Genomic DNA, 72,089 nt, shown 5'->3' on the forward strand with positions numbered 1-72,089 from the left:
ATTTCTTTACAGTTCTGAATCATGTCTTCTAAAAGGAAACACGTTACGCTAGACCTCAAGAGAAAACTCGAAATTTTAGGTAAGTTAAATCGAGGATCTTCGCAGAAAGTCATTGCTGCTGAGTTCAGTGTTGGACGAGTGACTATTTATGTCATCAATAAGAAAGAAGATGTTATTCGACAGTACTCAACACAAATGGATAGTGAGTTGGTAAAACGGAAGATTATGCGAAATAATGAGAATGAAGAACTGGACGTAGCTGTTTATAGATGGTTCATACAACAACGTACTTAAGGAAGTCCAGTGAGTGGCCCGACTATAAAGGAAAAAGCAGTTGCATTTAACAAACAACTTGGCGCTAGTAACTTGTTTGCAGCGACCGAATTTTGGCTATCAAAGTGGAAAATCGACATGGCATTCGACCGCCGACAGTCACCGGGGAAAGTCGCTCAGCTAACGATTAGGATTCTGATGAGTTTGTAAGGAAGATACGGAACGGAAGTGCCGCATCACGACGTGGCATGGACTCGACTAATGTCTGAAGTAGTGCTGGAGGGAATTGACACCATGAATCCTGCAGGGCTGTCCATAAATCCGTAAGAGTACGACGGGTGGAGATCTCTTTTGAACAGCACGTTGCAAGGCACCCAAGATAAGCTCAATAATTTTCAAGTCTCAGGAGTTTGGTGGCCAGTGGAAAAGTTTGAACTCAGAAGAGTGTTCCTGAAGCCATTCGGTAGTAATTTTGGACGTGTGTAGTGTCGCATTGTTCTGCTGAAATTTTCCAAGTCCGTCGGAATGCGCAATGGACATTTCATCCGGCAGAGTCGTATCAAGACGTGTCATGAGTCCCATATCACTCCAACTGCACACGCCCCTCACCATTACAGAGCCTCCACAAGCTTGAACAGTCCCCTGCTGTCATGTAGGTTCCACTGATTCGTGAGGTTGTCTCCACACCCGTGCATGTCCATCCGCTTGATATAGTTTCAAACGAGACTCGTCCGACAAGGCAACATGTTTCCAGTCATCAACAGTCCAATGTCGGTCTTGTAAGTTGAATTTAATCTGTATTAGTACAGTGAATATTTTAATTGTGTTTCCCATTAGTTTATTGAACACAACAGTAATCATCAAAGAGAAATTAATCAGCAACAGTATATTCTTTCACAGTATCTAAACATTCTGACAACGTTAAAGTAATTTACAAATTCTACGCCTGTAGAAAGCTACAGGTTCGAACGATGTCATTAAAGCAGTGTAATTTGATGAACATTTTCGTCTAGAAATGAATTGCCTCGACGGTTGATCGATCAAGACTGGGAAAGGTAAAATTTTACGAGTATACGAGCAGAGGGACAAGTGGCCGAGAGATGACATCCCCATCAATCTACTGGATAGTTTTGTTTCCCATGTCAGTAGAGTGCGTTATCATGCAGTATCACACTTGATGTAGTTTTGCGGGCGATTTGCTTGCACCGCGACCGAAAGGTGCCTCAATTGTTGGCAATAAATTCCAGTTGTAACAGTCACACCCTTGTGGAAGAATTCCTAGTGCAAAACAGACTTTTGGCGTTATCAGATGGAAAATATGATGTTCACACTACTCTTTGCTCGAGTTTACGTCTTTTGACAGGACTCAGCCTTTCATTTCTTCTTAGTAAGTTAGCGATAATGGCATCATAACTCGTCACCAGTGACAGTATTGTATAGGAATGCTCAATGAGCGACCTGATGACGTTAAACAAAACTGCAATAACAGTCACTCAATTGATTTTTGTTGTTTCGAATTAGAGGATGAAGTACCCCTACACAAGACCTCTGAACCTAGCCCGTTCAATGAAAATGTCACATGATGGTTAAATGGTAATCCATCACTTATATCAGTAGTCGATGCTTCCCTAATGTGGAAAATCATACATGCTAGAAAGATCTTTGGTGAAACAATAATATCTTATTTTTCCCAAAAGCACTCACTCCACACAGTTCAAATCATTCGAACTGCCTACTCTCCATTCACCCCTCTATTATACCAAAAGTAAATACAGTGTTACCGAGCGAGATGGCGCAGTGACTAGCACACTGGACTCGTATTCGGGATGACTGCGGTTCAATCCCGCGTCCGGCCATCCTGATTTAGGTTTCTCGTCATTTCCCTAAATGGCTCCAGAAAAATGCAAGGATGGTTCCTTTGAAAAGGCACCGCTGACTTCCTTCCCTAATCCGATGAGATCGTTGACCTTAGTGTCTGGTCTCCTCCCCCAAACAACCCAAATACAGTGTTGCAGATGTTACATCTTTTTCCACTTACGTCCCCAATTTTACAACGCTTAACCGTAGTTCATGATTTTCAAGTATTCAAAATCCAATGCTTAACTGCAGGATAATAACTAGAACTTAAAATTTGAAAATGACAGTTGATGCATACACTGGCAGCTCAAAAAAATTATGCATTAAGGTACTTGCTTGGTAGATTGGTGTGGCTTGTATTGTTCTCCTGTTGTAGGCAAGTGTTCACTTCCCAAATCATCTACGGTAATTTATATTTAAGATTCGGTATCTTTCACTCTAAATATCTGTATAAAACGCGACAAGTACTCATTCTTGCACTAAGGCCTCGATGTGCTTCAAAAATTTCAGCTACTTTTCAACACCACTGCTATTTATTAATTCATATTCGCAGTGATAAAACAATAAGATATGTATCCCTAATTTTTCCATTGTGGACAACTGGGGCGGCAGAATTCTGGAGTTCAGCTTTCGTTCTGTTATTGTTATTTCTGTTTCTGTGTCATTACCGTGAGTTTTAGCACTAGTTTTTATACCACTGATAACTCTGGCCACCGACCAAAATTTAGAGTGGTTTGGGCTATATTAGTTTTTATGATTGTGCTATAATATCCATTGAAGACCAACACTTTGCTATGATTGACGTTGCACCTAATCTGAAGCAGGTGTGTATCGTTTGATATTTACTGCTGTTTTAGGTATACTAAAGTGATCTTACCAGGGTTCAAAATTCTGCTTCATAATTGTTCATATTGCCCTTTATTAACTGTGTCCGTCCATCTGAGCTATATTTCGATTTTATTGCCACTATCCCATTAAATAATCAGAACTCTTCCTTGAGAGACGACCCAACTTGCTATATCATTCAGCAGTTGAATAAAATTTTTTCGTGTTTGTGTTACTCTTTGACGTGTTGTGATATCTATAGATACTTTTACACGACGATCCCTCATGCCAACTATCAAGTGGAGCAGATCGTATATCAGGTACTGCAGAGTTCGTGAAATTTTCCACGTGCATTAAAGTGGATAGTGTACGGGAGCGGTGGGATGCCATGGCCAGGTGGCGGGGGTATCCCGGCCGCTAACAATATCGCGACGCTGGTACAAATTGGTGGACGAGGTTCGTTCGCATACCGGCCTCATTAGGGCCGTGGAGTGGGCGAAAGCTAACCAGGGCCTAATGAGGAAAATTTCATATCAGCAGCGGCAGCATTCCGTAACCACAGCCACGTCCACGCTGCACGTGCGTGCATGTCGCCCACGTCAAAAATGCGATCGGCCCTCGACTGCGACAAGCATCGTAAACTATTCGAAGTGTCACTTCCTGCTTTTGATGTGATACTTGAACGAAGAACTTAATCACCCACTAAATACTCACTTACCACGAGTATTCAGTGAACACGATCGTTTGTGAAATATGAGCGCTGATTAGGATAACTGTGACTGAAATTTATGGTGTACCAAGGACGTGATATATCGAAATACATCTCGTGAATAAATACAGATGTTGTTAGTTAACTATTTTTCCGATAGAATTTGTTACGATTACACGAGGAGATTAATGTATGTAAGTAAGAAAGAAAGATCTTGCAGAATTTTTTACCGCTGCTGTAACGGTCTAAATAAAACATGTAAAATGTTTTACGAATGTTTGTAAATTACGTTAAAATACAGTCATAATTATATTTGAAGTACTTTAATTTTTTTACAACAAGGGGAAAGCAACTATCTTTGATGTTATGATTCAGTCATAATATGTAAATTATTTAATAATCAGTTGTTAATGTGTGTTGTAATACGAGTAAACTGCCGGGCATAAACATTCCAACAGTGAAGAGGATAGCAAATAACGAAATTTTATTTATGGTGTATATGCAGTGTAGTAGGGTGAATACGTGTTTAAATTTGTAGCTGATGTGGGAGTATACAGGGCGTGAAATTTATTACAGCCACATTTGGTAGCAACTGTGGCTCTAAACTGAGCTTGGATCACAGATACGGGCATGACATTCCATGGTCTTTCAACTGCATTTCAGATTGTCGGCATCGTAGTGGCTGGCACTGATGCCGCTCAAGTCTCTCGCCGACCTATGGGTAGATGTTTTCCGCGGTTTGCAGATTTGAACATGTAGGCCTGCGAAATAGTAGAATATCCTCTGCATCAAGCAGGACAAGACATGGCTACCAGAATGCGATTCTGTGTTAACTTGTTGAAAAATAATGTCAGGTTAAAGTGAAAATATGGCACAGCTATCGGCTGTAATGCGTTATCATTACGACGGCTGCTGTATAAATAACAGGTTATGCAAAACAGAAGTGTTAGTGTCGTGAATGCCAGGAGCTGCGCTCATATGACAATGAGAAATGCAGTTTGTAGGTGTCATCAGAACCTCCACACAGATGCATCCATTGTGATGCTGTATGCAGAACCGGGACATTTCTAAAACACGACATGATATGACTCTTGTGTCCAGTGTGGTCGTTGTGCGTAGTACTGTCCGTGTCCTACAATCTGCTGCCTCTAACAAGGGAAGTCGCATTAAATGGTCAGCCTGCAGGCATCTATGTTGCTCCACACGTTGTCGCTCTGTCCGTGTGGAGGCACGTCTCGCTGCAAACAAGCCCACTTTCTGGTATAAGGTACATGACGTGGCTGTACTGCACGGCCGAGTGAAAAATATGTCTCCTCTCTTGAGTGCTAGTTGCGTGGGACTCTTAAGATACAGCATAGCGTTAGGTATGACTCTCATGAACACATCGATTCTATGGTCATATGACAATTGTTAGATTCTGAGCAACACTCACAGCAATGTTACGAAACAGTAAACTACAGTTCTGGTAGGTCACAATCCTGTCGCTATCGAATTCCGACCGATGCTTGTAGATGTTTTTACTTCTCATCTGAGGCATAAATCGTTCTTCTCTGAAACAACTGTTATTTAGCTGATATTTTTTAATGAAAAATCAATTCCATAATCTTTCCTTATATACGGCACTGGTATGGCATTACTCCTACCTACTTTGCCGCTTTGCTCTGAAATTCTTATCGCTTGCATAATCGACCATGTAATAGTATAGTTAATTTGTCGTTTGTTGCCTGCCTTCTCCATGTTGTTGTAGTTTCCATGGTCAACAGTTTAATTAGTAAAAGTATCTTGCTGATTTAAATTTTTGGCCTGAAGTGAGACAGGATTGAGAGTAGATTGTGTCGTCATGATTAGCCCACTGCTGTTCCTTAACTATATAGACAATTTAGGAGACAATCTGACCAGCCGTCTCAGGTTGTTTGCAGCTGATGCTGTCGTTTATCGGCTAGTAAACTCTTCAGAAGATCAAAACAATGTACAAAAAAAGTTAGGAAAGATATCTAACTGGAGCGAAAATTGGCAATTGACCCTAAATAACAAAAAGTGTGAGGTCACCCTCATAAGTACTAAAACGAATCCGTTAAACCTCTATTTCACGATAAATCAGTGTAATCTTAAGACCGGAAATTCAACTAAATACCTAGGAATTGCAATTACGAACAATTTAAATTGGAAAGAAGACGTAGAAAATATTCTGGGAAAGGCAAACCAAAGATTGCGTTTCATAGGCAGAGTCGGCCGCGGTGGTCGAGCGGTTCTCGGCACTCAGTCCGGAATCTCGCTGCTGCTACGGTCTCAGGTTCGAATCCTACCTCGGGCATCGATGTGTGTGATATCCTTAGGTGAGTTGGGTTTAAGTAGTTTTAAGTCTGGGGGACTGATGACGTCAGCTGTTAAGTCCAATAGTGCTCAGAGGCATTTGAACCATAACTGGCGGAACACTCAGAAAATGTAACAGAACAACTAAAGAGACTGCCTACACTACGCTCGTCCGTCCTCTTTTGGAGTGCTGCGTGATCTGGGACTCTTTTCGGATAGGATTACTGGATTACATCGAGAAAGTTTAAAGAAGAGCAGCACAATTTGTATTATCGCGAAACAGGGGAAAGTGTGCCACGTACATGATACAGGATAGGGGATGGACACCATTAATACAAAGGCGTTTTTTGTTGCGTAAGAATCTTCTCACGAAATTTCCAACACCAACTCTCTTTACCAAATGAGAAAGTATTTTATTGACGCTGACCTACGTAGGGAGAAACGATTATCATAATAAAATAAGGGAAATCAGAGCTTTCACGGAAATATATATATATGTGTTCGTATTTTCCGCACGCTGTTCGAGAGTGGAATATTAAAGTATTATTGTAAAGGTGGCTCGATGATCCCTCTGCCTGGCACTTAAAAGTTATTTGCAGAGTAACCATGTAGATGTAGATGTAGAGGTTCGGCCACACACTGTTGCTATGAGCCCTTATAGAAGCATCGATCTGTCATAACAGACATTAAATTAGCAAAGACCAATCGATGCAGTTGTAACAATACGAGTTAATTAATGGGTTAATAACATAAAGGAGATGTTAAAAGTATGATCACTTAGGAAAATGAAGTAGCCAAGAACCATGGCATAAATGTTCGTTATTAGTTTATTCAACTCAGACACAAAGTTCCTCCGTGTAGTGGCACCATGCGCGCTGTTCCCATTGTTATTTACTGTTTCCACACAGTAAAGAAACAAGAAATGAAATGATTAACTGAGCAGGACAAGCAGAGCGTTTGCTGGCATTAACGAAATGTGAATCAAAAGCAGTGAACTGTGCACCAAATCACATGACCTGAATTAAATCCCTAAAGTTCAGTAGTTCACTCAAGACTATATATAATAAAAATTAACATTTGCAAAAGTTCCGTCATTCATAGGTATACTAGCACGCAGAGTCCCACTGGTACACACCCAATTAAGTGCGCATCGAAATAATTCTAACGTTCACACCTTACGATCCAGTCTTTGCAACAAAGACACATACATCCAAAACACTATGTACTCGGGTCTGCACGCCTATTTGAAACTTGTTCATATGAGGGACTGCTAGATTCGGTGGAGCAGCGTACAACTAGACAACCATATCCAATGTGTACCATAAGCATTTTTTACTTTCAGGGTATCATATATTATTCATTTTATGAACAACTTTCAGTCGTAATGTTAATAACTTCGTTTATAATTACTTTATGTACAAGCCTGTAAGTTGAGTTAGTTCGTCTTTTTATCGCAATATCAGGGCTGTCTTTTGCTTTTATGTTGCCTGTCTGGAACTCGTTTTCATGTTTTCAGTGAATATTCGAAACTTCCATTTTACCACAGTCAGAAAATAGCCAGTTCAGTTTGGGTCCATAAGCAGGAGACGCCATCGCTTACCGAACCGCCACGGTGTTTCCAAGTGGCAAGCGCATTGCCGCCAGCCGGACAGCTACCTCACCTCCTTTCACAGCTCACGGCAGTGACTCGGAACGCTGCTCAGCGCCCACTCACTTACCTTAGCCACCCACCAGAAGGGAACTTGCCAACCACAGGTCGCTCAAACAAACAATGTTTTGTATACAGTTGCATAGCAGAGCCGCCGCTAGTACCCGCACAACGGAACGAATGTGGTTGTACAATATGTAAACATCATACTCTGAAAAACTAAGTGATGTGCGAATATCTTCCTAAGTGCACATCTGAAGTTAGAATAACAGTTAATGAGAGACTGAATGATTTTTGTGGGATAATGGATTTTGGCTATTTTGATACAATACAAGCAACGCTGTAAGCGTTATTATTATCTTCAGAGTAACTGCTATGTATCATAATTTCATTCTTGAATGAGAATGAGAATCAGAGGAGTCATGCAAAAGGTAGTGTCTTACGAGGATCTTCCGACACATTTGTTGTTAATAGTTTTTTTCACTTTAAAGTTGATGACAATCGTAGATTTCAGCCAAGTTAATACACTTCATTTGTTGCAAAGTAGATTGGGAAACAATAATTGAGTTACAATTCCATGTAAATTATTTTTACTGTTAGTATATTACAGGCCTACAAAGCTTAAGTGCTAGAAACAGTGACGTGACCATGTGGTGTCTGTAGCCTAGCCTCGATCGCCTTTAATTTCAGTCTCCACAGCCATTAAAGGATTTACTACTAATAACTCGATTAACACTGATTCCACAGTACTAATTAATTTAAGTGGATTTGCACCAATTGATAATTATTTAAATAAGTTCAGGTTTTACAATGCTAGAGCAGGTAGTTTTTATTTTTTAAGTAATTTGGTGGAAGCCAATATTGGTTACTTTTATAATTAAGACTGGTAGTAAATGAAAATTTCATTAGTGTTCTGACAGAATACTGTAGCTTTACGAATCGCAGAGACGCAAATGCTTAGAACTGAGCATAATGTGAGCCACTAAACGTTGCAGTCGGACCCTGGTAACGTCCTGGAGAATCTGAGTTGCTTTTTAGGAAATTCTCTCTAAATGGTTTACATGGAAGCTCACAAACCGTTAATCTGAGTAGCTGGAGGGTAGTGAAGAATACCTTGCAATCAACTACATACAAGATAGCGAAGGTCCGGAGTTTTCCACACGATCTTCGGGGTTGATTTGTACACACACCGCCATTTCAATGACGTGGCTATGTTCTTCGGACTGCCTTCAACACGACGGAGCCAAGTTGCTGAGATCCCTCAAATCAAGCCCGAGCGGTTCTAGGCGCTTCAGTCTGGAACCGCGCGACCGCTACGGTCTCAGGTTCTAATCCTGCCTCGGACATAGATGTGTATCATGTCCTTAGGTTAGTTAGGTTTAAGTAGTTCTAAGTTCTAGGGGACTGATGACCTCAGATGTTAAGTCCCATAGTGCTCAGAGCCATTTGAACCATACCCAAATCAACGTCCTTTGTGGTTGAGATTATGCAGAGTGGGACCTAAATAAATATGCAGTAGTTTCTCTAGGATTCGAAATAACTTTATATTGTCACACAAAATGCGAACTACAACCCCACTTCTCTGTTCCCGTTTGCTGCGGTTGTTGTATCGGAACAGTGCAGGCCAACATAATGGCGTTTTCCATCTTATCCATTCATCTTTTTCAGCACGGCTCTTGAACTTGCCACTGTGCCTAAATGTGAAATGCTTTGTACCGGTACCATTACCAGTCACTTTCTAACGACAGTTTTAATTTCCCTTCCTCTATTAGATGGTTTTCAGCCTCTACAGGTTCACCGCCACACAGCGAGTGTTCAACATCCCCACGTTCCCATAAACTGTCTGCATCTGGTATAAAATACTATATGAAGCGCCTGTGAACATCCGCCGCCTGGTAATAAGCCTGCTGCGACTCGAAAGCTGGCTAATAGAAAAGTGAAAGTGTCTTTAACAAAATTGTTATCTAGTGATTGGTCACAGGAACAATATGAAGAATCCGCTACGACGATGACATAAAGGACCCCAGTCTGGGATACAGGAGACGGGGCCGAATTGTTAAAGCTGTGCGTTCCATTAGGGACTTATGAACTAACCTGAGGTCGCCCATATTATTACCACATTGATTGCTGTTGTAACCTCTCATCGCTGCACTCTGCCCTCCTGTATCTACCGCACTTCTGCCTTATCAGAATGTTCTGTAGAATACTTAATATTAATCCTTTCCGAACTGACAGAGGAAAACTGACGCTAACTTTCAAGTTTCGCCTCTGTTTCAAGGCTCTTGTATCTCTGAAAAATGGCTCTGAGCACTATGGGACTTAACTTCTGAGGTCATCAGTCCTCTACAACTTAGAACTACTTAAACCTAAGTAACCTAAGGACATCACACACCTCCACGCCCAAGGCAGGAATCGAACCTGCGACCGTGGTGGTCGCGCGGTTCCAAACTATAGCGCCTACAACTGGTCGGCCACTCAGGCCGGCTGTATCTCTGAGTTTGGTTTCATTTTGGCTGTTTTGCCGACAGCAAGAAGCTCAGCGATGGTTACTGGAGTATGCCAATTGTATGAAGGAAATATATGGCAGATATACTGTTCCACACGTCCTAAAATTTTAGTTTCGTTTAGGCCATCCTGTGTGTTGCGGTTTTCACTTACGTTCGTGTAGTTGTCAGCCATACGGCTATGAACGAGGTGCTTCTTGTAGGGGTCATAACAAGCCTCCTGCTGTGGGCAACGATGTCAGAGAAAATAATTGTTACTTCATAACTGGAATGAATATTATAATATATTATGGGTAGTCATAAAGTTTTAATTACCATACCGAAAAAAAGCCTTACATATTTAGTTTTTTTTTTTTTTGCTTCTTTCCAGTTACATCACTGCGTTCGTGATACAAATTGAAATTTCCGCGCTACAGTACCGCAGAGTGCCATTAGAAGAACGAGAACAAAAAGGCACAGTCCACTGATAAATTGTACGCCTCCATGGCTGAGTTGAGCTGAGCAACTGACTGCCATGTGGGGGAGCCGGGTTCATTTCCCGCCAGGGACTTTTCCTTTGTGAGGGGACTGGAAGGGAACATGGTGCCAGCTGCGGACCTACTTGACACAACATTAGTGGCAATAGGTCTGATAACCGACATTGGCCAGGAGAGCGGTATACTGACGGCACGTCCCGACATATCACATCTCGATGGAGTCATTGGCTGACGATGACATGGTAGGCGGTGTGGTCTGATTGGTTCGCCTGTGGTTAAAACGCCGAGCCTTTTCATTCCACTCATAAAGTGAACTATCGTGCGGTAGCTCGCTTGCTGCATTTGCAGGGGAACAACGTATCATCATTGCATGGAGATTTGGTGGATGTGTACCTTAAGTATGTACCATTACATGACATGGTGGTTAGGTATTGCAGGCCCTTCCATTTCGGGGAAATACACTCCTGGAAATTGAAATAAGAACACCGTGAATTCATTGTCCCAGGAAGGGGAAACTTTATTGACACATTCCTGGGGTCAGATACATCACATGATCACACTGACAGAACCACAGGGACATAGACACAGGCAACAGAGCATGCACAATGTCGGCACTAGTACAGTGTATATCCACCTTTCGCAGCAATGCAGGCTGCTATTCTCCCATGGAGACGATCGTAGAGATGCTGGTTGTAGTCCTGTGGAACAGCTTGCCATTCCATTTCCACCTGGCGCCTCAGTTGGACCAGCGTTCGTGCTGGACGTGCAGACCGCGTGAGACGACGCTTCATCCAGTCACAAACATGCTCAATGGGGGACAGATCCGGAGATCTTGCTGGCCAGGGTAGTTGACTTACACCTTCTAGAGCACGTTGGGTGGCACGGGATACATGCGGACATGCATTGTCCTGTTGGAACAGCAAGTTCCCTTGCCGGTCTAGGAATGGTAGAACGATGGGTTCGATGACGGTTTGGATGTACCGTGCACTATTCAGTGTCCCCTCGACGATCACCAGTGGTGTACGGCCAGTGTAGGAGATCGCTCCCCACACCATGATGCCGGGTGTTGGCCCTGTGTGCCCCGGTCGTATGCAGTCCTGATTGTGGTGCTCACCTGCACGGCGCCAAACACGCATACGACCATCATTGGCACCAAGGCAGAAGCGACTCTCATCGCTGAAGACGACACGTCTCCATTCGTCCCTCCATTCACGCCTGTCGCGACACCACTGGAGGCGGGCTGCACGATGTTGGGGCGTGAGCGGAAGACGGCCTAACGGTGTGCGGGACCGTAGCCCAGTTTCATGGAGACGGTTGCGAATGGTCCTCGCCGATACCCCAGGAGCAACAGTGTCCCTAATTTGCTGGGAAGTGGCGGTGCGGTCCCCTACGGCACTGCGTAGGATCCTACGGTCTTGGCGTGCATCCGTGCGTCGCTGCGGTCCGGTCCCAGGTCGACGGGCACGTACACCTTCCGCCGACCACTGGCGACAACATCGATGTACTGTGGAGACCTCACGCCCCACGTGTTGAGCAATTCGGCGGTACGTCCACCCGGCCTCCCGCATGCCCACTATACGCCCTCGCTCAAAGTCCGTCAACTGCACATACGGTTCACGTCCACGCTGTCGCGGCATGCTACCAGTGTTAAAGACTGCGATGGAGCTCCGTATGCCACGGCTAACTGGCTGACACTGACGGCGGCGGTGCGCAAATGCTGCGCAGCTAGCGCCATTCGACGGCCAACACCGCGGTTCCTGGTGTGTCCGCTGTGCCGTGCGTGTGATCATTGCTTGTACAGCCCTCTCACAGTGTCCGGAGCAAGTATGGTGGGTCTGACACACCGGTGTCAATGTGTTCTTTTTTCCATTTCCAGGAGTGTAAGTTTCAATAACGAAGAACGAAGTGGTAGATCGGGGATCGCAAGAGATACTGGGGACCTGGTGTTGGAAGACCAGCGTATCACAATAGAGGCGATAAAGGAAGAAGTGAAATTCAGTCAAGAATCAGTTTTCAACGTATTATAAGATATTCTGCATCTGACAAAGGTCGTAGCCCACAGGGTTCCACAACAGTTCTCATATATTCAAAAAGCCTGCCGAACTGAGGCTCCTTCGGAAATGTTGCAGTTATAACAGACCAATTCAGGTGACGTTTTTGGCTGATTAGTCACCATGGAACAGTCTGAGCGTACCACATGACTCAGAGACAAAGGAGCAATATGAGAAATGGAAGAATATGGACTTATCAATTCTGAACAAGGAAAAGATCCAACCACCATAGAGAAAAATGATTCTGAGTCTTTACTCGGACACCTATGCACTGTTGCTGAGATATTAAGCTTGCAAGGCGCAAACAATCACGGAAGAGTACTATCGAAACCTCCTGACCAGGAGACGGGAGTCTGCAAAGCGGAAGTGTCGCAGCAAGCTGTCCAACTGTTGTTATTGCTCGACGACAACGCCTCATCTCCTTCCCCACAGGACACAGTTACACATCACACATGTGGCTTCTTTAGGCTTTCGCATTCCTCCCCTCCCACCCACCCCTCTTTCCGCTGAGTGACTTCTTCTTCTATTCTCAGATAAAGAAACCATTTCGTAATAGGCATTTCCAGAACGACAAGGCGATTTTCGAGCTTGAAGGTATTCCAAACAGCCAAATGCTACAAATGTAAGCTGCAACAAGAAAGTTGTCCGTCAAGACATCCATTGTAGGGAAAAATGTATCACGTTGTAGGGTGAGTATGTAGACTAGGTCTAACACTATCACCAATTTTATTCTTTTGAGTGGATAATTCGAATGTTACCCCTTGTACGCCACAGGGATGCACAACAGTAATAAACGGAAATCTGCCTTTCTAATGAGGAATATTTATTTAACACTATACTTAAAGCACTAACATCTGTGAAGCAAAACTACTAGAAAGCTCAGTACTCCGAAAATTGATTCAAGAAATAGTAGCGAAATCCGTAAAATGTGCGGGTTGACTGATATCTACCAATGACACTGAATTTTCTTTGAAAGAAGATCATAAAACACAGTGTTCGTTACGTATTGATGAATGATTTTTGCTTGGTTGAGCTATCTAAAAAGGCTTAATGGATCGAGCCTGACTTTGTATTTTTGAATATCGTTCCACCACTTCGCTAATTTCCACACTAATGGAGGTGGCACAGTTGTTAAACCACACTGCATAAAAGAAGGAAATTGTCTGCCTCAATACGTGTATATGCTAAACCCATATGTTGTTCCCTACTTCAAGTTCTACGTGGACTTCTACCGTAGATAAACTGCGAGAGTAAATCCTAACAGTCAGCACTCGGTGGTTCACTGTTTGTGGGAAGAGACGTATATTTCTCTCATGTATTCTAAAGATGCAACATGGTCTCCACTGGAATTTTCTCTCCGTAGGTCACAGCTTCTAACATCGCTATTTGCAACAGAAAAAGTTAGCGCGGTCACGGGAATTGCTGTTACTGTCACTAAAAGAATGCTCACAATGTTTTGATTTAAGGACATGGGTCCCAGCTTATTTATTTGTCAGTTGTGTTAATTAAGGAAAACGCGTCTAGCTAGAAGATAAAATCAATAACACTAGAGCGAGTGAAAGTCTATATGTCAATATTACGTAAGTGATATGTTATCATAATACCGAGCGCAGTTTTTTTTAACTGGTGTAACTGTCTTTTTTATTGAAAATCACTTGATATCGCATCTAATATTACCAAAAGCCCTTTTAACATATTTATTGCTCTTAACTTCAAAACTGTGATGTTACTGACACATTTAGCTATGCGATATTAATTAATTTTCTGCCGCTACTTTGCGGTTATTTTAGTATGGATACTGGAACAGTGTGTTTTGGAAAGGCGGCCTTGCGCTCACCCTGCCGGCGTGGCATGACACTGCAAACAACTCTATGGTGCTTTTTGTAGGCAGAAGGCGGTCTGTGAATTTCATTAGGTCAAGAGGGCCTCCTCGGGGGATACAGGTAGTTTTCCAGAAGTCAAGAAGCGATCCGCTCCACGGCTATTGAATTCCAGGCACGCGCCTGTACCCCCTGTGGTCAGTGAGTGCCGCGGCAATCCCACAGGTGCCAGTGAATAGTTGAGCATGACATTTTCACCTTTCTGCATGTACTTCAAACATTCAGACGATGCAGCACCGTCGGACGAGCATGGGAGAGTCATTTGTGTTCGTTCTACAATGGTATTCCGTCGCTCTGGTCAGCGTTCTTGGCATGTAAGGTTGACAGATTATGAAGACACTGTTTCAGCCCAGTACCAACTTAGTGTTAAAAATGAGCGTGCTGTACGCAAAAGTAGGGAACTTACGTATGCTTTCCCTCGTGTTTTCATGAGTTTAGCAGCAGTTCTATCCCTTCGTGTTGGCAACAGCATGAAGTTGTCCCTTGCACGTCGAGAGTACTGAAAGTAGCGAGATGAGTTCTGTGAACTTGGTTTCCGGGCATTTCTGCTCCAGACCGTCGCAGACAGGACGTTATCTCCGGCGACGGCTTGATGTTGACTGGCGCACACTAGCTGTCTAGGGGAATGTAAGTGCCACAATTGAGGTAGCACGATCCATGCTCTCCGCATCTCTTTACTTGCTTACTTTTCCATGACACTTGCGTCCGTTACTTTGATTAAATCTGTAGCTTCTTTCTATAATGTGAACTTTGATTTCACGGGCTGCTCTGATAAACAGATTTTGCTGTGCTTACTTCATGCAGCCTTCCACACTTTTTGGTACCACCTCACTGAGTTAGTATAATTTACTAATTTGATTTGAGTTGGATCGATCTTTCCTCTCGGTTAATTTCATTTTGGCTTATGTCAATCATCATAGCAAATAAATAACTGTTAACATCAGTCTTGACTTAGATTTCATGATCCTTTAACTCGTCGTAAAACTTGTCCTGCTTAAGTGACCTATTATAAATTAATGTACCTTGCTGTATGCGCAATTGGTTAACTTCACTGTGTCAGCATTTTCCTTGTGGACACTAGACAAATACAAGTATAAATAACTCATTATTTTGAGAAAGCCACGAGCATTGCACTGGCTCTTCTTGTATCAGTACTATTTAATGTTACTTGTTTTCCCGTGTCAAGAAGACCCTTGCACTTAGTTGTTTGGTTTATTAATCAGGGACAAAACTATATGTTATTCATTCGATAACAACTTATGTATTGAAATCATCAAAGACTGAGATAAACTGCTGAATGAGTACTCCCGATAGTTTCTTACTTGCACACGCAGAGTGCAGTTTGTTACACACAGGTCATCCCCACCAACATTCGTTGACTTACATGTATTCATTTGTAAACCTTAATAGGGCATTTTTAGTAAATAATGTTGTGGGAATGACACGTCGGTATGAGTAAGGAGTCGACCGATGTGGCCGAGCGATTCTATTCGCTTCAGTCTGGAACCGCGCGACCGCTACGGTCGCAGGTTCGAATCCTGCCTTGGGCATGGGTGTGTGTGATGTTCTTAGGTTAGTTAGGTTTAAGTAGTTCTAAGTTCTAGGGGACTGATGACCTCAGCTGTTAAGTCCCATAGTGCTCAGAGCCATTTGAACCATATGAGTAAGGACTGCAGTATGAGCTTGACTTTGTTATTGGTTATTAATTAATTATTATCATTTGGACCTATGTATATTATCGCAAGGTTCGTACAAAAAATTTCTACGGTATGCCTAAGCGCAAGGACAAGATCTCCTTTCGATGGAAACTCTCCCACACTCTGTGTCCAGGAGTCTTGAGCATCTCTCGTAGTAGGATGGGTAACCTGCCTGTGTTGTATGACACGTGAAGCTACAGCAGTGAATGCAACTCCGTATTGTAGTGAAATTATGACTCACTATGTAACATAATTGCCAACATCTCCTGATCCAAATGTTTCCTGATATTTTCTAGTTTCAATCAAAAATCGAAAACTGAAAACGTATAATGGTGACCATGCCAATCGCCTCGCCACTTGCGCCACCACAGCATAGACCCGCGGCCGTTTGTGTTGCCGTACTCCTAGCATCATAATACGAAGCCAGCCACATGTGGTCGAACATACTGTGTGCTGACTAATATTGGAGGACAACATCAGCAACCCACCGATATGTGTAAGAGTACACAGCAGCACGTCACACTGCATACATCCCAAATTCCAGCTGGCTCTAGTAGAGACATTGACACCAGCCATCATCACTACACACTTCCAAAAGCGGTGGTGCGAGCATGTCACGATCGTGCGTCCGCAAGTCACGTATCATTTCATGGAAATCCTTGCGCCCGATTGTTAAAGATGCTACGTGACCATTAGCCGACAGCATTCTCTTACGCTCCAGGCATGAGATGCCACCCCCCCCCCCCCCCCCCCAAGCAGCGCATCTGTCGGTAGCGTTCATCAGCAGCAGTTCCACTGCCACCCAGAATTGCAACTGGACATCAACTCAGTCAGTCCCAGGACTCGATTCCAGCCTTAACACCACCCAGTCATCGCCTTGGACGTCGTCGCCTGGCCGAGCCCATCATAACCTTCCATTCGCCGCAGCAGCAAATTATTTGAGCACTTGTCTCTAATCCACTGCCGGCGCTCTGCCAACGTCCCATCGGCTAACCTGCACGTCGACCAGACGCCGACCAATCACCTCGAACGGGACTAAAGCTGCGAGACTTTCTCACTGTAGGCGTATTGGAAATTTGTGGTAAGGTCTTATGGGACCAAACTGCTGAGGTCTTCGGGCCCTAAGCCTAGACATTACTTAATCTAACTTAAACTAACATACGCTAAGGACAATACACACACCCATGCCCGAGGGACGACTGGAACCTCCGATGGGGAGCCGCACGGTCCGTGACAAGGCGCTCCAGACTGTGCGACTAAGCATATTCCCTATTATTTTCTATTTTACGTCAAAAATGTGAACTGTTCGTTCATATGTTTATCGATAAACGTGTTTCTTTAGTTGTACCCTAAGAGCCGACTTAATTGCATGCTGTCCATGTTGCTACGTAAGGATGGTAGATGTAAGATATACAGTATAACTGCCAATAGTACTGGATGTCTACCCATACTAGTGCAATCTTGTGTTTTATTATTCTTGTCTGAATGAATTTCGAAATGCCATTTAGTAACACACAGCTGCTTGTAAACAGTGAGACACCAGTATTGAGAAATGTGATCACAATGAAATTTATTCCAACGATTACAGACAAGACAATGCACAGATTATCAGCATTATTGACCTGTACATGCACTGCGACTGTGGAAATTCAGTACGGAGTAGTGACACCACATGCTCCAATCAGAGCCACGAGAAGTTGTAGCATAGCATCAAAAAGCACCTGAATACGTTACTCGGGAGGAGTAGGGCAATGTCCGTTGTGGCGCATTTTGTTAGTGCGGGTTGCCTACGTCAAGGGCAGGTATGCAGTCAGTGGGAAACCTATTGATCTCCTTTTATTGACAGGTACTTAACCTATTGTTCTCCTTTGATTGACAGGTACTTAACCAATTGTTCTGTTAAAAGGATCCTTCCTTTTGATTGACAGGCACTTATCCTATTGTTCCCCCACCCCCTCCCCCTCGCATCCCCCCTCAGGAGACCTCAAACTTACCCCCTCCCACTCGCGGCTACAAGCACACTTTCAGATGTGAGTAATTGGAATAATCCCTCTCATTCTTATCAGTTTGATTGACTACTTAATTAAATTGATCAATTAATTAACCTCTCATCCTCTGGTAACCCCCCTCCTCTCCCAACTACCCTCCCAGAAATTGGCGGAAAAAAGACTCACTTAATCAGTCAAATGGTTCTGAGCACTATGGGACTCAACTGCTGAGGTCATTAGTCCCCTAGAACTTAGAACTAGTTAAACCTAACTAACCTAAGGACATCACAAATATCCATGCCCGAGGCAGGATTCGAACCTGCGACCGTAGCAGTCTTGCGGTTCCAGACTGCAGCGCCTTTAACCGCACGGCCACTTCGGCCGGCTTAATCAGTCACTTGGAGGGAAATCGTCGCTGTGTATGGAGTATTGTTTAAGCAATTTGGACAATGTGTGGAATGTTTTTTATTTCAACAATTTAGGGGATTCAAGGCAGTGTATGGAATATATGGAAATTGATGGAGAGGAAGAATCTCATAACAGGAAATTGAAGAGTATATTCCTTATTTATAAAAAATTCAGTTTGTGGGGGCTGGATTTCTCTTCCTCATCATTCTCTGCTGTTTGGAAACATGTAGGTCTTGTAAGAAGTAATTACATGGGGCAAACACGTTGCATAACCTAATGTTCAGCACTTCACTATGGGTGTCGTAACCTAATGTTTGGCCCTTTGTCAGCACAAATCCGATTGTTCTGTTAAGTGGTTTTCCATGTCACCCTCATTTCCTTCAACTATTGTACAGCTGTTGATACCAAATTAAGTAATTATTTATGCACTTCCACCATTTTCTGCTACACTTTTCGAATTTCACATGCTTTTGAACGCCATTTGTGGGGCATTCTTCTTTCTCACCCATCCCCTTAAAGTATTGTACTGCGTTTTACATAAAAATTATGCAACTTAACCTATTGGTCTGCATTTAACCTGTGGTTCTGCTCCTTGTCACCCACTCAGACACACCCTCCCACTAACACCATGTTGATATATAAATTTATGCAAATTAATTAAATAGTTATTCTTCACATGTATGGAGTAGTTATTTATTTTTTACTTTGCAGCATCCTGTTGCTCGGTGAAATCGATGGAATAGAGGTTAAACGAAAGATCGATAGTATAAAACACATCCCTCCACTCGACGCCCAACGCCGACGTCTTGTTACAGCAAGAATTATAGAGAGGCTAGACCTCCTAGACCGGCACCTGGGGGCTATTTGCCTACTGCGGCAGCAGTCTCTGGCACCCAGTGAGACAGTAGAGCAGTTATGTAAGTGGAAAAAAGGAATTGTTTGTGTCTGTAGTATAGAGGGTTTCTCTTCTTCTTCTTTAAGAAATCTATCTTTCGTTCTAGACAGTGTCGATGAAATATTCACGCCGTGGACCCAAATAATCAGCAATCTTTCTGTCCTTGCAGTAGCAGCAGCAAGCAATAACTAGAACAGTGTACTTAATTTTTTTTCGTCATTCTACAGTGGATGCGTCAGGGGGCAATACGCTCAATACGGCGTGGCTCGCGTACTAGTGGCGGCGAAGCCTATTACATCGACATGTGGTCCTGCGCAGCGTGCTTCGCCAGCAAGGGTGCCGCTAGTCGCCGCGCAGGAAGCCGCCGCCGCCGCCGCCGCCGCCGCCCCCGCCCCCGCCCTCGCCCCCACCCCTGCCACAGACGCCACAGCACCGCGTCTCTGGGTCGAGGAAGGAACTACCATCTCTGGGCAGGAGGGTACCGCGACCCTGTCGTGTTTCTAAGGGCGTGCCATCCTGTCCTGGAAACGGTGCTCCTCAAAGTAGTAGTAGTAACAGAGCAGTTCGGTGCTCTGTGTCGAACTATCGCATCCACCTCCCTCCAAAGTTGCCTTTGGCATTGAAGAGACTAGTCTACAAATCTTCATTATCTTAGGGGAAAGGGGGGGGGGGGAGGGATAGCGTGGCAACTTGGAGCACATCAATTGCTGAGTGGTTTCGTAAATCCACCTTGAGTGCTGTATTGGCCCAGTTTTCGGAGATGGAAGTGACAGGGTCAGCTAAAGCATTTATCCGTACACATGTCTATGACCAGGTAAATGGAGGGTCTAGTTACATTAAGCTCCCTAAGGATATAGCTTATAAGGGGGCATACATTAACGTCGAAAATAGAAAGTTCAAATGGCTCTGAGCACTATGGGACATAACTTCTGAGGTCATCAGTCCCCTAGAGATTACTACTACTTAAGCCTAATTAACCGAAGGACATCACACACACCCATGCCCGAGGCAGGATTCGAACCTGCGACCGTAGCGGTCGCGTGGTTCCAGACTGTAGCGCTTAGAAAATAGAAAGGATCAGCCTTTTTTTGCATCGTCAATCCTGTCTTTGGAGAGAAATTATGATCGTAAGGGTCCCATTACATACCATGTAGGTAATATTTGTGGGTATTATAACTTTGATGATATCTAGTTTCCTGTCAAGATCCAGGGCCTACCTAAATTTGAAACGCAGGATACCAGAATACAGGTTCATGTTTAAGGTCTGGAGAAGAAAAGCAAGTCAGGTGAGCAGGACAAGCATATTGTTGTTGACCCCTCCATTTCTGAAAATTTGCAGGTGAAAGTGAGATGCATGTAATCGTGTTACTGTTCTCTGAAGGTGATAATTATCACTATGTTTAGATGAAAAACATGTCCCGACTCATTTTCGCCAAGCTGAGCAAACGCCATATTTGCTTAAGATTCCTCATTGCCTTTTCCATCGACAAGTTATTGGCGGCACATCTAGTACAGTAGATTGCGCTTCCAAGGAGGCGGTACGTGTTATTATGCCTACTGAGGAAAACAAGTTCATCAAGTTTAAAAATGCTCATTACCAAAAGCGATGCCCGTTTGTGGTGTATGCCGACTTTGAGGGCCTCATCTGCCATGTTACACGCTCTGAAAGTGACCCCACGACCTCACCTACCACCTTTACGGGAAAACACGTACCATATGCGGCAGCGAACCAAAATGTAACGTCCTACTATTCGAGTCTCAGCCGCCATATATCTTATGTCGGAGATAGTCCAGAAATTTGCCTCCACACTGAGCTCGTAAAACTTTCATGGGAGGTTGATAAGCTTTACACCGACAGTGTTCCCTGCAAAATCGGAGGAGAATGAAGATTTGTAGAATAACGCAGTTAACTGTCATATTTGCGGGCTGCCGTTAGATAGAAAAGCTGAAACTCCTCATACGGACAACTGTCATCTGTCGGTAAAGTTCCGTGGCGCAGCTCACAGTACATGCAATTTGGTGTACAAATATTACACTGGATGTACGTGCAATATCTTAGTTATAAGAATTTACTGAAAGATTAGTGCCTGACGATACGAAACAACCAAAATGTAGCTTACTACTGTTTACATCCTAGGTCTTCAATTGTGTTAATTAAATCGTCTTTGACGTTGATACTATCAGGTTATTCATGTTATCGACTGAAATTTTGGGGAAACGTTTCCAAACCGCAAATTTTATTGCTCATGTCTACCTACAACTCCTACCGTTGCAAACTGTCTTTACAGAACACGAGGGACCACTTGTAAGGATGATGTCACTAAAAAAGCAAATAGGAAATTGGAAAGATCATAGCCTGCGAACTGAAACATACCTGGTTCCAGTTCCAATCGCACGTTAAGTTTCACTTTGCCAGGAGGTTTCAAAAGAGCATCCAGAGGAATGAAAACTCGTTCTGGATGTAATCCCTTACGGTGCAGTAAAGCTAATCCGACAAGGTACGAGCGAGAAACTCTGTGAAATTAGGAAAGTAGGAGAGAGGTACTGGAAAAAGCAGTGCTGCGAGACCGAATCGTAAGTGGTGTCCGGATAACTCAGTCGGTATGTAAAACGCAATGCTCCAGCTTCGACAGTCAGGCCGAAACACATTTTAATGAGCCATGATGTTTCAAAACAGCACACACTTTTCTTCATAGTGAGAGGTTCATTCATTTTTAGTCAATGTTGACTACAAGGCACTATGTAATTCTGAATGTAGCTCGTATAAAATAGAGGAAGTGAAAGGTTGTCTACAACTTGTCCAGAAACCAAACTGCATTTGCTGAAATTGATGGACATGAAATGGAGGCAGTACTTCAGTAGAGAGCGAGAAAGGATTGTAGTCTATCCTGAATTAATCAGTACATCGAGAAAGCAGTAAAGGGAACGGTAGAGACTACTAAAGTTGATAAAAATTGAAGTTCAAGTTGAGCAACAAAATCTTCCATACGTACACTGTAAGGTGGCTATAATTTCGCACCTTACAAGCACTCGTCTACATACTTTGCCGTGATTTACAATCAGAATTGGTTATCATTTGATAGGTTGTACATCGTATATATGAATATTTAAAGAAGACTGACACTGTGACGTACACCTTGTAAATAGTTATTAACGCTTGTTGCATGAAAGGGGACGGAGTGTCTTTATTATCAAAATGGCGTAATGAATGATTGCCTGTACTAGTAGAGGTAGGAACGCCAGGGGAAACGAAATGGTGTAACTCAAGCCCTGGGTAGAAAAGCGCGCACAGGTGTGCTGGTCCTTTTGACACAAGAAGTAGCCAAGACGGACGGTCGGGGCACCTGAATGCTGAAACACAATACAGCGGCGGCCGGCCGGTTTGTAGTGGGGCCGGAAGGATAACCAGATAATACTTCCGAAACTCTGAAAATCTTGGACACAGCTGCAGAGTGAAAATCTCATTCTGGAAACATCCCCCAGGCTGTGGCTAAGCCATGTCTCCGCAATATCCTTTCTTTCAGGAGTGCTAGTTCTGCAAGGTTCGCAGGAGAGCTTCTGTAAAGTTCGGAAGGTAGGAGACGAGGTACTGGCAGAAGTAAAGCTGTGAGTACCGGGCGTGAGTCATGCTTCGGTAGCTCAGATGGCAGAGCACTGGCCCGCGAAAAACAAAGGTCCCGAGTTCGAGTCTCGGTCGGGCACACAGTTTTAATCTGCCAGGAAGTTTCAATTGTCTATAGTTTTTCCTGTCTACATCACGATGGTTTGAGGCCTTTCATTATACACGGTTTCTTTGATACAATGCTGGTGCTATAGATTAGTGTTTTTGTTGTGGAAATAGCTGCAAATACGAGAAAACGTACTTAGAAAAGAATGAAATTTAGAGCTTATATCAAATGCCTCATGTACCTCGTTCCAACAGAAGCGTTGTAGGTTCCTTCTAAGGCTGTCTATTGAGAGTTCATGGTATAATATTATGGCCTTTCTTGTTAATACATTATTTAGAATAGCCATGTTGCCATTTGGGGATTTCGTTATCATGGTCTGATAATCTATTTCAAACTGGACGAATATTCACTTTGTTGAATATGTCCTGACTTACAAAAATTAATAAAGTTATTAGTTTTTTGTAATTTCAGAAAATTTTTGAATGAGATTTATAAAATTTAGTAATTATAATGTTACTGTTAGGAAGTATGACTTCATATGCACATTGTTCTATGTGTTTCTCTGCGTCGTAACTAATTCTTACGGTAGTATTGAGTTTGTGATTATGTTTTACATACATAACAACACCTCGTTCTCTAGGTCGCTTTTGCGATAGAAAATTGCCAATTTATAGTCTTCAACATGCAGCATTTTTGTTCCTGCATGTGGTGCCCAGACAAGCAAAGTACAGCAGCTAGATTTCCGCTATTAGTTCATTTAGACACACTGTAAGATTATGAGTTTTGTTTTTCAAGCCTTTATATTTTGTTGCACGATAACAAATGTACTCTCCAATTTCCCCGCTCTTTTACAGTACTTGGAACTTTACTTTCTTTAATTTCTTTCAGAACTGCCTGTCGAGATGGAGAGGTTAACTTGTAAAAGAAGTCCCTCCCACACCAATAATTACAGAAATTTTGTCATCTGTAAATGTGTCCGCCTACTTATTCTATTAGCTGACAAATCTGATATCAAGTTTTTCGTTTTCCTATTTCCACAGAGGTCATGTTCTGTCTTTTCTCGCCTCCTGATGCAGCGCCTTGTTAAGTCAAGGCACACCATGCTGTCGAAGTGTGTTAGCAAATACTCCATTTTATAATAAACTTAAACCGTTGGGCATTAATATGAGCAGATACTCCAGACAACAGATAGAGGAGCTGTAAGTGGGACTACATTCCAAATGTCGACTTCTGCAGTGAAACAACAGGTGTGGAAAGCTATAGTACGAAAGTGGCAGGAAGGTAGTTTTATGTGAACGTCTTGGATGGGCGTCCGATTGTCAACTTAATTTTTACAACCAAATGCAGCAATATACCATTGACCAGTAATACTTTTGGTCTGAACGAGCCACTTGTTGCAGAGCAAGGAAATAATTCAGCCATTTGTTGCCTAATGCTTTCATCCTGCAAAAGTATATTGTGTGGTGAAATAGTTTGTTACGTATTTTACTGCGATTTTTAATGTGTTGACACTCTGTGACACAAAGATTTTCAGCGATTAAAGTCAACTCTCTCCAACTCACTTCACAGACTCAGTATACGGTAACGCTTCTTGTTTTCATGAGTCTATGACCTACGAGTGTCTACTCACAGTAAATTCCTGATGGTAACGGTATTCGTGAATGCATATCATTAAGACAATTTTCCTTTTAGTCCATGAACACATTTAACCATATGCAAAATACCTGTGTGTAATTATGTTGAGAGAGACAAAGAGGTTACAACTGCCATTTTCAGACATATAAAAGGCTCTTCAAGTCAAAGATCGATAATTACATTTACAGCTTCTCTCGTTTGCAGTTTTAAACAGTTCAATCAGTTAATGGATTTGCTTCTAATTCAACACCGGTATAATTCATGATTTACTTACCATTTAAATACAAATGCTGGGTAAAGAATTAAATCGCAGAACGTATTATTATTTTCCATGTAGGTAACCATAATACTTTTAATTTATTAAAGTGACTGAAATATTACTTACAAGATTTGCGTTCAGCATCGTTTGAAGTTTAGTGAGTTGCTGAGGAAAGTGTTTTTTTGCATGGATTGGGTGTAGAGACACTGTGTCTGTCTACCTCTAACTAAACAAGTAGACAGATTTACATTTATAAGGTATATAAAGAAGCGGTAGAGTCATATGACAAAGAGGAACTCGAATCATTGAACAAGCGTGTATGAACTGTGCCACACGTTTAGCAGAATAGTTGACCAATCACTGTATAGATGCGTACCAACCAAGGCATAGGGCATAAGGCACAGAGGCGCTAAATTAAATTCGTTTAGCTGTGTAGTGCCTGAAGAATTCTACGACTAAAGTAGCAGAATAATATCGAGCGGCATCTCACGAAACCCATAGAAATTCTGATCATATGTATTACTTAATTTGGCACCAACGTTAGTATACAGTCTCAAGAGTAACACAAGAACCAAACATGACACTAACCAAGGAAACAAAGCAGCAAGGAACTGCATTTTAAAGTGGTCTTTCATGAAGGAAGATCCACGATTATTGCTTTACTGTAATTCTGGTGCCGTTGGAACGATGAGTGGTACAGATAAAGTTACAGTGTCGTTAACAACGAACTGAGATTACTACTGCTGCACAGAGTTGTAGGACTAACTAAATGCCGGCCGCGGTGGCCGTGCGGTTCTAGGCGCTCCAGTCCGGAGCCGCGCTGCTGCTACAGTCGCAGGTTCGAATCCTCCTCGGGCATGGGTGTGTGTGATGTCCTTAGGTTAGTTAGGTTTAAGTAGTTCTAAGTTCTAGGGGACTGATGACCACAGCAGTTGAGTCCCATAGTGCTCAGAGCCATTTGAACCATTTTTTTGACTAACTAAATCCATGTCTGGTTCTATATAAAATTTTCAGTTGAGTGAGTCACTCTTAATCACGATGCATCGCAGATGCCTTGAACACGAAATCTGTGTCCCACTGTTTGGGAGAAAACACAGATCACAATTGTCTGCATAATGGGTAGCAAAAGCGACCTGTAGAACTGCCGTTTAGTGAAATTTAAATCTATCTGTTCCAGCGTCTTAGAACTTTTCTGAGTACAAACCTTAAGAAGTATCTCGAACAGAATGGTCTTCCCTATGCCAGCCAGCATGAATTCCACAAACACCATTTATGTGAAACTAAACTCACACTGCTGTCAAATGACTCCTTGCATGCCACTGATAAAAGGCAGTGGGCTGGATATAATATTTGTTGACTACCGAAAATCATTTGACTCTGTACCACAACAGCTACAGATATCTCATGATACAGCTAAATTAAAACAGTTTACTTACTATCTGTTTCAGTACAAGACCATCGTCTGGTGACTGTCCCAACGTTAAGAAGATAAAAATGACTACCTAACTTTAAAATTCAAAACATCATACAGACAAAAACAATATAGAAAAAGTACTTACCGAAAATTGGCCAATAAAAATCACGTAACACACACGCAGAAACGTAAAGTCACATTAACTATCAAGATCTTGAACAACAGAAAAGGTAGACAACGATTTTTCGCACCATCAGTTATTGTCATGCACAAAAACAAATAACTGAACAGATATAGACAAGACATAACCGAATTATTTGGAAGCTCAAAGAAGAAACCAGAAAGATATCTACTGGATAAGAGCAGTGGCACACAAAGGTAATTTTAAGGTAAAACAACCACAATGACAAGCATTAGAGTAAAGTCACAAGTAACGCCGATACTGTGTCAGAATAATAAGGTACCAAACTAATAGCAGTTACCGTAAAAAACGTAGTATTAGTATAAAAATCATGTCATATTATTATATACAATTTTTGAGCGCAGTATATCATACAATTCAGTGTATCACATGTGCCAATGGACAAAGATCCAGAAACAAGGCACATCTGAGTAAATGAGTAAAACTGAGTTTCCAAACATAAATGCATGACCACAGATACAAGAAAAACGCAACAGGCCTAACAGTAAAAGGTACACAGTATGAAAATACTAGATGACTTTCTGTAGAAATGCAGAAATGCAGGATATGTGAGTATTTCACATTATTTGTGAAACTTAGAGTAATATAGTATACAATCCAATCTTACAGTCAATAGGAATAATAGGAAATTCATTTCCGAAAGGTTCAGTAAAATCAGCCATAAAGGTCAATTTGGATACATCACACTAACTAATAGTGGGCTTCTTATAGTCATTCGAAAACAAGGAGAGGACAGGGTAATCTGCCTAAGACAAATTAGCACAGTAATAAATGGACATAAAACAATCAACAAATTAATGAAATAATAAAGAAGCAGATTTAGGAAAGTAACTGTAAATGAGGCAAATAAAACAAGGTTATTGGCGATTGTCATTCATAAATAAACTTAAGTAAAATATTCATTAGACTAGTAACGTGCAGTATTGATGGAGAACACCATCGAAGCAGAAACACAGATTTACTCAACTCTGACGACCCATACAACCATCACGAGATGTAATCCTATTAAATATTATAACACTGAACCTCATATTTTACAGGGCAACCAGAAGAGGTAATGCGGCTTATCACTTAAAAAACACGTACATATATGAAACATTGAAATAAGAATCCAGAAAATACGTAAAGGAAGGTATACATTACGAATGAAAACACACGCAACACTAGTGTAATATTCGACAATATTTACTTCACAAACCAGTTTTCGGTTGTTACCCCATCATCAGGTACAAAGACAAGTATGCGTTGCAGTGAAATTTTGTTGTATCAAGGGTCTTAAAATATTCATTTCCAAAGATGAAAAATTTTAATGTTAGCTTTAGGAATAAAACAAGAGCCATTATTTCAGTGTAAATGCGATGTAATGCTACTTAACTAAGGTAAAATATGATATACATACACTAATGAACTATATACAAATTACAACAGCTGTTCATAGAAAAAAATAAGTTGAACAGTAAACTTTGATGACATGTTCTAAGGATCTGGCTGAACAAAATAACCTTTTCTTTAACAGGACTAAGATTTAAAAAAACACATAAGATATACTAGCGACATAAAGGAGATAAGTGAAGCAACTGTGAGTATACAAAGTAATTATTTTAAAACAACAAGACAAATTACAGTAACTGAAATAAAGGAAAATGGGGCATGCTAGTGAGAGGGGTAATTGACAACATGGCCGCAATGAGATTACGAGTAGTAATTGCAGTTGGAAATGGCGGGTAAGGTAACTGTGTCTGGTCGTTCAGTACTAAGCTTGGGCTGATGGACATACGTTTAACAATTTCCATTATTTCAAGGTAGTACATCGACCTTCCATTATGGATGTGATGTAACACTTCATGTTTCACCTTGTAACTATGACGTTCTCTAAGCCAGTGGTCTGAAAAAGTAGAGCTCCTTTTCTAAGTTTCCAACTTCTGTGGTGTTCCTTCAAGAGGGTGCATATTGCCCTGCCAGACAGACCAATACAGAGTTTGCCACATTTACAAGAAACTGAATATATATTACACTCTTTTCCAAAGCTAGAGTGCTGACTTTACCATTGGGAAAAAAGTGTCCAACAATGTGGTGCACATAAAATGATGTTTTTACGTCACGGGTTTAAGCTTCCTTTCTACATACAGTGATACTTTCCCTAAATAAAGAATTGTGTACCACCTCAAGAACAAGATAAATGCTGCCATTGACATGTATCTGACACGAATTTTTCATAAAAAATGCTATTTTGTAACTGTGATGATTTTGATATCTTATTATTCTCCTTCTGTACAAACGATACTTATGATTATATTGTAGCCGTTGTCATAAATGTTGTTTTATCTTGAAATTAAGCTTGTGTGCTACTACTCTTATCGACTAGACATATATGTGGTTTCACCTTTGAGTTTACATAAACTTTGGTTCCTCACTTTATGTCCTGACTACATACGTTCAGTGATTTGATTTTTTGTATGATTATAATTGCCGATGCGGGAAAATCATTGTTTAGCATGCTATTGTTGATAAGTTTGATAGTAATTGGATTTTATATTTCTACACTAGTATCATGTGAATTTTATTGGCCAATGTTTCTTAAATAATGCTTTTATATTGTTGTTCTCTCGACATTTTTTATTTTGAGATTCTGTAGTCATTTTCATCTTCTTAACTTTGATACAGGCATCAGACAATCGTGTCAGACCGAAACCGGTAGTAAATAAATAGTTCTCATTCAGATCTGCCTAATGAGTTTCCTAAAACATATATCCACTCCTGATAATAGTATGAAGAAAATAATTGAATTTTTTGGTAGGGAAAGCTTCTGATAAATGCAATGCGCTTTTAATCGTGCGCAAAGAGAGTTACTTGGGTCTCTTGCTGTTCATACTGTATATATTAAGAAAAGGACGCTCAATACGGACAGCAAATTCTGAATTTTGTAGTTCATACTGTTATCTGTAATGGAAAAAATTTAAAAATAACTCCACAAGCATTCGGTAAAATCTTGATAAATATTTAAGGAATTTGCTATAATGGGTAAATTGGTTTGAATGTTCAGAAATGTAAAATTGTGCGTTTTGCTAAACGCCGAACGTAGTATCTGTAAACTTTAATATCAGTGAGTCACTGTTAGAATCGATCAACTCATACAAAAACATGTGTATAATAATTCGTGGAGATGTGACACTGAGTGTTCACATAGTATGCATAGCAGTTAATACAAGTGTCAGACTTTATTTCGTTGGTAGGACAACGAGGAAAGGCAGCAGATTAGCAATGAGACCTCTTACAAAACACTCATGGGGCACATCCTAGTATATTGCACAGGTATATGGGAATGCGTCGCAGGTAAGTTCGAATAGTGGACGAGAAGAACGTAAATGTGGAAAAATATGAATTGCCAGATGTTTGAATTGTAAAAGGAGGCGGGTAATTGTAACTGTCGACATAGCGTGCCAGTAGATGGTATAGCGTGGACAGCAGTCGGCTCCTGACGGCAGATACAAAGCATTTATTTCAGTAACAAGTCGTTACAATTTCTGAATGGCCCTTGGGATGAATTTTCATCTCCTCGTATTACTCCGGCGGTGCCGGTGGAGTCGAAGGCTAGCGGCCAGTACCTGGTACGGTGACAGTGAGAAACACAGCAGCGTGGAGATGACGTCGGCCTTCGGCAGACGCTGACTTTGTCTGAGCGCGACGTGGCTATCGTGCCCGGCGCGGTCCGGTGAGTCGTGACGTCAACGGCAGTGAACGGATCTGCGTTCCGCCCCGTAGACCAGCTCCGCGACTAGAGGTCTGCGCGGATGCGGATATCCGCGGATTTATCCGCGGATATCCGCGGTATTTGTTACTTGGCGGATAAAATCGCGATCGGCGCGGATATCCGCGGGTCATCCGCGGATAATGAACAAGGCATCTGCCCAGTACGTATGTTACAATGTTAGTTGAAAACTTCAAGTCTGTTGACATTCTTGGAATCTTGCAGGGCCCGGGTAGAGCGGATGTCTGTTGTCCTCAGCGCCTGGCTACGACCGACGTAGCTGTACCCAAGAGACCTGCGCCTATTCCGTTTCCGTGACCGTGTCTCTTGTGTGGCCTGTGAAGTGCTCTCTGGGTGGCAAACCTGCCCACTGTCTACCAGACAGGTGCCCGTTGCAATTTTCTGCTGCCTTCAGTTAGCGCTTTGTAGTGACCGAGTGACAACGCGCATCGTAGCAAAAATCAGTGAGAGTTCTTTCTTCAAATGAACACCATATCGATGGATACAATTTCGTGTAAGGTGAAGAAAGGTGATTTTACATTAGTGAAGGAAAACAAATTGAAATCGGCAATTTGGAAAAAATTCGGATATGTATTTGATGGCAACTAAAAGATAAAAGATATAGTGGCTTTTTTTGCATGTAAAAAAGTATATTCCTACACTGGACACAAAAGTGGAACTTCAAATTTGCTAAAACATTCTGCTGAGGCTGGACAAAGCAGCATAATTACTTGTTTAAATACCAAGAGAGACGTGAAAGTTCCTGTAGTTCCGCCAAATTTGAAGACAGCCGCGACAGAAAAACTTATCAGTCTTGTCAGCAAAGACATTTTACCATTCGAAGTTGCGTGTGGATCTGGGTTTCTCGAGACGGCACAGTTTCTTATTGATGTGGGGGCCAAGTACGGTGCAGTGAGTACTAAGGTACTGCAACCTCATCCAACCACCATATCCAGAATTTTGAAGGACACGGCCGATGGTCTGCGTGAAACTGTCTCCGCAGAAGTGAAGAATATATTCAGAGATATAGGTGGAGCACTAACTGGCGATTTATGGATGAATTAATTAAGATACTACGGTCGTTAGATTTATTCAGTGCTGTGAATAACATCGTGTTCGTTACGGATAGAGGTCCAAATACTGTGGCAGCACTTCGCCAATACAAGAGGCTCTCGTGCTCATCACATATGCTTAATACCGTGCTGGAGCACACGACTCGAGGAGACGTGATTGATGAGAAGAATGACGTGCAGCGACTAATAAATTCCTGTCGAGCTATCACAACTTTCTTTAAAAGATCTGGTCTTCAGAATCGCCTTCAGAAGTCATTGGAAGGAGATATAGGCACACGATGGAACAGTAAATTGGATATGTTTGAGTCTATTAATTCACAATGGTTTGAAGTTCTGTCAATTTTGTCAGAGAAAAATCAAGATAATTTGATTGGTTCTATAGACAAGAGGATGTTGGAAGATATAATAACCTTTCTGACACCATTTAAAATAGCTTCTTGTGATCCCGAAGCCTCCAAAACCCCTACGCTTTATTTATGTGTGTTGTGGAAGTTAAATCTTCTCTCCTTCCTTGAAGAAAATGATGACGACAGCCTATTTCTGATAGATTTATGGGTTCTGTTATGTCCCATTTGCTGATTAAAATAGATTTGGCTCTTTAGAGTACAGCCAGATCTATTTTAATCAGCAAATGGGACATAACAGTAACCCATAAACTTGCAACGTTTTTGAATCCAAAATATAAAAACCTAAAATTTCTTAGCAGTGTCGAAAAAGATGAAGTTGTAAAGGAAGCGAAAAATTATGTTGCGAGCAATTGTCCACAGTTAAAAGATAAGGAGGAAACAACATCTGGAATTCCTGCAAAAAAACAGAATTCTGACATACTTTTTAATGAATTTGAAGATTCCTCAGAAGATGAATCGACGAGAGATCTTGACTTTGCGTCAGATGAAATTCTCAGATATACGAATGATAAAGTCCAATTTTCGGAAGGCATCGATCTGATAGCTTGGTGGGACGGACGTTAAAACGTCTGTCCGCGTCTTTCCAAACTCGCATACTTCGTGCTCTGCATTCCAGTGTCCAGCACGCCGTCTGAGAGAAGCTTCTCTACTGCGGGACAAATAATGCAGGACCGACGCACGTCTTTGAAGCCACAGACGATTGATGACATCATGTTCCTGGATAGTAATCTTCCAAAGTAAAAAGGTACTTGTACAGTTTCTCTTACTTCACTGTATTTTTCGGGCTTACCTGAATTAGTTACAATTTTTTTTCATCTGATTCTTTCTTTTACAGAATTTGAATCAGAAGCAAGCAGAAGATGAAAATATTTAATCTTAAGCCTGTGAGTTTTTATTGTACTACTTACAGAAAAGAATTTCCTAGACATATTGTTAGTATTTTTACTATTCCCAAAAAGAACATTTAAGTAGCATTAGGTAAAAGAAGGAAATATTTAACAAGCAATTTGTTTTGTTGTAATTTTCATATTAAAGAGCTCAATTTTAAGTTTTTACTCTTCGCAACAAGAACATTCAACAGCTAACACGTTAATATTATTAAACTAGGTAATCATGATCTCATAAGTGCCTACCTAAATTTTAGCGTGCACTACAGTAACATTTGCAGCCGCCGAGCATTGTCGCTCTTTGTGAACTGTGAAACAGCCCGGCCGGAGCGGTGTCACGGCGGGCCTTGTAATTAATTACAAGTGGGACTTCAAACTACGGCTCACGACCACCAACAAGCTGTGACTGCGATAGCTCGTGAAAGATTATTCTGTCACATTGAAAACTTACAAAATATTCAAATCATCCAAAATAATAATGTGTCTTTTAATTTACCAGCCAATTAGTAAAGATAGGGGCTGAAATTCGTAACAAAACTGAGCATTTTAATTGTAACTCGCTATTGCTTAACAGGGAACAGTGCCCAACATTTGAAGTTATCGGACAGTGGTTTTTATATAGACATCTTGAAATCGTTTGCAGTTTCATTAAACTCTAAAAAAAGTTATTTTTTAACATTGAAAGTATTAACTGCGAAATCTACTGCAAATTTTGTCTTAGTAATTTATACCGATGTTGAGGATGTTTTAAAGTGTGAAAAACTTTGTTTAGTTGAGAATGAAACAGACATTTCATTTATCGCTAGGTCTTAATTCGATAAATCAGCCAAAAGGTGAGGTTCGAGATTTCAATCCTATTTTTAGCTAAAGCAAAATGGACTCCTAATTTCTTAACCACTGATTTTGTTGTCACTCTTCGGAAGACGAGTTATTTCTTCCAGACAACGTCAATTATTGCTGGCAGTTTATCTTTTTCACAGGTGCGCCAGCGTTTTGCAATGTAGGCCTATTACTATAAATATTTTCACCTGGAAATGACGAGGACTGAACGCGTAAGCTATAACATAATCATCAGCTGACATGAATGGCTTCAAAATTTGACACAACCAAGTAGTGAGTAAAAAAAACTGTCGGTAAATGATGCACTGTGCTAGTAACAGTTTTAAACCATCGTCATTATCAGCTGCCTTGGCACAAGAGCAGAGAAATATGATTATTTCTATACACGTATTTTCATCATTTAATACTATTACATTGAATTTTATTTTTTTAAATAGCGTTTCCAATCCCACGAGATCCGAGCCGCTACTGTGTGTGCTCCGGAGCGCCAATGATTTCCTGTTTGGAATGGCCTACTTTAGAGTAGGTATAGAGCATTTCCTGTGATTTAAGAAGTCAAAAGTAGTTAAGTAGTCGCAGAAATTGCACCCTAACAATAACTATGTCATTACATACCATAATTCTAAGTACTTCTGTCTACTACTATTAATTACTCATTCAAAACTTAAATATATGCGGATGCGGATTAGGACCTTGCAGATGCGGTGCTGATGCGGATTGCACTTTTCTTATCCGCGCAGACCTCTATCCGCGACGGTAGCTTCCTGGTGGGCGGGCAGGCCAGAATCGGGAGCTCGAGGCTCGATCACGATGTCCTTTGTGGTGGTGGCGCCGGGTGGCACAGGTGGAACGTCACCCGATCACCCGATGATGACTGACTGGCCTGTGGTCGTTAAGTGTGCTCCTCCCCGCTAAGGTCTGCCGTTTTACCCTGGTCAATAGGACGATGGAAGTTTCCAGCTGACGTAATCTGGGCACGGTTACTGCACCCCCTGTCGTTATTTCGGTGTGGAGCGCACTGTAACCTAGCTGTTGTCGTCCTCGTTTCGCCATTCTGTTGTCTGACTCCGATGGTCAGCGATCCTCTTACGATACGCCCTCGTTCTTTTGAGCTGCTAACTGAAGTCACAGTACGTCTTCATAACTTCTTAATGCCTTAACCAGTTTAATCATTTTCCTTCTTCACTTCACCCTGCACGGAAGAATGCGCACCCGAATTCTACTACCACCCGAAGCACTATCTCTACAACCTTTATCTAAAATTGCTAGGGTATTCACTTTTCTGGTCCATGTGTTATGGTACTGTTTTCTTCACAACTATATTCACGAATAATCGCTCTATTTACGCTTTGTACATAATGGCTGCGAGTATCATGTGATTGTATACAGTCTGAAACTTGGCTCTTCCATATATGCTGTGCTCATTGTTTTCATTGCCTCTTCTACATGTTCGAATCGGTAGTCTGAAGGCCGGCAGAGGCGGGATTTGGCACCTTTTCTCTTGAATAAATGTTACACAGTTCCTCTGATAACACAAACTATACACATCAAAAAAACTTTTGTAAAACCTCGGTTCCTAGAATTTCGGAACCTGTATAGATAATTGCAATAGAGATCAACATAAACATCATTTCCGTCATTTTTATTGCTCATGAAAACCACACATAGCATGTTGTATCACTATACAGCTAGACCTTCAGAAGTGGTGGTCCAGATTGCTGTACACACCGGTACCTCTAATAGCCAGTAGCATGTCCTCTTGCATTCATGCATGCCTGTATTGGTCGTACAAACTATCCACTAGTTCATCAAGGCACTATTGCTCCATATCGTCCCACTCCTCAACGACGATTCGGCATGGATCCCTCAGAGTGATTGGTGGGTCACGTCGTCCACAAACAGCCCTTTTCAATCCATCGCAAGCATTTACGGTAGGGTTCATGTTTGGACAACATGCTGGCCACTCTAGTCGAACGGTGGCGTTATCCTGAAGTAAGTCATTCAAAAGATGTGCACGATGGGGCGCGAATTGTTGTCCATGAAGACGACTGCTTCGAAAGTATGTGCTTTTATGGTTGCACTGTCGGTTGGAGGATGGCATTCACGTATCGTACTGCCGTTACGGCGCCTTCCATGACCATCAGCGGCGTAAGTCGGCCCCACATACTGCAACCCCAAAAAAGCAGGGAATCTCCACATAGCTGCACTCGCTGGGCAGTGTGTCTAAGGCGTTCAGCCTGACCGAGTTGCCTTCTAACACGTCTCCGACGATCGTTAGGTAATTGTGTTACCATCAACTGCGCATCAATGTTATTCAGGAGGTTTCCGATTATTTGCAGGTCTCAATTAGTTGTCTCTGCTGATGCGTGATTGTGAGATATTAGTGTTCTGGCGAGAGCGCGCAGCTGCCGGTTGTTGTTCTCTACGTCGCTTTTTAGACTGACGAGCTGGTCGCGTGCTACTTTCACCTGGTTGCTTTTTACCACCCCCTGTACTTGCTGCAGCGCCTTATTAATATTTTCCATCTCCTCAGCATCGGCCGTTTCGAAGATTGTACTCTCTTCAAAATTCGACAGCCTGCGTCCAACCTCCTCCGTCTTAATCGTAGGATTAACTGTGTGGATTGATTTTTATATCCCGTTTTCAAGTGCCCAGATGTTACAGTCTGTCCTCAAAGTCCACAGGTGGTCTGACATAATTACGCCCGTTTGTCTAGAGAACATGACACAACCTTGTAGGGGACTATCTTTCTGGCTTTTGTCATCCTTCAACAGCACAGCACTCCTAGCACGTCGAAACCTACTGCTTCCTTCTTCCTTCTTGTTCCCGCCTCACTGCAGGGTGTTCTGGCTGCTTCCTCATGCGCTGGTAGGACCGCGTGCCCTGCAGGAATAGAAAATCCTGATGTTCTTTGCTCAAGGTCTAAATGCATAATTATGAGCTATGCCAGCTACAGAGTTATCTTGTTTCCCTTGTCTAACGTTTTCCTTTTTCCTTCTCACTTCGTATCTTCCCTCCACCCTTTCGAAGATCCTGCCGACAAAGAAGGCAGCACTCCAATATTTCCCTTAAATGGCCGAATATGACTCATATGAATTATCGCCGGGTGAATCAGGAGCTGTAACTCTACATTATCAGTTGACGTCATTTCAGTCACCTGGAAGGGACGCTGATATCGTGATACAAACTTTTTCGTTTTTCCTTTCGGCACGTAAGGATTGGTCATCATCCACTGACCCACGTAATACTTAGGCAATACTGCTTTACTATTATGAGTCCTACGTTTTCGCTCCAAAGCTTCATCCTCGCCACCTGCCTGGAAATAGTTTTCAACCTTCTGGCAAAGTCCTGTACTGACGAAATGTCGTGCTCCGGTGAGGATTTACAAAATTCAAAGGGTGACGGCATTATCCGATCGAGAATCACGTCGTCTGGCGACAACCCGGTGCTTTGATGGATTTTTGAATTACAAGCGGCCGTGATATAAGCTAGTACGTATCTCCTATTGTTGTTCTGGGAATTAAGATAACAAGTTAACATTTTCGCAATCGTTTTGTGAACCCCTTCAGTTCGACCGTTGGCCTGTGGATGCAGAGCGCTCGTTCGCAGTTTCTTAGTATGCGACAACCTACACAACTGTTGCATAAACTCGGACATGAAATTCGATCCTTGGTCAGTTATTATGGTCTCCAGTGTCTCAAACCTGAGTGTCCATTGATTCATCATATCCTGTGCCACTGTTGTTGAAGCTCCAAAAAGATCTGTTATTGTCCATACATATCGGTGCCCTGATGGTGTTTGTGGTACTGGTCCCAAAATATACAAGCTGATCGTTTGAATAGTTTAATCCCCTTCAGGTGCCTTCGTAACTTGATTTTATGATGGAAGAGTTTGGCGCACATGGAATACAGTTTCTGACGTAGTGGTATACATCCAGTCTGTGCGTTATCCACTAATAATTTTATGCTGCCCTCCGCTCACTCGTCCTACGAACCAGATGTTCTGTCAAAACTGAACCGTGGGCAAGCCTGAACGCCCTGTTGCGTAGTCTCTCCAACACTACCAAGCGTGACCTATTTCTTGCTGTCCTATAGAACACTCCATGATTTGTGCAGAACTGTGGCTGCTTGGAAAACCGGTGACAATCCGAGTCAGCGTTTCACGCTGCCCTCTATTCATTCTCGTCTATGCCAGTGTATTCAACCGGCGTACCTTGTGGCTGACTCCATTGGCCATTGGCCTTTGTATTACTTCAAAGTCGTACTCAATCAGGCTTGGAGCCATCTCTTCCTTGACAATTGCCTAAAGGGCCTTGAAAACTTAGCGAACTTAGGCACATACCGTCGATAAAAATTTGCGAGGTCGAAATACAACTGAAACTCCTTCACTGTAGAGGCTGTTGGAAAAATTTTTGCCGCCTCAATCAGCTACGGGTCGGTGAGAACACAATCTTGGCCTATAACGTGGCCCAAACATAACATAACATGTAACATGAAATGACACTCCTTCAGGCTTAGCGTGAATCGTATAACGTGCAATCTACCGATACCCTCGCGTGACCGTAAAATATGCTCTTGGATATCTCTAGAAAACAGGATTATATCGTGCAGATATACTATGCATAGCCTGAGTTTCAAACCTTGAATCACACCATCTAAAAATGCTGTAAATTAGCAGGGGCATTCTTAAGGATTATAAAATCTAATGTCATAAAATATCGGCACTGACCCAGATTACTTGAGTCGCTGCATGTTTGACATTGGGTATGCGTCCATCACTGCTGTCTGATTCAACAATCAGCAGTCGCAAAAACACTGATATTTCTTACCACCTTATGGTGATCCTTTCCTCACAATGACTACCTGGATATACCATGGACTGTTAATTGTTCCAGTAATCCCATCCCGAAGTTGCTGATTGAAAAAAATCCTCCAAAACCATTTGTAAATAGTGTGGAAACCGATGCTGCCGCTTATAGACCGGGGCCTTGTTCCCACTGGGAATGTGACGTTGTACTAGAGGCGTGGCAGCAATGGACCCCAACTCTACGTACTGTCCCCAAAACTTCTCCACTGCCTCCCTGTCTTGTCTCTCCAGTCTCTCCAGACGTGCAACCTTATCTTACAGTGCGATCCAGTTAACAGACTCTCCCGGCGCTGTGTAACTAATAGTAAAATCTCTGGCCAACTCATCTAACACTGACAAACTTGATGTCAGGATACCCTGTGATAATTGCACTTCTTCGTGGACAAAATTACCTGCACTAACAGGTACTACTGTGGGACCTTCCATCTCATGAACGTAGGACACGCTACGTCGTACAAAAGATTTGACTAGATCTAATTTTTCATTCTCAGACAATGGTTCGACGGCACACAAGGAATTTAATGGCAGATCAGTACCCACCTCAGCCCAGAATACTTTCCCCGCACTTTTCCGTGTAATATACCGCGCGTTGACCATAACAGACCTTGCAGGTGATTTCCTCATACTTTAGGGTGAACCTTGCTGCAGCAGTGGTATTCCGGCCGTAGAGCTTAAATGAAACAATGTTCCATACAGTTCCACCGTTAGCCCTTCCAAGTCACACCTGGCGTGATTTGCAACCAGGAAATCACCGTAGCTACTGCCATCTAAGGGCAGAACTTCTCTATTATCTTGAAAGTTAACTTCCCCCACCCGGAAGTTTGACATCCCTGATCCGAGTGAGCTCACTTGATACCCACCTACGCCGCTTAGCGCGCACCGTACTTCTTTAAATTCCTTTTTCCCGAGTATGCACCTGCTCGCCACATATACCTGTAAATCGGTATCAAATAAAAACTGCCGGCCGGAGTGGCCGAGCCGTTCGAGGCGCTATAGTCTGGAACCGTGCGACCGCTACGGTCGCAGGTTCGAATCCTACCTCGGGCATGGATGTGTGTGATGTCCTTAGGTTAGTTAGGTTTAAGTAGTTCTAAGTTCTAGGGGACTGATGACCTCAGAAGTTAAGTCCCATAGTGCTCAGAGCCATTTGAACCATTTTGAAATAAAAACTTGCGCAACCTGTTCCCCTCGTAGCCGGTCAGGAAAAAGTCTGCCACTGATTTCGCACATGTGCTGATTCTTACTGGGAGCGCTGTACAGTCGACATCCCGCTCCTTGTACTGTTTAACTGCTGCGAGTGGAACTGTCATCCATGCCCCTGCCAGTTCGTGTTACCGTAGTTCTCGTCAGAAAACCTCGAAATCTCTCGCACCGCTTGCACTGCTACTTCCCACATTCCCGATTCATATGCACTTTGAGACCACACCAAAACATTTCACATCCGTACTAAATACCATCTTTCTTTCGCGCGTTTTGATAACAGAATATAATTCCACTAACGGCAACTCGTTTTCGATCTCTTGGTTTAACGACTTTGGAAACTCCATTCACACTTTCCTGGACAATTCAAGCTCCAAGCCACGTACGAATGTATCTAGACAAGTTTCCTCGGCTTCCTGTAAAGTAGCTGAATTGACTCTATCATTTTCCGAGGGTACGTAAGCGTCAATATTAATCTTGCGGATGCAATCCTCAAAATCCTCAACCGCTCCCCACGCCTTGATGCCTTGATACAGCCTATTGAGTTGATTGCGGTAATACTCTACTATGTTCTTTCTCTGATATCTATCTATCAGTCCCAAGGATATCGTCAAACTATTTTCCCTCTCTTAACCTTACGTTGTACGTAACATATGCACTAGCATCCCCTATTAGTTCCAGCCCAGTCACACACAGTAACTGCTGCTTATTCCAATTGCCTGAACTGGCGGCCGTGGTCGGATTATCGAAAAAGAAAACAATCATTCAAACATTCTCCCCCTATTTCCCTAAAAACAGGGTGGCCAAAGTCGCGATGTTGCCATCCAGAGTTAGTGGGCCAGGGCTTGACTGTCCGCTCTTCACTTCTCTAAGTGACTCCAGATCTCTCTCCAACTGGCCTAACTGCTCTATAAGAGCAGCTTAATGGTTTCCTTAACTGAAACCTCCACTATGGCTCTGGCCTATCCAATCAAGCAAAAAAAGTACACCCAAAGATAAATAGGCAGGGAAAAATACAGGACAAGATCACCTAATATGCTCGGAACAAAACTTCGAATGCGGCACTTATGTCTTCCAATGCATGGAATATCCCTGCTGCTGCAGACCCATGTTGCTCGTTATCATCTTCTGGCTGCTTGTCCCCCACTCCTTTCCAGTATTCGTCCTGACACCCTCAATTAACCAGGGAACATCTGCTTCCAAATGTATAAAAACCTATATTAAGCGAGGAATCCTGAAGTACATTCGAGCTCCCTACGTATTTTTCATGCAGGGGCTGCTAAGACGAAGTCAGATTAATCGCAGCACTCTTGGTGAACTCTATTCAGTCATTCTTCCCACCCTGCCCATATGAGACTGGAAGGGACATTTTCTGCATCACTAAGCGGCAAAACTAGCACCATTCTTATTTTCTTGTTGCCTGTCTAACGGCTTCCATGGGCGAAAAGTTTGATTTTCAGTATTTCATATATCTATTGGCCGAATTTAAAAATTTAAAATGTTGTCATTATCTACTGCAACTTGTTGAAGTCCTGGATTTCACCCACTTATTGATATATTTTCTATGGGATTTGTTGGATAGGCATTACCTATGGGTTAGATATTCATCCATAAACATTGCATACAATTATTGTACATCATGTAGATAGGCTTCAACAGTCAGTAAAAAGGAATTGAAATGATTATTAACTGTAATGGGTGTGGTACAACACCAATTTCCTGTAATTTTGTGCATCTCGAGTCCAAGTCAATGTAACAAATGATGAAAACGAACGTGTACAGAATAATGTGAATCACTGTAAATAATATTTCCGTGCGAACAGCGTGTGAGCCTCATCTCTCCAGGTAGCTGTACCGAGTTGTAGCGTAATTTTTCCTGAGATCAGTTGAACGGTAGATGAATTATGTAATCAAAATTATCCAGATACCCCAAATAACATACTTTTTCATATTTGGTGCATTGTGCTGCCACCTACTTCCAGGTACTCCATATCAGCGACCTCAGTAGTCATTAGACATCGTGAGAGAGCAGAATGGGGCGCTCCGCGAAGCTCACGGACTTCGAACGTGGTCAGATAATTGGGTGACACTTGTGTCAAACATCTGTACTCCAAATTTCCGCACTCCTAAACATCCCTAGGTCCACCGTTTCCGACGTGATAGTGAAGTGGAAACTTGAAGAGACACGTACAGCACAAAAGCATAAGCGCCAACCTCGTCTGTTGACTGACAGAGACCGCCGACTGTTGAAAAGGGTCACATTGTGTAATAGGCAGACATCTACCCAGACCATGACACAGGAATTCAAAACTGCATCAAAAGCCACTGCAAGTACTATGACAGTTAGGCGGGAGGTGAAGAAAATTAGATTTCTTGGTCGAGCGGCTGCTCATAAGCCACACATCACACTAGTAAGTGCTTTGTCTACGGAGCGTAAACATTGGACGATTGAACAATGGAATAACGTTGTGTGGAGTGTCGAATCACGGTACACAATGTAGCGATCCGATGGCACGGTTTGGGTATGGCAAATGGCTGGTGAATGTCATCTGCCGGTGTATGTAGTGCCAACAGCAAAATTCGGAAGCGGTAGTGTTACGATGTGGTCGTTTTTGTCATGGAGGGGGCTTGCACCCCTTCTTGTTTTGCGTGGCACTATCACAGCATAAACTTACATTGATGTTTTGCCGGCCGCTGTGGTCTCGCGGTTCTAGGCGCTCAGTCCGGAACCGCACGACTGCTAAGGTCGCAGGTTCGAATCCTGCCTCGGGCATGGATGTGTGTGATGTCCTTAGGTTAGTTAGGTTTAAGTAGTTCTAAGTTCTAGGGGACTGATGACCACAGATGTTAAGTCCCATAGTGCTCAGAGCCATTTGAACCATTGATGTTTTAAGCACCTTCTTGCTTCCCACCGCTGAAGAGCCATTCCGTGTTGACGCCTGCATCTTTCAGCACTATCGAGCACCTCTTCATAATGCACGGCCTGTGGCGCAGTGGTTACACGACAATAACATTCCTGTAATGAACCAGCCTGCACAGAGTCCTGGCCAGAATCCTACAGAAGCCCTTTGGGATGTTTTGGAACGCCGATTTCGTCCTAGGCCTCACCGACCGACATTGACACCTCTCCTTAGCCCAGCGCTCCGTGAAGAATAGGCAGGCATTCCCCAAGAAACCTTCCAGCACGTTATTGAACGTATGCTTGCGAGAGTGGGAGCTGTCATCAAGGCTAAGGGTGGGCCAACAGCATATTGAATTCCAGCATTACCGATGAAAGGCGCCACGAACTTGTAAGGCATTTTCAGCCAGATGTCCCGATACTTGCATAGTGTATATGTTGTAGCCTATATGTCAATTTCTCTAGCGTGTGTCGTATCTTCTCTTGTTCTGTTTAGAACGTTCATTACTGGAGTGCAATTCCGATGTTTAGCGACTCATTTCAGTTGAAGCTGGCGCTTACAAACGTCAAATTATTAAAATATATATATACCTGTATATTTTTGTCTTCGGAAAAGCTTTCATCACACAAAGAGCAGCCTCAGTGTTGCTATGATGCTTTTTGTACAATTTAGCCTGTAGATCTGTCAATTTCTCTAAATAACTTTTAACTTGTTATGCATTTTACAATACAGAACTGTTTCTCGTAACATATAAAATGTAATGTCTATATTTGACTCTGAAACTGACATTTTTTGTTCTGAACTAATGATGCTATTTATAATTATTATTTATATTTATCCTAAAACTGTCAGTAAAAATATTAGTGGCTCCCGTCAGTCAATATTTTATATCATGGAAGGTAGATCTACAAAAATGCACGGCAAGTTTAAAAAGTTTGTACATAATACAAACGAACAAACTGGGTGGGAATGCTTAGGAAACGCAGCTTTTAGTCCTTAAGACAACGAAATTTAAATTAAATTACAGTGTACAGTTATTAATTTTTACGTTTATATCTAGTTACAATAAACAGCATACATACAACGTATCTGGGCTAAACAATTTGCATAATACCTTGGAATGCGACCTATTTGACCTTATATAAATTCCCTCTATGATACACAAACTTCAAGGTACAGTAGCATTTAGTATTCTATCGATGCACTTTTCTTTCTTTTCTCTTCTTCTTTTTCCTTTTTTTTGGGGGGGGTGGGGGGATGTGTATTGTAACATTCTATTCACTTCGTGGTGGTTTGAAGAATATCGATGTTGATGCAGACATGAAGCCTGCATATCAGTACAAGCCTTAATCATAATGGTAATGTGTTTCTGGAATTTCTGGTTGGTTGGTTGGTTTGGGGATTCAAGGGACCAGGCTGGAATTTCTGTTCTCATATACAGCTATGGCAACTTCAGTTAATTACGTCCCAATTTAATGATATGTTTTTGATTGAGAATCACTGTTATTTAAGATGTTTGCTTGAATTTTTTGTAGAAACTGTGTGATCAGTGTTCAACATTACTTGGTAAAAACTTAGTAAAAACGTATATGACAAATGTCGTTTATTTTACAATATACCATGGTTGCCCAGAAAGTAATGCACCGCATTTTTTTTTCTTCAACAGTTCCTTATTGAAGATATTGAGAATTACACATACGAAAGTATGGTATTTCATCTACACAACCTATTTTTCTACGTAATCTCCATCCGGTTCTATGGACTCCTTCCAGCGCAAAGCAAGGACGTGTATGCCCTGTCGGTACCAGCCCTTGTCCTGGTGACGGAGCCAGTGCGCACTGTGTGAATCGTCTCCTTATCGTACTCAAAATGTCTTTCACAAATGGCATCCTATAATGGCTTCTATCCTCGTGAATGACAACATCAGCTCGCTGCAACATGTCAGGTGTGACATCCATCTATGGTCTCCCCGTCCGCTGCAAGTCGTGGAGCTCCGCGGAACAGCCTTCTGATGACCTCACCCTCAGTGCCTGGTGACTAACTGTACTTCTGTCGACAGGAAATGCTGCATAGACTTTTCAAAAGCGTTTATGAATATTCCCCACAGTTTCTTTTTATGAAGTGAGAAATTCAATGACGCCACGTTTCTTGTACCGTACATCAATTACAGGGACCATTTTAAAATTGTCCTGCAGCTATACTACTTTTTGGAAGTGACGGAAACTTGGTGCGCTCACTCAAAGAGACTTCAAATAATACATACGTAACGTTTCGCTTTGGTAGCATTGTTTTCGGCTGACAAAAAAATGCGATGCATTACTTTCTGGGCAACTCTCTTATATACATACACGCTGATGAGTCAAAACATTGCGTTCATCTGGTTAATATCTCGTCTCTCCGTCTTTGGAGAATATCTAATTCTGCGTATCAGGGAGCCAACACTTTGATGGTAGGCTTGGAGGTATGTGGTATTAGATGTCTACTCATAGGTCATGTAATTCGCGAACCGCTGATTTGCGTACACAGTGATGACGCCCGAAAGCGACCCGCATGGGTTCCGTAGGATTTGCGTCAGGCCAATATGGTCGCCGTGACATCAACAACAGTTCACTGCAATGCTCCGCAAACCACTGTAGCACGTTTCTGTTTCCGAGACGCGGACCATTATACCGCTGAAAGATGAGGTGCTATCGAAGAAGACTTCAAGCATAAAGGGCTGCAGGTTGTTCGCAGCTGTCAGCGTGTCTTCGATAACTACCACAGGTCTCACGCAAGCGCACCAGAATTCCTTCCATAGCGTAATACTGCTCCCATAAGGCAGCGTCCGTGAATCGCTGCACCTTTCGAGCCGCCATTCACTCCGATGAAAGCGTTTGTAGAGACGATCATTGACCTAATGTAGCAAAAATTTGATTCACCCAAAGAGCCGACACGTTTCCATTGATTGACGGTCGGTCCCCGATTGTTCCGTGACCACTGCAGTCATAATTGACGATGTCGTTGGGTCAACTTGTGAACGCGTAATGGTGGTCTGCGGAGCTCGGTATTCAAGAACGTACTATGAACGCTGTGTTCCGGAACACTTGTGAGTGAGCCAGCTTTGTGCTCTTTCAGCACAGATGCCACAGATCACCATCTATCCTTCTTTACAGAGCAGACAAGATCCCGAAACCCACGCTCTGTAAAAATTTGTGGACGTCCAATCACTTAGCACCTAGTGGTAGTTTCACCGTCCTACCTTTTTCCGTAGGTGCTCACGACATGAACATTCAGCTTCACCGTTTTAGAGATATTCGTTCACAGGCTCTGCATAATAATAACCTGCGCTTTCCCCATGTGCAGCCTATATCTTCGCTTGGGTGATCCCCTATCCGTGTCTGCTCCGCTTACATACTTTTGTTACCTCGTCACGTGCCCGCAACGCCACAAGGCGGCATTCAACATCGCGGCGGGCAGTGGCCATAATGTTTTGGCTGATTATAGTATATATACATATAGAAATTATACAGCTAATACTGAAAATTGCACAAAATTTTCCTTATGAGATTCCCCAAGTTTGTTACTTGAAGTAGTCGTAACCAAACACGATTTTTAAACTGAAATATTGTCAGGCAAGTTGGCAATCATTGTTTCCTCTACTTTGTTGTCTGTGATTGTTCTGTGTGTGACACTGCTGGATGTGCGTATTATTATATCTTGAGCACATTAACATTACGCTGTTCTCAAACAGGCTTAAATACAAGAAAAGGGGATCGAGTTATATTAAATAATGCTAGTAACGAAATTGAAGACATATTTCGTGCCAAATTCCTGTAATATAATTCCAAGCAGTATATTCGCATACTGATGACCACTTACTAGGATTTTATCAGTGCAACTTGTTGCAGTCCTGGATTACACCATCTTATTTATATATTTTCTATGGGATTTGTTGGATAGACATTACCTATGGGTTAGATATTCATCCATAAACATTGCATACAATTATTGTACTTCATGTAGATACGCTTCAACAGTTAGTGAAAAGGAATTGAAATGATTATTAACTGTGATGGGTGTGGTTCAACACCAATTTCCTCTAATTTTGTGCATCTAGAGTCCAAGTCAGTGTAACAAATGATGAAAACTAACATGTACTGAATAATGTGAATCACTGTAAATAATACACTCCTGGAAATGGAAAAAAGAACACATTGACACCGGTGTGTCAGACCCACCATACTTGCTCCAGACACTGCGAGAGGGCTGTACAAGCAATGATCACATGCACGGCACAGCGGACACACCAGGAACCGCGGTGTTGGCCGTCGAATGGCGCTAGCTGCGCAGCATTTGTGCACCGCCGCCGTCAGTGTCAGCCAGTTTGCCGTGGCATACGGAGCTCCATCGCAGTCTTTAACACTGGTAGCATGCCGCGACAGCGTGGACGTGAACCGTATGTGCAGTTGACGGACTTTGAGCGAGGGCGTATAGTGGGCATGCGGGAGGCCGGGTGGACGTACCGCCGAATTGCTCAACACGTGGGGCATGAGGTCTCCACAGTACATCGATGTTGTCGCCAGTGGTCGGCGGAAGGTGCACGTGCCCGTCGACCTGGGACCGGACCGCAGCGACGCACAGATGCACGCCAAGACCGTAGGATCCTACGCAGTGCCGTAGGGGACCGCACCGCCACTTCCCAGCAAATTAGGGACACTGTTGCTCCTGGGGTATCGGCGAGGACCATTCGCAACCGTCTCCATGAAGCTGGGCTACGGTCCCGCACACCGTTAGGCCGTCTTCCGCCCACGCCCCAACATCGTGCAGCCCGCCTCCAGTGGTGTCGCGACAGGCGTGAATGGAGGGACGAATGGAGACGTGTCGTCTTCAGCGATGAGAGTCGCTTCTGCCTTGGTGCCAATGATGGTCGTATGCGTGTTTGGCGCCGTGCAGGTGAGCGCCACAATCAGGACTGCATACGACCGAGGCACACAGGGCCAACACCCGGCATCATGGTGTGGGGAGCGATCTCCTACACTGGCCGTACACCACTGGTGATCGTCGAGGGGACACTGAATAGTGCACGGTACATCCAAACCGTCATCGAACCCATCGTTCTACCATTTCTAGACCGGCAAGGGAACTTGCTGTTCCAACAGAACAATGCACGTCCGCATGTATCCCGTGCCACCCAACGTGCTCTAGAAGGTGTAAGTCAACTACCCTGGCCAGCAAGATCTCCGGATCTGTCCCCCATTGAGCATGTTTGGGACAGGATGAAGCGTCGTCTCACGCGGTCTGCACGTCCAGCACGAACGCTGGTCCAACTGAGGCGCCAGGTGGAAATGGCATGGCAAGCCGTTCCACAGGACTACATCCAGCATCTCTACGATCGTCTCCATGGGAGAATAGCAGCCTGCATTGCTGCGAAAGGTGGATATACACTGTACTAGTGCCGACATTGTGTATGCTCTGTTGCCTGTGTCTATGTGCCTGTGGTTCTGTCAGTGTGATCATGTGATGTATCTGACCCCAGGAATGTGTCAATAAAGTTTCCGCTTCCTGGGACAATGAATTCACGGTGTTCTTATTTCAATTTCCAGGAGTGTATTTCCGTGCAAACAGCGTGTGAGCCTCATCTCTCCAGGTAGCTGTGCCCAGTTGTAGTGTAATTTTTCCTGGGATCAGTTGAACGCTAGGTGAATTATGTGATCACAATTATCTAGATACCCCAAAAATCTTGTGTCAAACATCTGTACTCCAAATTTCCACACTCCTAAACATCCCTAGGTCCACCTTTTCCGACGTGATAGTGAAGAGACACGTACAGCACAAAAGCATACACGCCAACCTCGTCTGTTGGCTGACAGAGATCGCCGACTGTTCAAAAGGGTCATATTGTGTAATAGGCAGATATCTACCCAGACCATCACACAGGAATTCCAAACTGCATCAAAAGCCACTGCAAGTACTATCACAGTTAGGAGGGAGGTGATGAAAATTGGATTTCATGGTCGAGCGGCTGCTAATAAGCCACACATCGCACCAGTAAATGCTTTCGCTACGGAGCGTAAACATTGGACGATTGAACAATGGAATAACGTTGTGTGGAGTGTCGAATCACGGTACACAATATAGCGATCCGATGGCACGGTTTGGGTATGGCGAATGGCAGGTGAATGTCATCTGCTGCTGTATGTAGTGCCAACAGCAAAATTCGGAGGCGGTGGTGTTACGATGTGGTCGTTTTTGTAATGGAGGGGGCTTGCACCCCTTCTTGTTTTGCGTGGCACTATCACAGCATAAGCCTACATTGATGTTTTAGGCACCTTCTTGCTTCCTAGTGCTGAAGAGCCATTCCGTGATGACGACTGCATCTTTCAGCATTGTCGAGCACCTCTTCATAATGCACGGCCTGTGCCGCAGTGGTTACACGACAATAACATTCCTGTAATGAACCAGCCTGCACAGAGTCCTGACCTGAATCCTACAGAAGCCCTATGGGATGTTTTCGAACGCCGATTTCGTCCTAGGCCTCACCGACCGACATTGACACCTCTCCTTAGCCCAGCACTCCGTGAAGCATAGGCAGGCATTCCCCAAGAAACCTTCCAGCACGTTATTGAACGTATACTTGCGAGAGTGGGAGCTGTCATCAAGGCTAAGGGTGGGCCAACAGCAAATTGAATTCCAGCATTACCGATGAAGGGCGCCACGAACTTGTAAGTCATTTTCAGCCAGATGTCCCGGTACTTGCACAGTGTATATGTTGTAGCCAATATGTCAATTCCTCGAGCGTGTGTCGTATCTTCTCTTGTTCTGTTTAGAACGTTCATTACTGGAGTGCAATTCCGATGTTTAGCGACTCATTTCAGTTGAAGCTGGCGCTTACAAACGTCAAATTATTAAAAATATATGTATATCTCTATATTTTTGTCTTCGGAAAAGCTTTCATTACACGAAGTGCAGCCTCGGTGTTGCTATGATGCTTTTTGTACAATTTAGCCTGTAGATCTGTCAATTTCTCTAAATAACTTTTAACTTGTTATGCATTTTACAATACAGAACTGTTTCTCGTAATATATAAAATGTAATGTCTATATTTGACTCTGAAACTGACATATTTTGTTCTGAACTAATTGTGCTATTAATAGTTATTATTTACATTTATTCTAAAACTGTTAGTTAAAATATTAGTGGCTCCCATCAGTCAATTTTTAGACATTTCTTATATTTTATATCATGGAAGGTAGATCAACAAATATGCACGGCTAGTTTAAAAAGATTCTACATAATACAAACGAACAAACTGGGTGGAAACTCAGTTTTTATTCCATAAGACAACGAAATTTAAATTAAATTACCATGTGTAGTTATTATTTTTACGTTTATATCTAGTTACAATAAACAGCATACATACAATGTATTTGGCCTAAAACAGTTTGCATAATACCTTGGAATGCGACCTATTTGACCTTATATAAATTTCCTCTATGACACACAAACTTCAAATCCAGTAGCATTTAGTACTCTATCGATGAACTTTACTTTCTTTTCTTTTCTTCTTTTTCCTTTCGTTTTTTTTTTGGGGGGGGCGGGGGGGGGGGGGATGTGTATTGTAACATTGCTGTCATTCGCTCGGCGTTTTGTAGCCACCATTTTTAATTTTGGAAAGTACGACGAGGATATTGTTTGTAAGGACAAACTATGTTGTTTACATTGTATGATATTTAGAATTTTTGAGACATTTTCAAGCATTCCACCCACTGTATTCTGACAAGGAATTAAAATACGTGTGTGATCAATATTTGGAAAAATATGCGTTGATAAAGCGGACGTTCACATAACAGAAGTTCCTATATCGTTCATAATGGGAGACATCATCCGAAGAGAATTTTTCAAATCGTGTACCATACGTAAGTGTGTCTGAGCAACTGCTCTTCATTATATACAGGGTCTAGGTTTTATGTGCACGCCAAATCAAACATTCCCCAGATACAGCTGGAAACAGTTTAAAACTTCCATTCTCCGAGCTATCGCTATTTTTCTGTAGCTCACAAACGATAAACTGAAAGAACATGAAACTGATGAATTCGTGTTTAAATAGATGGCACTACAATTTTTTCATGCGGCTACTTTATTTAAACAAAATTTGCTGCTATCAGACATCCGATTCAGTTCTGAAAGACGCGAGAGAAGGTCATTACTTTAGGAACAGGGCGTTTCCTCAGGCTTGGTAGGTAGAGCTATTTGGCGATTAGCACAACCGTTTGTGGGTTTCTCTTGTACCTGTCCGCTATGTACTGCCCATGAGATCATCAGCACCTCCCCTCCTCCTCCTCGCCTGCTCCCCCTCTCTTCCACCCCCTCTCTTCCTCCCCCTCTCCTCCTCCCTTCCCCTGTCCCTCTGGACCAATGAGGACCATGCATCCCCTCCTCATAGTCATCTTTTATGTGTGGGAGACTTATGTGGGGTGGGCTACTCAGGAGTTGCAGAGCATGGGGAGTGGATATGTCTATTTGTTAATAACAATATCACGTGACACCATTAGAGACCACACACAGGAAGATATGTAAATACTCTCACTTTTACGTATTTCTCTATATTTCTCGTAGGTTCGAATGTTGACGTGTTATTCACCTATTTTCCAAAGCTTCCTATTATCACTGTAGTTACTCTAGAGCATAGAAAAAGGCTATAGGCGGTGCCTATATACTGAAAAAAATTACGCCACTTTAGTTTCATTTGTTAATAACAGTTCAGTATTTCGTTTCATCAGCAGAGACATCATGTAGACAGATATTTAAGTGCTCTGAGTTTTACGTATTTTTCGTATTTTTCTCAATGTTGCCTATTTGTGGCCCACTTTCGAATTTTTACTCGGTTTACCGTAATTTTACGTATTTTGTCTAATTACGCAAGACGCTCCCAGACGTCACGTCGAAGTGATTATGCACGTAGGCAATCACAATGCAGAATTATATATCACTGATACTGAGGCACACCACCACAGCTCTGCCTTTTATAGCTGTGACACTTGGGTGGGATAAGTTACTCTAGAGCTGGACACCACGGGGTTAGGTCGAGTCTGTTTCTTAAAAACAAATTACGGCACTTGAGGTCTATTTGTTAATAACATTTTAAAATTTCGAGCACCATCAGACGCCACACTCAGACAGATAAACAATTACTTCAAATTTTTACTTATTTTTTCAGGATTTCCCTCAATTTTTGAGCATTGCCGCAAATTATGCCAGTTATGTGCACGACGATACTTCACGACGTTGCGACGTCTCATCACAGCGTAGCGTTCCGCCATGTCGCATCGCATTGCGTCATTGCCCGACGTGTTGCATCCTGTCGACATCATGAAGTTATCAGCATGGTCCGATTTATTGTAATATTGATGGTAGAAATAGTGTCACCATAGATAACTCTAAAAGCATAACTAATTTATAGGCAAGGATATCGTATGAGAAATGCCACACTACATCACTAGTTTGTGTGACAACATGGAAAAATTCTATTGCCTCCAACCAAGGATATTACATGTGTAGCACAGCACTACATAATATACCAGTACTTACAACATCGCCAGCGGAATTAATGTCACCTACTGGAGCGTAGATAGCTCCTCAGGCTCTGACGTGTGGATGGGAATCAGAGAATGTCGATGGTAGCGGGCACAATACCCAGTAGCGATCGATAAATATGCGGTATAGTGCTTGCTGACCTGTTCAGTGATATTGCTGTTATGTAGTTCTGGCCGAGGCATCTTCCGCTCTCGGTGATAACGGCAAACAGAACCAATGACGTCGTACTGGTGTAAATACACACCGCTCTCCCCCTGAATTGGCTGAATGATGCTGATACCGTATGGAGATCCTCGTACGATCGCCACCACGACATCTCGAATAGGTGAGGTCCATATGCCTCTCTAACACTACGCCAGACCAACTCCCCAGGAACGGTAGAAAAATTTAAACAATACCAGTGTCTTATCACCACCGACCTAGCAGCAGGCGCAAATGGCGCTCAGTCACTCGTGCAAGAAGCATTCCTCCACAGATAAACCTGTTGTAACTCGCGGGCGCCTTTGCAGATAACCGTTGCCGACAGTTTAAGCGTCAAACAAACCCCTCCCCATCACCTTGGACCTATCAGAAACATACTCCCTCTCCTCCTTGTAACCATCATTGCTGGGTTGTTTGGGGAAGGAGACCAGACAGCAAGGTCATCAGTCTCATCGGATTAGGGAAGAAAGGGGAAGAAAGTCTGCCGTGCCCATTGAAAGGAACCATCCCGGCATTTGCCTGGAGTGATTTAGGGAAATCACGGAAAACCTAAATCAGGATGGCCAGAGGTGGGATTGAACCGTCGTCCTCCCGAATGCGAGTCCAGTGTCTAACCACTGCGCCACCTCGCTCGGTGTGTAACCATCATGCTTTTGTAACTAGTGTGGGGAACTCCTTTTAGCCCCGCAGTCTCTCCCAATTCGAATAACGACTCGTAACAAGATAGACTCTACAAGTACATGCTACATTACCATAAGCTTTATACATTAACCACTGGAAAAATCGAGTATTATACTTAATTTCGACGGATCCACAGAATTCCCAAAACACGCGCGGGACAGCTGTCACATTGCTGCACTTGCCACGAAAACTTACCCGTGCATTAATAATGAGTATCTTTCAAAAGTGAGGACATAATGTGATCTCAGAGAACGAGCATCGTGTTCCAATAAATCGATTCTATAAAGACCAGTTACCAACGTGATTAAAAATGCAAACAACACATGCATGTTAATCGCTGAAAAAGTGAGTCAGACATACCTGATAACAGTGCAATCTACGTCATACTTGTGCTCTTATTTGCCGGCGCTGCAGACCCAGGGACCACGAGGATCGAGATCACCGCTGGGACCCTGTAGACAGCCCTTGAAATACTGACTAGACTTCGGCCGTGCAATATGTTTCTATATATGTACCCTCAAGTCGCAGGGAAGAGCCATCTCAAGGGCTCCAAGTACCCACACGATACGTTTTATTCAAACTGAAAGATGGGTGGTTCACCGACCTATGTGCTAGTCTAAAGGTTAGCAACACATGCGAACGCTCTCGCCTGGTAAATCGCCCCACCTCGTAAAACGGATGCTCCAGGAATGTTGAAAAAAAAAAATCCGAGGATCGCCCACACACTAGATGTGCTGCCGGTAATCTCCAGAGGCTGGCTTGATAAAGTTACCACCATGTCGCCTGTAGAACGTGAAGCATACGATATAAACTATCGGAATGAAAGCGCTCTAATGCTATTGTTATTACACGGCTGTGAGCTACAGGAGTTAGCCAAATAGTCTTATTAATTAAAAAAATCATTATTATGTAGCAAAAACATTTTTTACTTGTACTAGTTACAATGGTAAGAGCAGATGTTGGTCGTTAAGAAATCTACTACGAATCCAACTCTCACATATCGTTAGATCTTAGACAGCACTGCGTCTACGACATGGTCGTCGACGACGAATCCTAGCCGGCCGGAGTGGCCGTGCGGTTCTGGACGCTACAATCTGGAGCCGAGCGACCGCTACGGTCGCGGGTTCGAATCCTGCCTCGTGCATGGATGTGTGTGATGTCCTTAGGTTAGTTGGGTTTAATTAGTTCTAAGTTCTAGGCGACTGATGACCTCCGAAGTTAAGTCTTATAGTGCTCAGAGCCATTTGAACCACTTGAACCATTTGACGAATCCTAAATCAGGTAATACCAGAGCCTAATACTTCTGGGAGGAAAGGTAGCAGAGTCTGCCTGCACAACGAAATTTTATAAAGTCGATTGTCGTAGGAAGAGACGTTCAGAGACAAACATGCAGTAACGTGCGTCATGTTTACCGTCGTGAGGGAAGCAATTAAAAATTTCGTTGTATGTAGTGTTAAATTGTGACTGATGTTTCGCAAGACAGCCTCGCACACTGTGTCCTAGGACGAAGGGATAAAAAAGAAAAAAAAAGAGCTTTAACAACCAATATGTTTTATAAGGTTGCTGTCCAACTTCGTTGCTGTGTCTCTAATTGCTTACAGTGTAAGAGAGAAGAGCGTCCTAATTTCTCTTATGTTACGTTTGCTGCGAATGTCGGTTCACAATAGTGTTTTCGAGTGTGTTGTTGGTTGACACTACCAGTATCAAGTCCAGCATTACGTCACAGATGTTTTGGAGAAATCTCCTGCGTATTAAGGAATGTGTTATATAATTCCCGTAACCAATAAAAAATTTACTCCTATGAGTTTGGTCAGCAACCTTATAAAACATTTTGGTTGATCACACCTTCGTTTTCTACTTTGCAAAAACCATTGTGTGAGCCTGTCTTGTGATGCATCGATTGGTAAGTTAATACTACATCGCTGTCAGAACGCATTTTAATTATTGCCCTTATGATGGCAACCATGACACAAGCCACTGCACGTATCTCTCAGAACATTTCTTTCTGGTACAATCGACTTAACAAAGTCTCGCGGTACAAGTAGACTCTGCTACCGTTCCTCCCAGAATTATTAGGCTCCGATATTAACTGATTTGCGATTCGTCATCGACGACCGTGCTGTAGACGGGGTTGCAACCGCAGCTCTAACGAAGTGTAAGAGGTGGATTCGTAGTAGAATCTTTGCGTCACATACCTGCTGATGTTATTGGGACTAATACAAGTATGGAAGGATTTTTCTACTAAATAATGATTTTGTTGTTAATAAATCTAAGTAGCTTAATCCTGTAGCTCACTGACGTGTAATAAAAATTATATTAGAACTTTTTTATTCCGAGGATCTATACTGCCTGCTTTACGTTCGACAGGTGACGCAGTGGTAGCTTTATGAAGCCGGCCTCTGGAGATTACCAGTACCATATCTAGTATGTGGGCGATCTTCTAATCCTGTTTCTTTTCAATCGTCCTGGAGCATCTGTATTGAGAGTCGTTATGATTTTATCAGGCATTCGCACGTGTTGCTAACCGTTTGACTAGAACAGAGGTTGGCGATATCCCTCCATCACACAGTGTGCATAAGACTTTCGCTGCGGTTACTTGGAGCCATTGAGATTGCTCTTTCCTGTGACTGGTGAGCAAATGTGCGGAAATGTGTTGCACGGTCGAAATCTGGTCAGTATTTCAAGGGCTATCTGGAGGCTCACAGCGATGATGTCGGCTCTCGTGGTCCCTGGGTCTTTAGAGGTGGCAGATATGAGCATCATCTTGTCATAAATATGGCGTTGATTGCACTGTTACCAGATATGTGCAACTAGCTTTTCCAGCGGTAACTGTGCATGTGTGGATTGCATTTTTAATCACGTTGATAACTGTTCTATGTAGAATCGATTTATCGGCATACGATGCTTGGTCTCTCAGATCGTGTTACATAATATCTTAATATCTGTGAGTCTCTCAATTTGTATGTAGGATGAATTTAACTTTACTGTGCTGTGGCATTGCCCAATTTAGTTTGCTTGTGGTGCAGTTGCACGTACTTCCAGTTATTTACGAGTCTTATAGAGACGTTGTATACTAATACTGCGAGAGTTACGTGTCTGGTAGATGTATCTCACTGTCAACGTGGTCCTAGTATTGCATTTAGTCGCTAATTTTTTCCCCAATACGCCCGGTGTGGATCACGTGTAGTACAGGATACCTCTGTGGCACCAGTCCTGCTCAAGTATGGATAATACTCATTATTAATGCACAGATAAGTTTCCGGGCAGATACAGTATTGTAATTGCTGTACAGCGTGTGTCTTTGGGACTATATGGATCAACCGAAATTACGTAACACACTCGGATTTTCACGTGGTTAATATATAAGGCTCACTGTAACTTCGCATACAGTTATAGGGAATGTTTTGTTACTAGTCTACCTTCCACCTGGAAAGCTGTCTGGGTGAAAGGCGAGTCACCCATGTTAGTTTCAAAGCCTGACGGTTGGCGGGAGAAGGGAGGGGGGGGGGGATTGATGGGGGTTGATCCTGATGATGTGGTGGAGGGAGGGGGGGGGGGGTGCTTTGCGCTTAAGCTATCAGCAACCTTTATCCACAACACAAAGTAGGCCATAGATTTCCTCTGCTGAGAGTGAAGGAGTCTTCGAGTTACAACTCGTTTGCCTAGATATTCCGTACAGCGGTTATCGAGGGATGGCGATGGGATTGTCGGGGGCTTAAACTTTAAAGTTATCTGCAAAGACGTTGTCGAGTTGCGACAGGTTAAGTTGTGGAGGGATGCCTCCTCCCTTAGTCATTGAGCGTGATTTGTGCCACCAACTAGGCAGGAGGTGATTACACATACGTATTGTTTAAATTTTTCTATCACTCCTGGGGAGTTGGTCTGGCGTAGTGTTAAACAGACATGTGGATCTTGCCAAACGCGACCTGGTGGTCGCGATCGTACGAAGATTTCCATACCGTAGCGGCATTACCAAAGGGAGAGAGCCGTGTGTATTTGGAGCAGTCTTTGAGTCTCCCACCGACGTCATTGATTCTGCGTGCCATTATCATCTTGAGTGGGAGATCCCTCTGCCAGGACTGATACAGCGGCAATGTCACCCAACAAAACGGAGAGAATTATACGGAAGTTTTATCGATCTTTGTTGGGTGCTGTGTTCGGAAGCATTGGCGTTCTTGGCTACACACCAACTCGTCGGAGTCTGAGGGGCGTTGTACCATCCAGAAGGTGACATGAAGGTAAATTTTCTACCATTGTGCTACAAGTACCCTATCTGTGATGGAGGCATCAGAATTTTACTATGGCGTCACAAAATCTAGTACTGTGTTGTGGCATTTCTTATACAATATCTTTCGTTATAAATTTGTTTAGAGAATTCTCTATGACGACACTTTTTCTACCAACACGTTCGTTTCTAACACTATGACGTCACACACTGGCAATGGAGCTATGGGTTAACAATTACACATAAATCGGGACCATGCCGACAACATCACGACGTCGGCACGACGCAACGCGACTTGTCGTAACGCAATTGGACGGGGCGTGACATGACGCGACGTGATACTGTTATGCGACGTTGTGACGTCGTGATGTGACGTCGTGTCATGATGTTCACACATAACTCGCGTGATTAGATACAGTGCGCAAAACCTGCGGTAAATACAGAGAAAACACATAAATCTGACAATAATTACACATCTCTATGGTTGTGGTGTCTTCTAGTGCCCCCAAATAGTAAAGTGTTATTAACAAATAGACCTCCAGTGACGTAATGTGTTTTAAGAAACAGACTCGGCCTAACCAGGTAGTGTCCAGCTGCAGAGTAACTCGTCGTGCCCAAGTGTCGTAACTATAAAAGATGGAGTTTTGGAGGTGTGTCTCAGTATCAGTGATATCTTATTCTGCATTGTGATCGGCGAGAGCATCATGAATTCGACGCGACGTCGGGAACCGTCTTGTGGAATAGGACAATATATATAAAATCGTGGTAAACCCAGTAAAAATACGAGAATGAAAGAAAAGTAAGTAAAATTGTGAAAAATACGAAAAAGGTGTAACACTGAGAATAATTACACAAGTCTATTGTGACGGTAGAAACCCACGTTACTAGATGAATAGGTCCAGTATGCAAGGATTGCTTTGTGGAGAGCGAGTGCGCGACATGGTGCGCCATTCGCGGAGCGCGTGGAGAGCCCGTGCGAGATTTGCAACGTGTCGGCGGAATGTCTCCGCCGCCGGGCAGCCACGTGGCCCGCAGCTTGGGGCATTGTTTGGTTTTTCGCGCATTATACGAAAACTACGTAGCTTATGGTGAAGAGCGATGCGGCAGTGGATTGTGGTCAGCAATTATTACCTTCTGAAAGATCGATCTTTATTTTAAGTCACGAGGCGCAAAAGTGATAGTAACTTGAAAATTGTTCAATATCACGAATATTGAAAAATTAATAAAAATAGAAAATAACAACTTACAGGGATGAGCGAGCGCTCATTAAAAACGTCTCGTCATAGCGGATCGAATGCCGTAGTCATATGTTAAGATTCATAAATAACTAAGTTCGTAAAAAGCAATAAACAAAGTTTGATGGGAAATTGTTTATAAAATTCAATAGAAAATTCATTACATAAAGAACGGCGCGATATAATATTTTGGGTGGTATCACACTTATTTGAAACTAGTTAAGTTATGCTATACACTTAACTTGCAATAGTTTTCATTGTTTGCAAATTATTATTAACATATTTCGCCCATAATTAATTAATTATTATAGATATGAAGATGTTGAGCATCGAAATGTGTAGATCGCTATAGATTACGTCTAACTACAGTGTTATATGCAGTTCTATGTTAAAACTTTGCATCACAGATATAAACAAACAAATTTGCGTTAAGTGGCGAAATTTTGGAAAAACTAAAACTTGATTTACAGGCGATAGAATAATCCTAGTTATTAATGTAACATGGTAACTAAGATGTACTTTTGAGCGCGGTTCCAATGGCGTATTTGTTTCTGTTGAGGGATGTAAGTGTCAAAATTTGTAACCTTAACTGGTGAGGATTGGTACTTGCATATACAAGGGGGGGTTAGACATCAGAGCACATATGAAGGGCTTATTTCAATAGTGGTATAAGTCCATTACCTCCACTCTTTTGTCTATAATGCTTCTGAAATTAATGGTCCAAACAAACAGAAAGAAAGGTACATCTCCAGCAAGAAGCCATATGCTTGAATATTTCTGGTATCTCAACTGCAGATTTTTCAGCGCTCATTTAACTTTAGGACTCTATATCTCAGAATGAATAAAAATATACTTGTACTACTACTGAAATAAGCCCTTCATATAAGCGAGCGCCCATCTTGGCACAAGATTGGAAACCGTCTGACGTTAACTCACGACTACAGACTGCACTCAGAGCGGCAGAGCCTTGGCTGGTGAAATGGCGTATTAGAGTAAACGTGGACAAGTGCGAAGCCGTTCTGTTCACTAGATGACCGAAACTACTGCGCAAACATCAACACTGCAACCCTATAACACTACATGCACCCCCAATATGTTTCCGCGAGAAGGTCAAACACCTCGGTTTCTTGGTGGACCGGAAACTACTCTGGGGGGGCCACATTCCACACGTGACCAACAAAGCAAACGCGAGGCTCAAACAACTCTACCCTACGCTTAACAGGCGTAGCACACTGAATAGGAGGGTGTCCAGGTCCATGTACATGACACTTATTCGATATCTGATGACATACGCAGCCAATATCTGTGGATACGCTGCGCACAGACGCCTGTGCCGTCTGCGGTTCATACGGAACAAAGTACTCAGAGTCATAAGCAACGCTCCGCGCTACACACGCACCGTGTTTCCTCACCGGGAATATCGTCTAGATACCATCCTGCAGGTATCAAAAAAGTGGTTCAAATGGCTCTGAGCACTATATGACTTAGCATCTGTGGTCCTCAGTCCCCTACAACTACTTAAACCTAACTAACCTAAGGACGTCAAACAACACCCAGTCATCACGAGGCAAAGAAAATCCCTGACCCCCCCGGGAATCGAACCCGGGGACCCGGGCGAGGGAAGCGAGAACCCTACCGCACGACCACGAGCTGCGGACTTGCAGGTATCCTAAAAACTCTCCACACGACTGTACAGTAACACGAGACACTCGCGTGACCCGTTTATCCTTTCTCTGGGTAACTACGATCACAACCATAGATGGAAACGTAATAGACCAAAGACACTACTAGCAGGAAACTAAACATCTATGGTCCACAGCAAGCTAACACGACAGTACTGGTGAACCTCTGCAACACAGCTACTACTGGCAATCCCAGATGCTCGACCCGCCGGGTTCCCGGGTTCGATTCCCGGCGGGGTCAAGGATTTTCTCTGCCTCGAGATGACTGGGTGTTGTGTGCTGTCCTTAGGTTAGTTAGGTTTAAGTAGCTCTAAGTTCTAGCGGACTGATGACCATAGATGTTAAGTCCCATAGTGCTCAGAGACATTTGAACCATTTTTTTGCTCGACCCGCTGAAAAACAGGCAGTCGCGAGGAATCCGTACTATACACAGCACGCAAACCAGTCACACACACCCTACACTGTGAGCTGATCTATGACAGATCGCCCACTAATGTATGACAACCTGGAATTGTTACAGGGGCGCAGCAGCTGCAGCAAGCCCTACAACGAGATTCCGCAAAGACAAAGGTAACGATGCACGATACCTCGCACTAACATAACCACACCTTGCGTGTAGTGTCGCAGCTAGCAAGCCGCTACTGCCCTTACTACCCGTCCCACTGTCGCAGAGGTTTTCTTCCCTTGGCGCTTGCCTTGGCACTTTTTCCCTCTGCCTTTACAAACCTCTACCCTTCCATCGCTTTTGTCCACTTTCTGTCTCCTGATGGACCATGTCAATGAGTAATCCTACACAGACACATGGATAACATCACACCCTGCATCCTGTTACGATGCATTTCATAACTAACATGTAATACGGAGGCGACAGTAGAACTTATGGTTTGGTCTCCACGTTGATGTTGGCGTGGAGGGTTCCCATCCTATATAAAAATGGCCGGGGGTTAGTCGTTGGCGAGTTGTTATGTAGTTGGCCGGTGGGTGGCGAGCGAGCCCCACTTGTGGGTGGCCCATGTGGTCGTTTGAGTAAGAATTTTTCGCGCCGATTTATTTCGACAATGCATATTGTTTAATAGTGTAAATGTGAAAACATATATATATATATACATCGGCGTAAGTGAACAAGTGGCGATCTGTGATTTCGTGCCAAAACTGTTAGAACAAAGAGGACAGTGGGACTTGTGGTTCTATTCGAATTAATTGAGTAATTTTCGATTATAGCAGTATACATTACTGCTGTTGGGGACTCGGAGTCAAATTATTATTAAAGTAAAACTGTAAACCGTCTCACCAGTTCTAATTTCATTGGGCGAAAGAAAAGGACGACGCCTGTGGTGTCACCGCCAGACACCACACTTGCTAGGTGGTAGCCTTTAAATCGGCCGCGGTCCGTTAGTATACGTCTGACCCGCGTGTCGCCACTATCAGTGATTGCAGACCGAGCGCCGCCACACGGCAGGTCTAGTCTAGAGAGACTCCCTAGCGCTCGCCCCAGTTGTACAGCCGACTTTGCTAGCGATGGTTCACTGTCTACATACGCTCTCATTTGCAGAGACGACAGTTTAGCATAGCCTTCAGCTACGTCATTTGCTACGATCTAGCAAGGCGCCATAAATGGTTCAAATGGCTGTGAGCACTATGGGACTTAACATCTGTGGTCATCAGTCCCCTAGAACTTAGAACTACTTAAACCTAACTAACCTAAGGACATCACACACATCCATGCCCGAGGCAGGATTCGAACCTGCGACCATAGCAGTCGTGCGGTTCCGGACTGAGCGCCTAGACCTGCAAGACCACCGCGGCCGTCAAGGCGCCATATTCAGTTACTATAATCTGAACAGATAATATCGTGAATCATGTACCGTCAAGAGCGACGTTCATCATTAATGGATTAAAGTTAAGTATCAAGATAATTACGTCCGCTTTCTGAATTCTAATTCCTTGTCATGTTCCAGAACTCACGTCAGTATAGTTCTTCCCTCCTCACGCCAGTCTGCGTGAGCTAAAACGCGTGAATTTCGGCCTCCTCTAGTAAGACGGTGTTGGCTCTTCTGCTAACACTACATTGGCGACGAGTGTAAAAACGGTGTTCTTATCTATACTGCCCTGATTTAATTGTGTAATGGGTTCCCCACAATCTCCAGATGTACTGTCCGAATTTTATCGCTTACGGAATCAGCAGTCGTAGGCATTACTGGATGCCCTTGGACAGCTCGTCCAGGGTCAACGTGCAATGCAAAACGATGCAGCAGCCGCCGCCCCACCGCTAACGCAGCCACAACATGCCATTGCAACGACTTTCAGACCTTTTGATACTGCACTGGAAAGCTGGACGGAGTGGTCACGCCAATTTTGATTCCATCTCTCCGCCTACAGAATTCAAGGTAACGAGCGGCAGCCTTTTCTTTTGTCATCCGTCAGTGTGCACACCTACTGTCTGATAGTCAAATTATTTCCCCGACGCGACGTAGCAACTCTGTCCTATGACGAAATTTTGTCTGCATTAGATGCATATTTCAAACAATCAGTCAAAGTAGTGGCGAAACGGTATACCTTCTTTCGTACAAAACGTATGGCAGGTCAGAGTAATCGGCAGTGGGTTGCAACCTTGCAATGCCTTACTAGGGATTGTGCTTTTGAGTGTCAATGTGGACTCCCATATTCAGATACTATGGTACGTGATGCAATTGCACAGAACGTTTCTGATGTCCGTGTAAGGGAATAGATTTTGAAACTAGTCAATCCCTCCCTTCAACAAGTGATGGACATATGGAATCGGCAGGACACACTTGACTTTGCTCAGGAATCATTTAAAACTTCGCCAGAAATGTGTCAGGTTAACCGTACCGCCAGGCGAGCTGCAGGGAGCAGTAAACAGCCCTTGCACCTGGCCGTGTCGCTGCCACCAGCCTCTCAGCCACGGGTGCCACACCGACAAGCAAATGCAGTGATCAAATCATGCCCGCGGTGCGCTACTAAGCATTCGCGTGAGAATTGCCCGTCACGCCAAGCTATTTGCTTTTACTGTCACAAAAAAGGACATGTTCAGAGTGTTTGCCAGAAAAAGCTTAGATCGGAAACTCCAAACCATTCCACGCCCTTTGCTTCGCGCTGGAATCGGAATCGAACCAAGGATACTCTGGCTCGTGAAACTTCGCCCATGGACGTTGATGTCGTTCTTTCCACTCCGCCCACTGCCACTCTCTAACAGTGAGTGTGTTCGTCCCAAAAATAGTGTGCATCGACATCGCCAGAACTCCCGTCAAGTCGCAAGTGATTTTGTACCAGTGTCAGTTCACGTTGCACGAGACAGTCGCTCTTGTCATCAGCAGGTTAATAAACTTTTTGCAGACTTGGACATTAACGGCAAACTGATACCATTCCAGCTCGATACTGGAGCTGCAATTTCACAGATCAATCAAGACACTTACAAACTGCTGGGAACACCTCCGTTACGTGCCAAAAATGTTCAGATAACTAGCTATTCAGGTCAAGAGATCCCTGTGTTAGGACAGTGCAGCCTTCTTGCAACATACAAAGGACAAACAGAGCTTGTCATTTTACGTCCTTCATTCTTGGTCTGCAGTGAACTTGTTTGGTTTGGATTTATTTCAGTTGTTTAACTTGTCTATAGTGAATCAGGTCCTATCAGTGAACCAGGCTGTGCCTTCAGACAGTGTTTCTCGTCTATGTAAAGAATTTGCAGATACTTTTGCACTGGACCTCGGTTGCGCACATTTGGAACTGAAAGCAAACGCGCAACCGAAATTTTTCAGAGCGCGTAATGTTCCCCACGCATTGCTTGATGAGGTCGCAAAAACATTACACGATTTGGAATCACAAGGTGTAATTGAACATGTGCAGGCTTCTCGCAGGGCATCACCCTTAGTAATTTTGCCAAAACCTTCAGGAAAATTGAGACTTTGTGTGGACTTCAAGGCATCAGTGAATCCACAACTAGTGATTGCAACTTTTCCTTTACGCTGCCCGGAAGATCTTTATGACAATTTGTGCCCGGGCAAATATTTTTCGAAGTTGGACCTAGCAGATGCGTACTTGCCAATACCAGTGGACAAAAAATCACCGCGCGTTTTGGTGGTTAACACGCATCTTGGTTTGTATCAAATCAAACGACTGCCATTCAGGTGTGCCTCCGCCCCAGCATTGTTTCAGCGATATCTACAAACTGTTAGTGCATCGGTCCCTACTCCATCAAACTGTCTGGAAGATATTCTGATCTCCGGAAAGACGGAAGACGGACATTCGGTCTATCTCAGAGCATTATTTCAGGTCTTGCGACAAAATGGTCTTCGCTTACGGAAGGACAAATGTGTGTTTTTTGCTCGTGACTTGCCATACCTGGGATATGTACTCAATGCCCAAGGCATACATCCCAGTCCCACGCACCTCCGTGCCATACAAGACTTGCCTTCGCCGCAGAATGTGAAGCAACTCCTGTGTGTGCTGGGAAAAATAAACTATCACCGATATGTGCAACATGCCTCTTCCATTTCAGCTCCGCTTCATCGCTTACGCTGTAAACGTGTTCCGTTCATCTGGACGACGGAATGCGAACGCGCCTTTCGCCGGTTGAAATCGGCGTTGCTTTCCAATACTTGCCTTACGCCATTCGATTCCCAGAAGCCCCTGTTGTTGATGGTGGATGCATCGTATTTCGGGATCGGTGCTGTGCTTACGCACAAAGATGGCTCGCACGATCGCCCTTTTGCCTTTGCGTCCAAATTGCTCTCGTCTGCGCAAAGAAATTATTCACAGATCGAGAAAGAAGCATTGGCTCTCGTATTTGGTGTTACAAAGTTTCGTGACTTCTTATATGGTCGTCACTTTGCATAATCACAGACCAAAAACCTTCGACATCGCTTTTTCATCCGAACAAGCCTGTACCTCCACGTACAGTGCAGAAATTCATTCGCTGGTCTATTTTCCTCTCGCAGTACCGCTACGATATCTTGTATCGGTCCACTGCTAAGCACGGAAACGCCGATCAGTTGACCCGTTTGCCTGCTGCTGAGGATATGGCATTCGATTTCTTCGAACTTTCTTGCATGTTCATTGATGCGGAAACTGATGACGTGGTCGAATCGTTTCCGACTGATTTTCGTCGTGTAGCTACAGCCACAGCTGCCGACCCTGTCCTTGCTACCGTTCTGCGTTTTGTTGCTACGCAATGGCCCTTGTCAAAGTCACGGATCGGCGACCCGCTGGTTCGCCGCTTTTTTGCTCACAAGGAGAGACTTTTTGTTCGACGTGGTGTTTTGCTGTTGCGTTCTGATAATGATCAGTCCAGGGTCGTGGTCCCACGTTCGTTACAGTCCTCTGTCTTAACGCTTCTCCACCAAGGACATTGGGGTATAGTGAGAACGAAACAACTTGCTCGTCAGCACTGTACATGGTTCGTAATCGATGCCGTGATTACGAATATTTGCTCTTCTTGCATGGTGTGTGCCAAACAACAATCAGCACCACCGCGGAAATTGTTTGCATGGCCAAAAGCCACTTTTCCTTGGCAACGCGTACACATCGAATTTCTGGTCCATTCTGGAATGCTCGATGGTTGATTGTGGTAGATTAATTCAGTAATTTTCCTTTTGTGGTCCGTATGTATTCCACGACATCATCTGCCACCATCCAAGCGTTATCTGATATCTTTTGCATTGGAGGTCTTCCACAGACAATTGTTTCCGACAATGGCCCACAATTCATGTCCGCAGAATTTCAGTCATTCTGTAAGGCCAATGGTATTAAACATGTGACTTCCGCGCCGTTTTTTCCACAGTCAAGCGCTGCCGCTGAACGATTGGTCAGGACTTTCAAGTCACAGATGTAGAAGTTGAAAGAGTGTCATTCTCGGGAGGACGCGTTAATGCTCTTTTTGTCCTTGTATCGCTCTCAGCCCCGAGATGGTAGCTCGCCGGCTGAGTTGCTCCACGGTCGCCCACATCGAATATTGATGTCTTTGCTACATCCGCCGCATCAGGTTCCTGTGCAGCGGCAGACACCTGCTTTTCCCCAGGCGACGTTGTCTACTACCGCCACTATCGAGGTTCACGGCGTTGGTGCGAAGGGCGCATTCTTCGCTGCCTCGGACGCGCTATGTATTTGGTTTTGGGGTCCTCTGGTGAGGTGCGCCGGCACCTCAATCAGCTGCGCCTCTGTCGTCGCACGTGAACTGCCGCTCCCCGTCTGCTTTCAGCGATGGTGCCGTCCGGTCAGCGCCCCAGGACCCATCTACTGCCTCGCCTCAGCCCCAGGTGTTACCGACGCTGCCTTCCATTTTGCCCCATGGCGACGCGCCGCCGCCGCCTGTCCTCCCGCCGGCTACGCCCGAAGTGGACGGGTCGCTGCAGCCGCCGGGCGCCCCCCTGGGTCACGCGCCGCCGATCGCTCCTCGGGACCAGTTGTCCGCCGACATGGACCTCTCGCCTGCTCCGGACCGTATGTCGCCTTCGCCCGTCGGGTGCCCCGGCCCGATGGAGGTCGACCCTTCGGCCCCTCCTGTCTCTCTACGGGCGCATACACCGCATGTTGGCGTGCACCCTGGAGTAGGTTTTCAGGCGTTCCCTAGCTCCCCGCGGTCCGAATGGCAGGGTGCGGGTGGCACAGCCCGTTGTTAGGCTCCCCACCTCGTCGCATATGTCAACATGGGGTCCTCCCCATGGCAGCCGGAGGTCTTATACCACAACCGTCCGCCGATTTGCGGGGAAGGAATGTGGTGTTACCGCCAGACACCACACTTGCTACGTGGTAGCCTTTAAATCGGCCGCGGTCCGTTAGTATACGTCGGACCCGCGTGTCGCCACTATCTGTGATTGCAGACCGAGCGCCGCCACACGGCAGGTCTAGTCTAGAGAGACTCCCTAGCACTCGCCCCAGTTGTACAGTCGACTTTGCTAGCGATGGTTCACTGTCTAAATACGCCCTCATTTGCAGAGACGACAGTTTAGCACTGCCTTCAGCTACGTCATTTGCTACGACCTCGCAAGGCGCTATATTCAGTTACTACAGGGTGTTTCAAAAATGACCGGTATATTTGAAACGGCAATTAAAACTAAACGAGCAACGATAGAAATACACCGTTTGTTGCAATATGCTTGGGACAACAGTACATTTTCAGGCAGACAAACTTTCGAAACTACAGTAGTTACAATTTTCAACAACAGATGGCGCTGCAGTCTGGGAAACTCTATAGTACGATATTTTCCACATATCCACCATGCGTAGCAATAATATGGCGTAGTCTCTGAATGAAATTACCCGAAACCTTTGACAATGTGTCTGGCGGAATGGCTTCACATGCAGATGAGATGTACTGCTTCAGCTGTTCAATTGTTTCTGGATTCTGGCGGTACACCTGGTCGTTCAGGTGTCCCCACAGAAAGAAGTCACAGGGGTTCATGTCTGGCGAATAGGGAGGCCAATCCACGCCGCCTCCTGTATGTTTCGGATAGCCCAAAGCAATCACATGATCATCGAAATATTCATTCAGGAAATTAAAGACGTCGGCCGTGCGACGTCGCCGGGCACCATCTTGCATAAACCACGAGGTGTTCGCAGTGTCTTCTAAGGCAGTTTGTACCGCCACAAATTCACGAAGAATGTCCAGATAGCGTGATGCAGTAATCGTTTCGGATCTGAAAAATGGGCCAATGATTCCTTTGGAAGAAATGGCGGCCCAGACCAGTACTTTTTGAGGATGCAGGGACGATGGGACTGCAACATGGGGCTTTTTGGTTCCCCATATGCGCCAGTTCTGTTTATTGACGAAGCCGTCCAGGTAAAAATAAGCTTCGTCAGTAAACCAAATGCTGCCCACATGCATATCGCCGTCATCAATCCTGTGCACTATATCGTTACCGAATGTCTCTCGTGCAGCAATGGTAGCGGCGCTGAGGGGTTGCCGCGTTTGAATTTTGTATGGATAGAGGTGTAAAATCTGGTGCATGAGACGATACGTGGACGTTGGCGTCATTTGGACCGCAGCTGCAACACGGCGAACTGAAACCCGAGGCCGCTGTTGGATCACCTGCTGCACTAGCTGCGCGTTGCCCTCTGTGGTTGCCGTATTCGGTCGCCCTACCTTTCCAGCACGTTCATCCGTCATGTTCCCAGTCCGTTGAAATTTTTCAAACAGATCCTTTATTGTATCGCTTTTCGGTCCTTTGGTTACATTAAACCTCCGTTGAAAACTTCGTCTTGTTGCAACAACACTGTGTTCTAGGCGGTGGAATTCCAACACCAGAAAAATCCTCTGTTCTAAGGAATAAACCATGTTGTCTACAGCACACTTGCACGTTGTGAACAGCACACGCTTACAGCAGAAAGACGACGTACAGAATGGCGCACCCACAGACTGCGTTGTCTTCTATATCTTTCACATCACTTGCAGCGCCATATGTTGTTGAAAATTTTAACTATGGTAATTTCGAAAGTTTGTCTGCCTGAAAATGTACTGTTGTCCCAAGCATATTGCAACAAACGGTGTATTTCTATCGCTGCTCGCTTAGCTTTTATTGCCGTTTCAAATATACCGGTCATTTTTGAAACACCCTGTATAATCTGAACAGATAATATCGTGAATCATGTACCGTCAAGAGCAACGTTCATCATTAATGGATTAAAGTTAAGTATCAAGATAATTACGTCCGCTCTCTGAATTCTAATTCCTTGTCATATTCCAGACCTCACATCAGTATAGTTCTTCCCTCCTCACGCCAGCCTGCGTGAGCTAAAACGCGTGCATTTCAGCCTCCTCTAGTAACACGGTGTTGGCTCTTTTGCTAACACTACAACACCAATAAATAGTTATGGTAAAAATTTAATTGAACTGTGTCGTGAAAAATGATTTTGCTAAAATAATTGCCTACTTTTTGTTCCCTAGCATAAACTGTGCTCGTGTCTGAGTGAATATTAATTCAAAAACTGTAACTTATGCGCGGGTGTGGAACAGTGTACTATTGCACCAAGTGTGGAAATCATCCCCTGAGACTTACGTGAGAGCCAAAATTTGCTCTAACATTTCTTAATGAATATTTGTATATGCATATTCGTGTGAACTCTTCAGCCGCAGTTTATTTTCCGCCCAGTCGCAATTGGGGGCTCGTCCGAGATACTAGTGTGCTAGACAACTAGGCCCGAAGGCTAGTGGAACTAGGCGAATCTTGAACATTCGCGGAAACGTGTGTTTCAGTTAATTGCATGCGAGCCTACTGTTGCCGTTCGACTACGCCACGCAGAGCGGATCGCGCGACCGCGGACCTGCAGGCAGCCCCAGCAGAGTGCGGGCGCGGCAGATTCTGAACCGTCGACGGGCTGCAGCAGCCGGGTGTCCAGCGACCAGCGGATCTGCAACAAGCGGCCTTCACTACGATCCGCAACGCAGCCTCTTCAGCAGCGCCGAGACAGATGCAGCCTCTCCAGAAAGGTAAGTGATAACAGGAGGCGAATTTTTTGTTTTAGTTTTTCTTGTTTTCAGTTCTTGTGCTAGTCAGGGCAATGGAGCACGAAATTAAGAAATCGCGTAGTGATTGCTGGTCGTCAGGGAGTGGTAGTGAACCACAAAGTCCTCAGAGACAGGAGAAAATCGGCATCCCTGTAATGTCTAAATAATTAATTGGTCTTCTCCAAAATATGAGTAGCCAAATAGGTTCATTTAAAACTGATATGGATAATGAATTTAGTGCTTTAGACACCAATTTTGGAACAAAATGAAGTTCAGTAAATTCAGAATGAAGTTCTCTGAAAACTAATGTGGACGAAATAAATAGTCAATTGGTGTCAATGAAACAAGAAATTGTGACCGAATTTGATAATCGATTAGAAAAAATAAAAGAGAGCTGTCATTCCAAGGTTGAAGCGATTGAGGCTCAGCTGAGAGGTGAAACTGATTCGGGAAGGCAGATGTGTGATGACAGGAAAGAGGCGACAAGCCAATCTTTGGCTGAAGTTAATGCGAAAATAATGGCTAGCAATGATGAGACAAAAGCTGTGCTGATAAATAAATTAGACAGCACAGCTGATGATCTCAGAAAGGAAATGGAAGCTCTCACCTCAAAAATTAATGACAAAATTACCCAGATAGAAATGTGTAATGTTTCGGGTCATGCTGGGTGCCCAGTAATGGAAGCACCTAGTGGAAAGCCATTTTCAGGCGAAAACGGATATCATGCCATGAATTTTTTAGCCAATTGCAAGGACTCTTTTCTGTGTGGGATGTCAGATGAGGCAAAAGTAAAATCTGTAAGGAGAATGCTGGGAGGTTCAGCTCAGACATGGGCTAACAAATTTAAGGATCAGTTCATTTCATTTGAAATATTCGAACGCATGTTTGTAGGCAAATACTGGACTAAAAATAAGCAGTGCAGATTGCAAAAGAGTTTTTGAGCGGACCTTTGTACAGGGGAGGCAGACAAACTATGAGGGAATTTTGCCAGGAAGAGTTGAATCAATTAGTACATCTGGATCAGCCTTTAGGTATGTTAACAGAAATATCTACTTTAAGGAGGAGACTACCCGAGAAGTTACAATGGGAACTCATACTTCGCCCCACTGATGCTGTGGAGAAGTTTTTGGACTTTGTTGAGAGGACCGATCAGGCTATGTGCTATAGGCCTTGCTCAAAGGGAAACAATCCAGGGTATAACCATAGGGATCTGGGGGCTGGAAGAAATACGAATTGGGGTAAGACTCACCAAAATGGCCACAGAAATAGGAATTGGAGAAATAATCATCAGAGCCATCATGGGGACAGAAATATAAATGAACATTGGTGAGGAAATGGGGGAAGATACGAGGGCAGTTCAATAAGTAATGCTACACATTTTTTTCTGAAACAGGGGTTGTTTTATTCAGCATTAAAGTACACCAGGTTATTCCCCAATCTTTTAGCTACACAACACTATTTTTCAACGTAATCTCCATTCAATGCTACGGCCTTACGCCACCTTGAAATGAGGGCCTGTATGCCTGCACGGTACCATTCCACTGGTCGATGTCGGAGCCAACGTCGTACTGCATCAATAACTTCTTCATCATCCGCGTAGTGCCTCCCACGGATTGCGTCCTTCATTGGGCCAAACATATGGAAATCCGACGGTGCGAGATCGGGGCTGTAGGGTGCATGAGGAAGAACAATCCACTGAAGTTTTGTGAGCTCCTCTCGGGTGCGAAGACTTGTGTGAGGTCTTGCGTTGTCATGAAGAAGGAGAAGTTCGTTCAGATTTTTGTGCCTACGAACACGCTGAAGTCGTTTCTTCAATTTCTGAAGAGTAGCACACTACACTTCAGAGTTGATCGTTTGACCATGGGGAAGGACATCGAACAGAATAACCCCTTCAGCGTCCCAGAAGACTGTAACCATGACTTTACCGGCTGAGGGTATGGCTTTAAACTTTTTCTTGGTAGGGGAGTGGGTGTGGCGCCACTCCATTGATTGCCGTTTTGTTTCAGGTTCGAAGTGATTAACCCATGTTTCATCGCCTGTAACAATCTTTGACAAGAAATTGTCACCCTCAGCCACATGACGAGCAAGCAATTCCGCACAGATGGTTCTCCTTCGCTCTTTATGGTTTCGGTTAGACAACGAGGGACCCAGCGGGAACAAACCTTTGAATATCCCAACTGGTGAACAATTGTGACAGCACTACCAACAGAGATGTCAAGTTGAGCACTGAGTTGTTTGATGGTGATCCGTCGATCATCTCGAACGAGTGTGTTCGCACGCTCCGCCATTGCAGGAGTCACAGCTGTGCACGGCCGGCCCGCACGCGGGAGATCAGACAGTCTTGCTTGACCTTGCGGCGATGATGACACACGCTTTGCCCAACGATTCACCGTGCTTTTGTCCACT

Source organism: Schistocerca serialis, chromosome 3 (assembly GCF_023864345.2).
Source record: "Schistocerca serialis cubense isolate TAMUIC-IGC-003099 chromosome 3, iqSchSeri2.2, whole genome shotgun sequence".
NCBI classification, from domain to species: domain Eukaryota; kingdom Metazoa; phylum Arthropoda; class Insecta; order Orthoptera; family Acrididae; genus Schistocerca; species Schistocerca serialis.